At 48.2% G+C, this 71,494-nt stretch overlaps 1 protein-coding gene and 1 non-coding gene across 2 annotated transcripts; one reads left to right on the top strand and one right to left on the bottom strand.

Moving 5' to 3' along the window:
* Positions 1-16,563: 16,563 nt before the first annotated feature.
* Positions 16,564-17,100, top strand: LOC112206867 (CDGSH iron-sulfur domain-containing protein 1). Its single transcript, XM_024353157.2, has one exon. The coding sequence runs from the start codon at positions 16,570-16,572 to the stop codon at positions 16,894-16,896; it is 327 nt and encodes a 108-aa protein (XP_024208925.1). The 5' UTR covers positions 16,564-16,569; the 3' UTR covers positions 16,897-17,100.
* A 7,041-nt stretch (positions 17,101-24,141) lies between these two features.
* On the bottom strand, positions 24,142-24,245 carry LOC112207232 (small nucleolar RNA U13). The gene has a single exon (XR_002941682.1). It is a non-coding gene; the product is annotated as a small nucleolar RNA U13 (small nucleolar RNA).
* Between the last annotated feature and the right edge of the window lie 47,249 nt (positions 24,246-71,494).

The following is a 71,494-nucleotide window of genomic DNA, read 5'->3' as shown; positions in this document are numbered from 1 at the left end:
GTGGGCCTTAAATCCAATGACAGGGGTCCTTATAAGAGACACATAGAGGAAAAACACATGGAGAGAAGGTGGCGAGAAGACGAAGGCAGAGATTGGAGTGATGCAGCCACAGCCACGTAACACCTGGAACCCCCAGAAGCTGGTCAAGGCAGGGAAGGATCCTCCCCGAGAGCCTCCAGAGGGGGTGTGACCCCGCCGGCACCTTAATTTCAGACTGCTGGCCTCCAGAACAGCGAGAGAATCCATGCCTGTTGTCAGCCACCTAATCTGGGGTACTTTGTTCCAGCAGCCCCAGGAAATGAATGCGCCATCCATGGAACCCTGGCCAAGTGGCCTTCCTTCACTGAGTCTCAGTGAAATAGGGATAAAGGAAATGGAGATAAAAATAGTATCTGCCTCCTCCGGCGGTTGGGAGGATTAGGGAGATAAGCTGTGGAAAGTGCTTAGCCTAGTACCTGGCAGTATTCTAGCATGGTTGCTATTAACAGAGTCCGGAGAAACAGATGGAGGGCCATTAAAATGAAACAAAAACAGATTGGAAAGACAATGGAATGAAAAACAAAAGCGGGTGATGCTGTATCTACTCTCTCTCAGGGCTCTATGCCCCCTGCCTCAGACTCAGGTGTGCCCAGGACCGAAGGAGCCACTCCTTCACAATGACATGGCCCACCCTGCCGGCTCTCTCCTTTGCTGCCTGTCCACAAGGATGCTTCTCTGCTCCCCTGGCCTGACAGTCCTGGCTGGCGTGGTCGCTGCTGCCGGGCATTCTTGGCCCTTGAGGTGTCTGCAACATCTTCACTCCTCAGCTAGACCGTCGTCATCTCCGGGGCAGGAGCTCTGCTTCTCCCTTTAAGCTACTAATACCATTGCTGGCTGGGCGCAGTGGCTCACCCCTGTAATCCCAGCACTTTTGAAGGCCGAGGCAGACGGATCACCTGAGGATGGGAGTTCGAGACCAGCCTGACCAACAATGGAGAAACCCCGTCTCTACTAAAAATACAAAAAAAATTAGCCAGGCGTGGTGGTGCATGCCTGTAATCCCAGCTACTTGGGAGGCTGAGGCAGGAGAATTGCTTGAACCTGGGAGGCGAAGGTTGCCGTGAGCCGAGATCACACCATTGCACTCCAGGCTGGGTAACAAGAGTGAAACTCCGTCTCAAAAAATAAAAATAAAAAAATAAAGATACCATTGCCATATAGAGCAAACACGATTGTTTGTCAAAGCTGGGTGATGGGATCATGGGAGATCAGTACATTATTCTGGCTACTTTTGTATATGTTCGAACTTTTCCACAATAAAGCATTAAAAAAAATTGCCAACTGTCTCAGGGTGGGTTCCTCATGAAGCAGACTCAAGAGATGCAGTTTAAGGAGCAGGGGGTTTATTAGGGAGATCCTGTGGCACCATGACCTGGGGAAGGGAGGGGAAGAGAGAAGGATTGGACAGAGGGAGCTGACAGCTGTGAGGCAGGCTCAGTGACAGCCTCTGCTGACCGCCAGACCCTGGGGAGCCCTGCAGCTAGGATAGCCCTTCAGTGTTGGAGAGTTGGACTCCTTTCCTACGGCTGCAGAACCAATGACCACTTACTTACGGGCTTACAACACATTTATTCTCTTACAGTTCTGGAGATCAGAAGCTTAAAATCAAGGTGTCAGCTGGGCTGATTCCTTCGGGAGGCTCTGGGGAGAATCCATTTCCTTGCCCTTTCCAACTTCTAGAAGTCACCTGCATCCCTTGGCTTGTGGCCCCTTCTTGCACGTCCAAAGCCGGCCATCACATTCACTCTGACCTCTGCTTGTGTTGTCATGTCTTCTTTTCTGACTCTGATCTTCCTACCTTTCCCTTATAAGGACCCTTGTGATGACATGGGGCCAGCCAGGGTAATGCCAGACAATTTCCTCATCTCTGGATCCTTAACTTAATCACACCTGCAAAGTCCCTTTTGCCCTGTAAGGTAACGAACACATTCACAGGTTCTGGAAACTAGGACACGGCCATCTTGGCGGGAAGGAGGAGAAATTATTCAGCCCACCATAGAGTTGTCCAGATATGTCCAGAGGTGACTAAGCCTTTATTCCCCCATATTAAAAGGTCATTGGAAGAGTGTGACTTTGAGCAAGGCACTCTCTGTAGCTGAGGCAGGCCCTGAAGGTGCCAACAGCTGGAGGGGGCCCCTGAAAGCACCCCCGCAAAGTGGGACAGCAAGTCCTTCCTTGAAGGGGGTCTGGGTGACATCTCACAGCCCCTACTGCAGCACTCCAGCCTCAAATCCTAGCACAGTAATCGATACCACATAGGCTCTTAACCTTGGGCTTTAGGTGCATAAGTTGTCACCAAGAGGCTTGCCCTCAGAGGACTCCCCAGGAATAGATCATAATGACAATGGCACCCCCTGACTGAGCACATGCCACCTACCAGGACCTGCACTAAGCTGTGTACTTGCACTACTTCACTGAGTGCCCACCCCAACCCTGTTACTCTTCTGATTTATTTGTACAGAGAAGGAAACCAAGGCTCAGGAAGATGAAGTCCTTTGCCTGAGGTCACACAGCCACAGTAAAGGCAGGACTCAAACCCATGTCCTTCTCGCTGTTCAACACTACGACATAATCCAACCAAAGTGATGCAGCTATGCATGGAATGAACAGGAAACTCAAAGACCAAAAGGGTCCCTTCCACTGTCACTAGGCCTTGCCTTGTCAATCTGGGTGTGTCCTCAAGTGACTCTGCCAAAATCTCTCCAGGTAGAGGGTGGTCCTCATCCTGTCCCCGCCTCACCAGCTGGCATAGAGAGCTGCACCATTGTCTTTAAGAGATTCTCATGTATTTCTTCTAGTGGGAATGAGAAAAGGTGCAGCCACTGTGGAAAATGGCGTGGCAGTTCCTCAAAAAGTTAAACATAGAATTACCATATGATCCAGCAATGCCACTTCTGGGCATATATCCCAAAGAACTGAAAGCAGGGATTCCAACAGATATTTGTACACTCTTGTTCATAGCAGCCTTATTCATAATAGCCAAAAGGTGGAAGCAACCCAAATGTCCATAAACAAACAAAATGTGGTATACTCATACAATGGGCTATTAACCTTAAAAAGGAAGAAAATTCTGATACATGCTACAACATGGATGAACCTTCAAGACAGTATGCTAAGTGAAAGAAGCCATGGGCTGGGCGCCGTGGCTCACGCCTGTAATCCCAGCACTTTGGGAGGCTGAGGCAGGCAGATCACCTGAGGTAAGGAGCTGGAGACCAGCCTGGCCAACATCGCGAAACCCTGTCTTTACCAAAAAAATACAAAAATTACCCGGACATGGTGATGCGTGCCTGTAGTCCCAGCTACTCAGGAGGCAGAGGCAAGAGAATCACTTGAACCTGGGAGGGAGGTGCAGGTTGCAGTAAGCCAAGATTGCACCACTGCACTCCAGCCTGGGCACCACAGAGAGAGACTCCATCTCAAAAAAATGAAAGAAAGAAGCCAGATATGAAAGGACAAATACTGTATGATTCCACTTATATGAAATACCTAAGTAGTCAAGTAGACACGGAAAGTAGACTGGAGGCTACCAGAGGCTGGGGTAAGGGGGCAGCAGGGAGCTTCTGTTCAAAGGGTCCTGAGTTTCTGTTTGGGAAGATGACAAAGTCCTGGAAATGGATGGCGCTAATGGTTATAGAACAATGTGAATGTTTATGTTATATATATTTAACCAAGATTTAAAAATAGAGTTTTTTTATTGACACAGAGTCTTGCTCCGTCACTGAGGCTGGAGTGCAGTGGAGCAATCTTGGCTCACTGCAACCTCCGCCGCCTGGGTTCAAGCGATTCTTGTGCCTCAGCCTCCCGAGTAGCTGGGAACACAGGCACCCACCACCACACCCAGCTAATTTTTTAATATTTTTAGTAGAGATGGGGTTTCACCATGTTGCCCAGGCTGGTCTCGAACTCCTGACCTCGAGTGATCTGTCCGCCTCGGCCTCCCAAAGTGCTAGAATTACAGGTGTGAGCCACCACGCCCAGCCTAAAAGAAAGAGATTTTTGACTCTTCTACTACAACTAACACCAGAACCAATGTCCCAGCCAGCCCTTTCCTCATCCCTCTCTCCCTTTTCCTCTGAGCCTATGTCACGTGGACTGCAGCAAGATGGAGCCCCCAACGCCCGAGGGTGGGATTCAATTGGTCTCCCTTTGACTCTACTCATATCAGCGTCCTCCTTGGCCACAGGTGGGCCCAAGGCCCCTCTGGCACAGTGGTGTATATCTAGTGGGTCCTTGAAAAAATTGTGACAGACGTGGTAGGTGCCTAAGCATACACCCTAGGTACTCACTTTCATATCTCCAGCTGTTTGCATGGGGGTGGCCCTGGCTGCAGGGCAGGCTGGGAGGGCCAAGGAATCATCAACCCCAGGCAACAGCCCTTAACTCATGAGTGATGGGACAGGAGGATAAATGCCCCAGCCCCTCCACCCCTCAAGTGAGACGACTCTGGGGCAAATTCCTTGCTGGTTCCCAGGGGACCCTGGCAGGATTAAGGCTGTTTCCCACCTGCCATTCACTCGCCCTCTACAGCTCTGCTTCCCTTCCTTATCTCTGTCCCCTATGCCCCTGCTGGTGTCTCTGGGGATCATCCCTCAAATAAACTCCTTGCACTCAGGGTCTGCTTCTGGGGGAACCCACACTAGGAAGAAATACATCACAGAGAACATATCAGACTTGATCTGGTGAAATATCAGAAACCAGATACATGGTTGTTGACATGTGAAGCCTAGTGTATTAGTCCGTTTTCACACTGCTATAAAGGACTACCTGAGACTGAGTTAAACTTATGAAGAAGAGAGGTTTAATTGACTCACAGTTCTGCAGGCTTAACAGGAAGCATGCCTGGGAGGCCCCAGGAAACTTACAATCATGCCAGAAGGTGAAGGGGAAGTAAGCACATCTTACCGTGGAGGAGCAGGAGAGAGAGAGAGAGAAAAGGGGGAAGTGCCACACACTTTCAAACAACCAGATCTCATGAGAACTCACCCACTATCATGAGAACAGCAAGGCGGAAGTCCGTCCCCATGATTCATGCACCTCTCACCAAGCCCCTTCCCTGACATGTGGGGATTACAATTCGACATGGGATTTGTATGGGGACACAGAGCCAAACCATATTACCTGGGCAGAGACTGCATCTTCAACTGCCATGGAAAAGGAGATGGGCATTTCTTCTCTTTCACTCTTTCTGTCTCTCACTCTCCTTTATCTCTTCAACTTCATCTCTGCCACCCCCTCCAGCACATTCCACAATACAATGTCCACTCATTCTCTGAATTACTTACAGTTCTCTGCTCTTTCAAGTCTCCATTCCTTTCCACAGGTAGTTTTCTCTGCTGAAATGACCTTTCCCCCTTTGTCCACCTGGAAAACTCCTATTCAGCCTTCAAAACCCAGGTCAGATATCCCTTCAGGAAGCCTTCCTTGACTCTTCCCATCCCAGGAAGCAATTTACTCCCTTCACCTGTCACCTCTGTGCTTCTTCACTTAGTGTTGTAATTGAATTTGTTTCCTGTCTCCGACAGGACATCCTCCCCCCAAACAACACAGTGAGTTCCTTGAATGAAGAGCCTGCTATATTTCTAGCATCTGGAACACACAATGCTTAGCACATATTAGAAACTCAGTGTTGAAATTTAGTAATGCTTATTCCCTTTTTATTCTGCATGAGAAATTTGAAAAGTGTGTATTAGAAAGGTAGTCCTTTTACATGCCTGTAATCCCAGCACTTTGGGAGGCTAAGGCAGGAGGATCACTTGAGGTCAGGAGTTCGAGACCAGCCTGGCCAACATGGTGAAATCCTGTCTCTACTAAAAATACCAAAAAAAAAAAAAAAAAAAATTAGCCTGGCATGGTGGCCGGTGCCTGTAATCCCAGCTACTTGGGAGGCTGAGACAAGAGAATCGCTTGAACCCAGGAGGTGCAGGTTGCAGTGAGCTGAGATCGCCCCACTGCACTCCAGCCTGGGCGACAGAGCGAGATTCTGTCTCAAAAAAAAAAAAAAAGAAAAGAGAGAAAGGAAGGAAGGAAGGAAGGAAGGAAGGAAAGAAAGAAAGAAAGAAAAGTAATCTTTTTAAGACCTAAGTTGGATCATGTCACCCCTTTGCTCAACACCCTGCAGTGGCTCCCCATTTTACTCTAAGCAAAAGCCAGAGTCCTGACAATGGCCATCAAGATGGTACGATCATCTGCCCCAGCCCTCACCTCTGGGCCTGCATTTCCCATTTTCCTTCTCCCTCTGCCCCAGCCAAGATCTCCTTGCTATTTCTGAGGCATTCCAGGCAATCCTGCCTTAGGGCCTTTGCACTGTCAGTTCCCCTGCCTGAACCACTATTACTCCAGATAATTAGCCTGGTCTAATTTCTCACCTCCTTCAAGCCTTTGCGCCAATGTCACCTTCTTCATCTTCTTCTACTTTTTTTTTTTTTTTTTGAGATAGAGTCTCACTCTGTCGCCCAGGCTGGAGTGCAGTGGCGAGATCTTAGCTCACCGCAACCTCCGCCTCCCGGGTTCATGCCATTCTCCTGCCTCAGCCTCCCGAGTAGGTGGGACTACAGGCGCCCGCCACCACGCCCGGCTAATTTTTTGTATTTTTAGTAGAGACAGGGGTTCACTGTGTTAGCCAGGATGGTCTCAATCTCCTGACCTCGTGATCCGCCCACCTCAGACTCCCAAAGTGCTGGGGTTACAGGTGTGAGCCACCACGCCTGGCCCTTCATCTTTTTATTTTATTTTATTTTATTTTTTGAGACAGAGCCTCGCTCTGTTGCCCAGGCTGGAGTGCAGTGGCACAATTGCTGTTCACTGCAACCTCCACCTCCCGGGTTCAAGCAATTCTCCTGCCTCAGTCTCCCGAGTAGCTAGGACTACAGGCACATGCCACCACGCCCAGCTAATTTTTGTATTTTTAGTAGAGACAGGGTTTCACCATGCTGGCCAGGCTGGTCTCGAACTCCTGATCTCAAGTGATCCACCCTCCTCAGCCTCCCAAAGTGCTGGGATTACAGGCGTGAGCCACCGCACCCAGCTGATGTCGCCTTCTTGATAAGACCTCCCTGACCACCCTATCAATACAGCCACCACCCCCGGCTCACTTGCCCAATCCCCCGCTTCCCCTTCCATCCTTTTACTTTTGTCCATAGCACATCTCTCCTTTTTTAGCAGATGAGAAAATTTACTCAGTGATTACATTTCCTGTTCCCACTCCATGAGAGATGAAATCTTGTATCCATCTTGTTCACTGATATATCCCCAGTGCCTGGACCAGCTCCTAGCACATGGTAGGCACTCACTAAATGTTTGTTCAACGAATGAACCTAGGTTATCCATCCCTCTTGGATTAGGAAAAACAGTTTCCCCAAGGCCTGTCATTCTGGAGATGAAAGTATAAAAGCAGCCAGAGCTCCCCATTTGTCTGCCCCCATCCCGAGGGAATCTCAGAGCAGGGGTGTCCCTCCCCCCTAGAGTTTCTCTCCTGAAACGGTCCTCCATCTCCCAGACCACTGTGTTCTTACAAGGAAATTCTCCCCTCACAGACACACAGTTGCCCTGCACATTGTCAACTCCCTGAGCAGGGCCCAGAGACCTATGGTGTTAAGACAGAGGGACGACAGCCCCAGGGACAGGCCAGCCAACACCCCCATGGCCTGTATTGATGGCAAGGAGGTGTCCTGTCCTGTAATGTGCCCAGTAATAAACATACATCCCTTCTAGTTTCGGGCTTAGCTGCCTGCACAGCCTGAACAGGAGCCCATCAATGGCAGAGGGTACATTCTGAGCAATTAAGGAAAATTCCACAGGTTCTCCGCAATAAGCACTTACACGGGAATGCCTACTCTTTTCAAAGGAAAAAGAAAGAATGCTCGTAATGATCCCTCTCTTTACTGGGTGAAGTTCTAGGCGACCGGGCAGGACCTGCATCTAATTAGATACCCGGAGAGCGTGATTCACCGCCCATCATTTACAAGCATATCAAGATTTCAGGTTTTGCAACTGAGGCTCAAAATGAAACCATTTGGGTTTCGCAGACCTGCTGCAGCGTGCTGGCTTCGGCTTCAAACTGGTGATTTAGTAAACAACCTGGACGGGGGAAACCCAGCTACCCTTCACCAGGCAAGGCTTGCCTGGCCCAGCTTGGGGAGCAGAGGCGGCAGCTGGAGAGCAGGGAAGGGTTTCTGAGCAGAGAGGACACAGGGGTGGTGGGGGTGATGTGGGTGGCAGTGAAGGGATGGCTGGCCGATCAAAGGGCCCCCTCAGGCCAAACCCATGGAAAAGGCTTTGATCTCCTAATCACATCTATTTATCTTGGGTCCAGCCTGAGACAAAAGAACCGCCCTGAAGAGCCGGCCTTTGAGGGCAAGCCTCGCTCCTGAGCTTCTCTGTGGGTTACTGAGACCTTGGGCAACCAAGAAGGCAAATCTGGGACCCCTGAGGCCCAGGCGGACCCTGGCCGGCTGGCAACGGGGAGAGGGGGATCGAATGCACTGGAACCAGGCCTGGAAAACCAAACATGATGGCCAGATCTGAAGTGACAGCCAGATGCAGAGAAGACAGCAGCACCATCAACGGGGTTTACTTGTCATCCAAGTTCTCTGACTGTGGGTATTGGAGACTGGGGACTGAGAGGAAAAGAGAAGCAGAGTTCCGTGATCTTTCATTCACATCTCATAATATCAGCAGCAAGAATAGTAATAGCATTTACTTCATGCCTGGCACTGTTCTTAATACTTCCCCTTTATTAACCCAGAGCTATGCTATCATCGTGCCCATTTTACAGATGAAGAGACCGAGGCACGGAGCGGTTACGTGACTCATGCGCGGTTACACAGCTGACATATGCTGGAGCAGGAGACTTCACCTTCCGTTTCCTCCTTTCCTGCCTCCTGACCTCTGAAATGGAGGGGCAGAAACAGGACCTAATGGACCCAGGCTCTTCCTCTAATGCTCTCTGGGTCTCTGCTTGCTCATTTCTTTTGTCAAATGTGATAACAAACCTCCTCCCCAAAGCCCCCGACAGGGGTGTTTTGAAGCTTGAAAGGTACAGTAAACGTGAAAGTGTTAATATCAACCAAACCAAAGTGCTAGGCAAAGTGAGAGTCTCCTGTTTTTTCTTTCCTCTTCGGACTCCTCTTGGTTTCCTGCAAATCAAAGTTATGAGAGGGGTGCGGTGGGAGTAGCTTAAGGAGCAGAGCTGGCTGGCAAGAGGGGGTTGAGGTGTGGGAAAAAGCCGCTGGGGTCTTTTCCTGGCTGGAAAGGGGCTGGGAAGCGACTCTCCTTTTAGGACCTAGCAGGGGAACCATTCGTCTTATAACTCCAGGAGGCGCCATTCACATAGGATACAATGCTAATGGTGACCCCTGGAGTCATTGCACATGCCCATCGGGCTGGGTGCTAGAAAATTCTAGAAAGGACACTTCTGCCTAGGGAACAGCCCCAGCCCTGACCGCGGTCCCTGGGCGTGGAGAGCAGGAGCTGAAAGGCCTGAGGTGTTGGAGCTGGGGGCCGTGGTAGGGAAAGGGCAGAGGCTAAGGGAGGGATCGGGGAGGCCAGGGCTGGCAAAGTGGGGTGGGGGCAGGCGTTAGAGAAAAGCTCAGGGAAGCTCCCTCCCCCACCCGCGCCCCGCCCCCGCCCGGGCTGTGGGAGGGAGACCCTGACCACATCAGGGGTGTGTGGCGAGGAAATGAGGCCTCCTCAGGAACGAGCTGCAAATGAGAACCGTATGGAGTTTCGGGATCCCCGAAGGAACACAGGGAAAGGATACAGTTGCGTCCATGGGAAAGTTATTATCATCTCCGCTGAAGTTAAACATTCGGGAGGGTCTGCTTTCCATCTCCTCCGCCTGAGAGCCTGTGAAGGGGGAGGCGCGTCGGGGGCTTGTCCGGAGGGCCTGGCCGGTCACATTTTCCGAGGGGAGTCAGGGACAGGGAAAGGCTGTTAGAGGCAGCCAGGGCCCTGAGGAGGTCCTCTGAGCCTCCAGCCTGTGCTCCTGCCCTGCGTCTGCCTCGCTCTTCCTCCAGTGCTGAGAAATCCATTGCTCCTCTCTCCTGCTCGGGGCTGCGCTCTGCAGGGGTGTCGGGGCTGCGCTCTGCAGGGGTGTCGGGGCTGGGCTTCACCTCTGCAAGTTCCTGGGCAGATGGAGAGGGGGAGGAAAGAGAGGCCCTGGCCCCTGAAGAGGAAAACTGGAAATGTAGAACTCAGGGAGATCTAAAGGAAGAATTCGGGCTTCTGGAAAATTCTCCCTCTCCTCAAAATGTACTAGAAATGGAAGTGAGTCAGGCAGAGCGGCGGGAGGACCTGTCTTCCAGGAGCTGGGCTCACCGGTGCTTACTAGTGACCTTTGAGATAATAAATCTGCCCCAGAAAATTATCTTCCTGCTGCAGCTGCCCTTAGAGGTCAGGGAGAAGGTGGACTTTCAGGTTTCACGGGGAACAAGTGTTCCAGGCCGAGGACACCGCAGCCTCCAAGCCTTCAAAGCCTGAACACCTTCTCAGGCCCCTCAGAGGCCCCTGCCTCAGAGATGGGTCCCTTCCTCCTCCTCCTCTGCCGAGGGATTTGTGATTCCCTGAGCACAAAGGGCAGAAGACTGCCTGCCTGCCTCACAGCTCCTCCCTACCCTCTGGCACCTATCCTCATTGAAGTTTTCTGGAGTTTTCTCTCATGAGTAAGAATGAGGAAAGACAGGAGATTTATAAAGGCTCTTTTCTGACACTCATTTCCCCTAATTTTCTGGACAGACAGACATCCACTTGGGTGCCAATGAGGATCAGTCCAAGCCAACAATGCCCAGCCTCAGAGGGTCACCCAGGGCACTCCTCCAGGGACACGAAGGGGACCTCAGTTGTGGTGGAGCAGACAGGCTGTGAGACCCAGGCCCTGGCCCCAGTTCTGCTCCTTCCTCCCCACTGTCAAGCCATGTAACCTCTCAGACCAGTTTTCTCACCTGTCAAACTGAGGAGAGCAACACTCATGGCCAGAATGGTTTTCAGGATTAGCTGACAAAACACATCGAGCCCATGGAAGGTGCTCGCCAAATGAAGTTTCCTTTTCCATCTGCATCCCTGACTCTGGACCAGCCCTGAGGAGACATGGGCATTGAGGACTGGCATGGAAATGAATTAGCACTTGAGTTCAGGTGCTAATAACAGAGACCTAACTACAGAGGCTTACACAAATCTGAGGGGGGTTTTGTTTTGTTTTGTTTTGTTTTGTTTTTTTGAGAAGGAGTCTTGCTCTGTCACCCAGGCTGGAGTGCAGTGGCGCAGTCTCGGCTCACTGCAACCTCCACCTCCCAGGTTCAAGCAATTCTCCTGCCTCAGCCTCTCGAGTAGCTGGGACTACAGGCATGCGCTACCATGCCTAGCTAATTTTTTTAATTATTATTATTTTTAGTAGACACGGGGTTTCACCATGTTGACCAGGCTGGTCTCGAACTCCTGACCTCAAGCAATCCACCCGCCTCGGCCTCCCAAAGTGCTGGGAATACAGGCGTGAGCCACCACACCCAGCCAAATCTGAGGTTTAATGTCTGATAAAATGAAGTCCAGAGGTGGGCAGTTTGGGGTTGGTATGGTAGTCACCAGGGACCCAGCCTCCTTGGATATTTCTGTTTTGCTTTCATTAGCATGGAGCTTCCATCTCCAAGATGACAAGATGGCTACTAGAGCTCCAACCATCATCATTCCAGGCAGACAGGTTTAGGAAGAAGAACCACAAAGGGCAAAAGGGATCCTCCCAGCTCAAGGAGCCTCTTTGAAGGTTTGCCCTTATATGTCGTCAGCCACCTCTAAGCTTCAAGTGAAGCTGGGGGTATAGTCTTTTAGCTAAACACAGTGCTGCCCCTAATAAAACCCAAGGAGGATGCAGAGAATGCAGAGCTGACATTCACAGGTACAGTGGGATAGTTGTTAAAATATTGAAATATTTTTACTGATAATAAATGGCTCCTTCCCCAAGCCTCTCCTTCAATATCTCTCCTTGTGGCTCGGGCCCCTCCTCTATCTCCCCATGACCCAGCAACAGAAGGATCAATGCCTGGCGCAGCAGAGAGTTCGGCACTAAGTAGGCATCTGCTCTGATGGGCCACTGCCTATCCTATACAGTGGCGAAAATATTTGAAACATCACCCTTGGAAGAATGGGTTCCAGGCAAGTGAATAGCTCAAACAAGGGTTTCTAGCAGCTGCTCAGGAAAAAAGGGAAAGGAAATGAGTGATAGCTCAAAGGACACAGCACTTCTACTGAGCAAGGCCTAGTCTGCTCTCTAGGACAAGAGCAACCTTAGAACTGGGTCCCATGCTGCAGAGGCCCCTGCTCTGGCCACCCCGGTGGGCACATAGTCTATAGGACGAAAGGGACACCCGCCTGGAGCCTGTTTTCCCCTTCTGGAAACACTCTGGGATCCTAGGACCCAGAATTCCCTACCTGAAAGCCCTAAGCTCACTATCAGGGGATTCCCAGGCCTCCCCATGTCCCAAGGGGGCATGTCACTGTCTGTTCACACCCTATCTTAGTCCTGTTCTGCTGCTATAACACAAAATACCTGAGATAAGGTAACTGATAAAGAATGGAATTTTATTTTCTCACAGTTCTGGAGGCCGGGAAATCAAAGATCTGGGCACCCACAGATTCAGTGTCTGATGAGGGCTGCTCTCTGCTTCCCAGATGGCACCTCTTGCTTTGGCCTCCCATAACAGAAGGGACAAACAGCTCCCTCACACCTCTTTGATAAGGTCACAGTCCCATTCATGTAGGCTCTGCCCTCATGACTTAATCACCTCCTAAAGGCCCCACATCTTAACACCATCCCATTGATGATTAAGTTTCAACATACGAATTTGAGAGGGACACATTCAAACCACAGCCCTCCCTTAAGTCGGAGTGGTAGCCAAGACATGACTGTTTAGAGGGGAGGTGTTTGGGGTAGAGGGAGGGAATCAGACAGAGCAGAGACATTTGGGCTAGTGGGGGAGATGCATGTATGCACACAAGGCCTCTCCCAGTGGGAGACAGAGCCTCAGAGGTAGGACAAGAAAAGGGAACAGACGGGCCAGGAGCCGGCTCTCCCCACGCTGCTGTGCTCCCATGCAGAACCATGGGGGAATCCAAGCAGTCTAAATTCAAACCTAGCCTTTCCTATCACTGTGAAGTTATATTCATCAACAGATTGGACATAATGGTTTGGAAGCTTTATTTTAGTCTTTAAACATTTACAGCATTCTTTGGGGGAGGGAGTCCCGAATTTTCATGTGTCTCCCTGCAAACACTCAGTGATCTCTGGTTTCTTGTGGGTAAATGCTTTTTAATGTACGTATATCCAACTGCCATTTTCAATGAAAAATTTCTTTTTGCTAACTTTTAAAAGCGTATTATAGACCGGGCATAGTGTCTCACGCCTGTAATCCCAGCACTTTGGTAGGCTGAGGCGGGTGAATTACCTGAGGTCAGGAGTTCAGGACCAGCCTGGCCAACATGGTGAAACCCCGTCTCTACTAAAAAAATACAAAAATTAGCCAGGTGTGGTGGCGGGTGCCTGTAATCCCAGCTACTTGGGAGGCTGAGAGAGGAGAATCACTTGAACCCAGGAGGCGGACGTTGCAGTGAGCCAAGATCGTGCCATTGCACTCCAGCCTGGGCAACAAGAGTGAAACTCCTTCTAAAAAATAAAATAAAATATTTACAGATATGGTATGTGGGCTTCTGGGTGCACTCTTGGACCGGATCCCAACAAAGTTAAGGGTGACCCTGTCTGAGATGATCATCCATTAGTAAGTCTGGTCTTCATGTCTTTGGGGAGGAAATCATCAGAGTAGGGAGCCCCCTGGATGGAGTGAGCCAGAAGTGAGCCCAAGCAGCACCATCAAGGCAGCCATGGCTTAAAGCCCCCCACTCATATTTTCCTATCTATTGCAAGAGCCCTGGGTGTTCCTCATAGCATCGGGAAGCAGGACTGCAGCTTTAAAAGTCTGGCTTCGGCCGGGCATGGTGGCTCATGCCTGTAATCCCAGCACTTTGGGAGGCCGAGGCAGGCGGATCACGAGGTCAGGAGATCGAGACCATCCTGACTAACATGGTGAAACCCCGTCTCTACTAAAAATACAAAAAATTAGCCAGGCGTGGTGGCGGGCACCTGTAGTCCCAGCTACTCGGGAGGCTGAGGCAGGAGAATGGCGTGAACCCAGGAGGTGGAGCTTGCAGTGAGCCGAGATCGTGCCACTGTACTGCAGCCTGGGCGACAGAGCGAGACTGTCTCATTTAAAAAAAAAAAAAAAAAAAAAGTCTGGCTTCGTGTTTGAGAAACATCTCTGCAAGCAACCTATAGGGAGCACCTTCTAGGTGTCAGGCTATGGGGATGCAGCCGGCATCAGCAGCCACCATTGCCACTCCTAGAAGAGGTGGAATAACCAACCATCAATGTTCACTGTCAAGTCTACGTTTGCAATGCAATTGGAAGAGTGCTGTGTGTGAGGTTACTGTGGGTTGACCAGACAGATAGCACCACAGGCAGGAGGGCCCTGTGAAGAGAGAAGTCAGATGTGAAGACCTCAGGCCCATCTCCATGGGAAGCCTCTTTCGCTGGTGAAACAGAAATCAAGAGCCTCAGGAATGGTCTCAGACCTGCGCCTTTCCCCACAGGAACTGCTGCAAGTAGCGATCTCCCTCCATCTTTCTATGCAGTGACTGACAGACTCAGGGCAAGACACAGTGGCTATGAGGAGGACCTGACTTGCTCCTTGGGCTTGTCCCCATTCTGCAACTCAGTCCTCCCTCCCCTGGGAGTCTGAGGTGCAGCACCCCCCCCCCATCCCCCTGCATCCTTTTCTTTTTTTTAATTTGAGACAGAATCTCACTCTATTGCCCAGGCTGGAGTGCAGTGGTGTGATCTCGTCTCACGGCAACCTCCACCTCCTGGGTTCAAGCGACTGTCCTGCCTCAGCCTCCCGAGTAGCTAAGACTACAGTCGTGTGCCACCACGCCTGGCAAATCTTTGTATTTTTAGTAGAGATGGGTTTTCGCCATGCTGGCCAGGCTGGTCTTGAACTCCTGACCTCAAGTGATTCACCCGCCTTGGCCTCCCAAAGTGCTGGGATTACAGGCATGAGCCACAGCGCCTGGCCCCGCCTGCATCCTTTAACACCGACGCCCTTCTCTTTTCCTGGAGCCAATTCCACTGTGCTTGCTTTCTGGAAACAGGTCACAGCTGAGACCAGCCACACATAACCTATAACCTGCAGTCCCTGGCTCCCAGGGACTAAGAGTCATTCCCCTAAAACTCTATGGCACACTCAGCGCACTGGCACAGCTGACCATTTTTTGGGGGAGGGAGTCCCGAATTTTCATGTGTCTCCCCACAAACACTCAGTGATCTCTGGTTTCTTGTGGGTAAATGCTTTTTTTTTTTTTTTTTTTTTTGAGATAGAGTCTCGTTCTGTCACCCAGGCTGGAGTGCAGTGGCATGATCTTGGCTCACTGCAAGCTCCGCCTCCTGGGTTCACGCCATTCTCCTGTCTCAGCCTCCCGAGTAGCTGGGACTACAGGCGCCTGGCACCACGCCCGGCTAATTTTTTGTATTTTGTTTGGTAGAGACGGAGTTTCACCATGTTAGCCAGGCTGGTCTCGATCTCCTGACCTCGTGATCCGCCCGTCTCAGCCTCCCAACGTGCTGGGATTACAGGCGTGAGCCACCGCATCCAGCCGGGTAAATGCTTTTTAATGTACGTATATCCAACTGCCATTCTCAATGAAAAATTTCTTTTTGCTAACTTTTAAAAGTGTATTATAGACCAAGCATGGTGTCTCATGCCTGTAATCCCAGCACTTTGAGAGGCCGAGGCGGGTGGATCACTTGAGGTCAGGAGTTCGAGACCAGCCTGGCCAACATGGTGAAAACCCGTCTCTACTAAAAATACAAAAAGTAGCCGGGCGTAGTGGTGTGTGCCTGTAGTCCCAGATACTCAGGAGGCTGAGGCAGGAGAATCACTTGAACCCAGGAGGCAGAGGTTGCAGTGAGCTGAGATCATGCCACTGCACTCCAGCCTGGGCGACAGAGTGAGACTCTTATCACAAAAAAAAAAAAAAAAAAAAAAGTGTACTATAAAACATTTCATTGCTTTAAAGAAGTAAGTAAGTTTAGGAAAGCTAAGGGATAAATGGGGAGAGAGAGAGTGTGCAAGAGCCGGGGTGGGAGGGATGAGAGAGAGAGAGAGAGAGAGAGGAGAGAGAGAGAGAAATATCGCTTCCTAAGAGATGCTTCACTAACACCCCAAACAAAATCCAGACCCTCTATTATCCTGTCTCTTGGCATCCAATGTTTTTCCTTCAGAGCATTTTCTCAATTTGTAATTATATATTTACTTATAAGGTAATTTGTTTTATGTCTAAGGTTAAGAACTGTGCCTGTTTTATTTAAATCAAGCATATACCCATGGTCTAGCACAGTTTAGGCACCCACGAAATATGTGTTAAGTCAAGTAATGAATTATTTAAGGGGGTGGGTCAAAAAGCAAGGTTTTAAGAATTTGCAGAGACGGCGCCATGAGTCTGACTTCCAGTTCCAGCGTACGAGTTGAATGGATCGCAGCAGTTACCATTGCTGCTGGGACAGCTGCAATTGGTTATCTAGCTTACAAAAGATTTTATGTTAAAGATCATCGAAATAAAGCTATGATAAACCTTCACATCCAGAAAGACAACCCCAAGATAGTACATGCTTTTGACATGGAGGATTTGGGAGATAAAGCTGTGTACTGCCGTTGTTGGAGGTCCAAAAAGTTCCCATTCTGTGATGGGGCTCACACAAAACATAACGAAGAGACTGGAGACAATGTGGGCCCTCTGATCATCAAGAAAAAAGAAACTTAAATGGACACTTTTGATGCTGCAAATCAGCTTGTCGTGAAGTTACCTGATTGTTTAATTAGAATGACTACCACCTCTGTCTGATTCACCTTCGCTGGATTCTAAATGTGGTATATTGCAAACTGCAGCTTTCACATTCATGGCATTTGTCTTGTTGAAACATCGTGGTGCACATTTGTTTAAACAAAAAAAAAAAAAAAGGAAAAACCAACCTCATGGCCTGTGGGTTATTTTGGTCTTGTAAGGATCCATTTGTTTAAAATACTGACATATAGAGTTGTACCTTATATAGAATATAGTTGTATCTTGAAGTCAACATATTAAATTATTCTCAAAATTAAAAAAAAAAAAAAAAAAAAAAAAAAAAAAAAAAAAAAAGAATTTGCAGAGGGGTGAGACCAACTTCCACAGGCTCTCCAACCAAATGCAATTATCAATTGGGATTCTACCCTAACAGAGAAGATCCAAGAGGAGGCTGATATTGCTCTGAGCCCCAACTATTCACCCAAACTCCTCCTGCCCTTCTCCCTAGCTGTCCCGGTTATAATAGCCGTGTAACAAATTTTCCCAAGACTTTGTGGCAAAAGGATAAAAATAATTATGGCCACCAATTCACAGAGGGAATGGCAGAGACAGCTTGTTTCTGTTCTATGAGACCTGGAGCCTCAGATGGAAGACATGGAGGCTGGTTGCTGAAGGATTATGTTGATTATCATCTGGAGCCTCAGTTTCTCTCCTGGTGACACCCTACCTTTCCACGTGCACTATCTGCTGGGCTGATCTGGACTTGCTCACAGCATGGTGGCTGAATTCTAAGGGAGAGCATCCCAAAAGCAAGAGAGAGCCAGGTGGAAGCTGAATCACCTTTTATGACTCAGCCTCAGGAGTCACAGAGCTACACTTCTGCCCCACTCTATTCATCCTGGCAATAGCAAAGTCCTACCCAGGATGAAGGATGGGGATTCAGACTCCACCTGTTGATATGTGATATAGTTGGGATATTTGTCCCCACCCAAATCTCATGTTGAATTGTAATCCTCAATGTGCTGGAGGTGGGGCCCAGTGGGAGGTTTTTGGATCATGGGGGCAGATCCCTCATGGCTTGGTGCTGTCTTTGTGATAGTGAGTTCTGGTTGTTTAAAAGTGTGTGGTGTGACATCTAACCCCTGCTGTCTCTCTCTCTCTTTTGCTCCTGCTCTGGCTATGTGATGCACCTGCTTCCCCTTTGCCTTCTGCCATAATTGGAAGCTTCTTGAGGCTCCCCCAGAAGCAGATGCTGCTATGCTTCCTGTACATCCTGCAGAACCACAAGCCAATTAACCCTTTTTTCTTTGTAAATCCAGTCTTGGGTATTTCTTTATAACAATTCAATAATGGCCTGACACAATAGAAGACTGTCATGGTTCTAAATGAACATGTAGGGCTGGAAATATTGTTTGGTCATTTTGGAAAAATAAGATCTGCCACATGCCCAACACCAACATGCCAGTCCTGGGCCTCGTGCCCTCAGATGCCCCCTCCCTGCTCTTCCCCTTCTCTGTTTTGTCTGCATGTTTCCTGGCATCTAGCTGCATTCAACAGTCAAAGGCACTAGAAGGAGACTGGAGGACAGGAGGGAGGGAAAAGCCAGGGTATTTCTTCTCTTTGGCTTTCGGCCTCAGCAGCTGGAGCTCCTCTGTGGCCCCAGATCCCAGTGGACAGGCTCACAGCATCTCTAGCTTCTGCCGGCTGACCCCAGCTGCTGGGGTCCAGTGACCTGGCTCTTCGCAAAATCCTTCCAGCTTTAGGGCGATTGAAGCTTCCTGCAGTTACTTATCTCTGGGTTGTCTCACGGTCTCCTATTTGCCTTTTCAGCTTCTCTGTTATATGTGTAAATAATTTTTTGCATTAAATCCCATCTGTTCAAAATACCTAGAGTAGTTTCTGTTTTCTGGACTGGACTTTGACCAATATAATTAGCAAGGACCAATGAGTGCTTGCAGGAGAGCGGAGGAGATCATAGAATTTGTATCGGAAACGCTGGGATCAAGCCTTGGCCCCATCTGTCACTCAGATTGATTCACTTGGAAAAATGTGTCTCTCCCCTTGGATCAAAAACAGCAAAATTAAGAGTCTTTGGGGCCCATATGTTCATAGCCAGAATTTTCAGTTTCCTCTTCAGACATTTAGAGTAGTTATCTGATAGCTCTTCATGTTCTTGAGTGTACTTTGGACCCACAGCTAAGAATCACAGAGTCAAGAATGTTGGCCTGACAATGCATGTGATGGCATGTGATAGCCCATCTCCAGGATGGCCACTGATCCCCACCTCCTGTTATTCATGCCTTTGTGTATTCCTTCCCTGACCAATAGGATGTTGTTGTGAGTATGACTTCTGAGGCCGAATTTTCAAAGACTTTTTGGCTTTGGCCCTGTTCTCTCAGGGATCAACCTATCTGGGAGAAGCCAGCTGCCATATTGGGAGGATGCTCAAGTAGCCCCAGGGAGAGGCCCATGTGGTAAGGAACTGAGACCTCCTGCCAAGAGCAGTGGAAGTGAACTATCTTGGAGGTGAATCCTTTGGCCACAGTCAAGCCTTCAGATGATAGCAGCCCCAGCCAACATCCTGACTGTAGTATCATGAGAGACCCTGAGCTAGTACCACCCAGTTAAATTCCTCCTGAATTCTTAACCCACAGAAACTATGAGGTAATAAATGTTTGTTTTGTTTTAAGCCATTAAATTTTGATATAATATGTCATACAGCAATAAACAACAAGTGGAGTACAGTAACATTACAATCAGCTCCAAGGACAGAAACATTGTTGTTGATCCCTGGAAGGTTGGCATCCCTACATCCAATAGTGTATTCCAGACAGATGAAGGAGCCAAACATTAGAAACCTCAAAAAGTACTAGAGAAAAATACAAAATAATTTTTTACACTATTGGGGTGAGAAAAGCCTTCCTAGGCAAGCCATGAAATCCAGAAGTCATGGAAAAGACTGACAGATTTAACTATATAAAAGCAAAACCTTAAGCTGGGTGTGGTGGCATGTGCCTGTAATCCCAGCTACTTGGGAGGCTGAGGCAGGAGAATTGCTTGAGCCCAGGAGTTTGAGGCCAGCCTGAGCAACATAGTGAGACCTTGTCTTTTAAAAAAAAAAAAAAAAAAGTAAAACCTTGTGTATGAAAAAAGAAGCATAAACAATGTCTACAATAAATGACAGACTGGAAGAAACTGCCTGGAGAAGATAAAGGTAAATGCCACCATGTATAAGGAGCAGGTTTTATTGGGGAAGTTTTCAAGTAAACACTCGGCAGCATGAAGCACAGCCCATTGTGATCCAGGGAAGTGGCCCATGCCTCCCCACCCTGGTTCACCATCTTTTAATTGTGTAAGCTTGGAGTGGCTTTGCATACAGGGAATAAACAGTCAGGATATGGGAGCAAACATGCTGGAAAAAGGAGAGCCCTCAGTCCAGAACAATTTGGGTTTGTCACAGCCACTTCAACTAGGGGGAAGGAGGGACTCTCATCTCAAGCAGGCAACATGAGAAAGGTTCTGGAGTCATCACTGGACCATTCTGCTTGTCACTCTACAAAATGTTTGCAACATACATCACAGACAAAATGTTACTATCACCAATAAGCATAGAGTTTCTGTAAATTAATTAGAAAAATAGTCTAATAAGAAATAAGCAAAATATAGGAACACAAATCACAGATGAAGAAGTATAAAAGACCCATAGACATACAAAAAGATGCTTGATTTTGCCCAATGATAAGGAGAATGCAAAATTAAAACCACAATGAAATACTATTTTTAACTTGTTTGATTGGCAGAAAAATGTAAACAATTTACAATAACCAGTGTTGGTGGGAGAGTAAGTTGGTTCAGCATTTTTTTAAAAGCAAGCAATTTGACAGTATCTCTCACAATTATAAGTACATAAATCCTCTGTGCACAATACCCCTTAGAGAAATCAATATTTCAGAAAAACACAGAAGCTCAGAGACATGAACCCATTCATTCCAAAAATATTTATTACATGCTATTCCAGGGGCTGGGGATGTAACAGTGAAAAAAATCCCTGCTGACATCCTAGTTGGGTAGGCAGTTAAAAACCTATGGGCAAATGAGGTGCCATTAGACTCACCAAGGATGCCACAAGTAAAAAGACCGATGATGTCAAGTGTTGATAAAAATATGGAGTAACTGGAACTCTTATACTTTGCTGGTATGTAAAAAATTTGTCAGTTTCTTATGAAGTTAAATATACACATCATATAACCCAGTGATATGGTTAAGCTTTGTGTCCCCACCCAAATCTCATCATGAATTGTAATCCCCATTATCCCCATAATCCCCATATGACAAGGGAGAGACCAGGCAGAGTAATTGAATCATGGGGGCAGTTTCCCCCATGCTGTTCTCATGATAGTGAGTGAGTTCTCAAGAGATCTGATGGTTTTATAAGGGGATCTTTCCCCTTCAGTTGGCACTTCTCCTTCCTGCCACCTTGCAAAGAAGATGCCTTGCTTCCCCTTTACCTTCTGCCATGATTATAAGTTTCCTGAGGCCTCCCCAGCCGTACTGAACTGTGAGTCAATTAAACCTCTTTCCTTTATAAATTACCCAGTCTCGGGAAGTTCTTTATAGCAGTATGAAAATGGACTAATATACCCAGTAATAGCACTCTTAGATATTTACCGAAAAGAAATAAAAACGTATGTCCACAAAATCTTGTACATAAACATCCATAGCAGTTTTATTCATAGTAGCCCCAAACAATAAACAGTCCAAATGTCCAGCAACGGGAGAATGAATAAACAAATTGTGATACATCATACAGTGGTACACAATTCAGTGAGAAAAAGAAATTAACTATAGATATACACAACAACATGGAAGAACTTCAAAAATATTATGCTAAAATAGTGTGTAGTCACATAAAAATCTATCCTATATGATTCCATTCATATGAAATACCAGAAAAGACATAAATTGATTGATAGTGGCAAAGCAAATCAATGCTTGCCAGGGGCTGGGGGGTGAGAGGAGGGAACTGGCTGCACAGGGGGCACGTCTCTGGGGTGATTAAAATGTTCTATAGGCCGGGCGCGGTGGCTCATGCCTGTAATCCCAGCACTTTGGGAGGCCAAGGAGGGGGGATCACCTGAGGTCAGGAGCTCGAGACCAGCCTGGCCAGCATGGTGAAACACTGTCTCTACTAAAAATACAAAAATTAGCTGGGCGTGGTGGCAGGCGCCTGTAATCCCAGCTACTCAGGAGGCTGAGGCAGGAGAATCGCTTGAACCTGGGAGGCGGAAGTTTCGGTGAGCCGGGATCATGCCATTGCACTCCAGCCTGGGTGACAAGAGAGAGACTTCGTCTCAAAAAAAAAAAAAAAAAAAAAAAGTTCTATACTTCGATTATGGTGGTGGTTTCGTGGGCTACATTTGTCAAAGCTCATCAAACTGTATACTTAAAATAGGTACATATTATTGTACGTATGTAAATTATACATCCACAAAAGATGCCAGGCATGGTGGCTCATGCTTGTAATCCCGGAAATTTGGAAGGCTGAGGCACTAGGATCGCTTGAGCCCAGGAGTTTGAGACCAGCCTTGACAACATAGTGAGACCCTGTCTCTACAAAAAAAAAAAAAAACAACTTTTTAAATTAGCCAGGAGTGGTGGTGTGTGCCTGTGGTCCCAGCTACTCAGGTGGCTGAAGTGGGAGGATTGCTTAAGCCCAGGAGGTCAAGGCTGCAGTGAGCCATGATCACTCCACTGCACTCCAGCCTGGGCAAGAGAGTGAGACCCTATCTCAAAAAATGAATAAATTACATAAATAAAAAGTAATAAGAAAAAAGTATATATGTAAATTATACATCCATAAAGGTGATTAAAAGAAAACGTGTGAGTGGATTTTTGCCCATATATGGCACAGTCCAACCCATGAAACTCTCTGAAGACGACAGCATGGGTTCTTACCTCAGGACCTGCAAATATGGCACCAAGTATCATACTAGAATGTGTGAGAGACACTGAGCTCCACAGTCACACAGATGGGGACACAAAGGGACACCTGTCAGTAAATACACACATTTGCTCTCTCTCTCTCTCTCTGGAAGTGCAAGAGAGTGTTTTGATCAAAGGCAGCAGATGTGAACTGAAATAGTGCCTCTCTATGTTAGGGACACATTGCCCTAAAGCTGAATCCAAGTTTTTAAAAATATACCTAATTATGTGTCATCCCATGGCTCATGTGTCTAACCAAAGTTGCTACTGTCTTGGTTACCTATTATTGCATGGTGCCCCAATCCTAGTGGCTTAGTACCACAACTTATTATTATCTCTCACAGTTCTATGAGTTGACTGGGCTCAGCTGGTGGATTTTCATTCCTGGTTTCTCATGTGGTTGCAGTCAGGTGTCAGCTGGGGCTGGAGTCATCTGAAGGTTTAACCAAGCTGGATGTCCAAGATAGCTCACTCACAAGACTGGTAGTTAATGTTGGCTGCCGGCTGGGAACTTAACTGTGGCTGTTGACTACGATGCCTTATATGTGGTGTCTGCATGTAGATTGGGCTTCTTACAGCATGGTGGCTGGGTTCCAAGAAGGAGTATCCCAAGAGCAAGTGTTCTTCACAGGCCAGGTGGAAGTTGCAAGGCTTTCTGTGACCTCACCTTTCAGGTCACGCAGTCTGTCTTCCACATCATTCTATCAGTCAAAACAGTCACAGAACTCACTCAGATTCAAAGGAGGGGAGAAATTGTCTCCTCTACTTGATGGAGAAGTGGCAGATTATACAGCAGAAAAGTGTGTGGGATATTGTTACAGCCACCTTTTGAAAATGCAATCAGTCCCAGCTCTATAATGAAACCTCTTTTTCCCTTAGTCTTCAATGTAGAATTTTTCATTGGGCTCCAACAACTTTAGGGAAAAAGGTTTGGGAAAAGCAGGATTACATTGGTGGTCAGCCAACTATATCTGCATTGTTATATATACACTGGGCCTTGCTATATTTACACTAGTATTAGTACGCAGTGCAGAAGTTGGTGTCCCCAAATAGCTGTTTACTTTTCCTCTGCAGCCCCTAAAGTGCTTAGTCATTTCTTTTGTACTCTACAACTCCCTCTGCTATTAGCCCTCACTATTTCCTTGGGATCTGCCTAATCCAAAATATATTTCTCTGGGCCATACCTGACTCTACCTTCTCAGCTCCCAGCATTTCACTCTCCACTCACCATTTTTTTTTTCACGTCAGATGGATAATGTGCTGACATCATAACAAGGTTTGAGGGAGGTACATCTCACACAATAGCATGAAAACATAATCAACATACTTATGAACCATAAAAGGATCTACACCACTCACTGCTACCCAGAAATTTACAATGTCTTGTAGAGCTGGGCTGCGATGGCTCATTTAACCAATAGGTGGTAATGTAACATTTGACTTGGGCCTGTATATTAGGGAGAGTGGGGTGGGATGATGTTGAGGAGAAAGGAGGGTGGCAGGAGAAGTATCTAACGTACTCCTGTGTCCCAGCTGGACATTTTCAAGTTTAAAATTATAATTGTTTTAAAATATCCTTTTTGTTGGGTTTTAGAGTTTGACAATACTGGCTTCCTTGCAAACAAAGGACATCAATGACAGCTGTACTGAATGTACTAGAAAGAGTCTTGATAATGTAAGATTTCATCCAATATTTCCAATCGTTTTGGAGTCAGTCAACAAACCATAAAGGATAACCCTGCCAAGGGCACTCTGTCAGGCCCTCAAAGTGGGTCATGATAAGGAATAAATGAAATCCCTACTTTCAAGCTGCCAACATGGTAACTTTCAAGGAACCTACAAGACTGATCATGTACAATCAACTTAAATATGCCAACTGCAGGGCTAAGGTGTGGGGCAGTTGATGACCATAATTGCCCTAGCAGAGGAGAAAAGGGGAGGGAATAATGAGGAGGGGGGCAGAGTCAGAAAGCCAAGGGGAAACTGGTTGTTGATGCCTGTGAGATACAGTGGGCAAAATGTCAGAGGAAAATGGTGGGGGTTGGCAGGGGAGGGAAACAAAGAGTGCAAAGAGTGTTGTAGGAAAAGACAGGCTTGGCTTGAATGGAGAGTGCAGACCCTGATTTTGAATTATAAGATGTTAGTACTGACAGGAATCCCAGAGACCATCCAGCCCAAAACTAGGGCCACCATCAGTGAGAGGTGCACCCACAACAGAATGCACTGCCCTGACTTCCACATTAGAATTCTCTCCAAGTGTTCGGCCAGGATGATGTAACACAGGCAAAGAAAACAGTTATTAGTCAAAATTTCCAAGAGGCAATAACCTCTTTTCTTTTTTCATTGAATCCAATTAAGTTTGCCAATTCCCTGAGTGACCTTGGGGAGGTTGCTCCTCCTCTCTGAGCCTCATTTCTTTATCTTATCAAGGGCTTACTGTATGCCTTGCAGGTTCTTGGTGCTTTACATGTGTTAACTCATTTAGTCCCCCACTAGAGTCCCATGATGCAACGACAATTATTGCCATCCCCACCTTACAGATGAGGAAACTGAGGCAGAGGTTAGTAACTTGTCCAAGGTCATACTGCTAGTAAGCGGTGGAGTCAGTTTCAAACTGGGGCTATGTGGCTTCAAGTCTGTGCTCCCAACCACTAGGTAATCCTGCTTCTCAGCTGGCAAGGTTGGACTAGATGCCCTCCAATGTCCCTTCTGTCCCACTTCTGGCACAGAAGTGTTAAAGGTCTACCCATTTACTTCCTCTGGAATTAGTCAGGGAGAACCCAGAGTTAAATTCTCTTATGTAGGTACAACAAGAATGACAGAATATACCCAGTGCCAAAGACACAGGCCAGCCACAGTCCTCTCATCTACTGAAATTTTGAGGTCAGTTTCTTCAAGTCCCTAAGAAAATCCTCTCTGAATAGCGGTGTATCCTTCTGCTTTCTGGCACATTTTGCAACTCCAGACATCACGGAAGCAGCCAACAGGCACCATCAGAATCCTGAAAAGAGAGAAAAGTATGTGGCGGGGGGGGGGGTGGCGATGATAGAACTTGCCGTTTTTAATCCATCCATCTCTGTTGCTGTTTCTCTCAGTGTCTGTTCTTTTGCATAAAGGGTCTACTTTTCCAAATGTGATTTTAAACTGCAGCAGAGAGAAAACAAAATAAACACAGAATGGTCGGCTGAGGGCCCGCACTTTCTATTCCCTGGTTACAAAGTAAAATTAGCTAGCTGGTGGCCAGGGCCTGGAGATTTATTTTGGTCTGAAGTCAACCCACAGATTAACAATATTGGCAAGAACTACATAGGAGGGGAAAATATTTTGGACAAGGCTGCATATGTTTGCAGATACATCATCTCCCTCTGCGCAACGGCCAAGGTTACAGAGAATAGGAGTCAGGAGCAGGCTGCCTTGTGTCCCTCCTGTGAGCCATCATTCCCCTCTGCATGATGCCAACTCATGCCCTCTGGGAGCAGTTGCACTGTGCTTTGAAGGACTCAGCGAAGGTAGACGGGTAAGGACACTCCAGATCTGGTAGAAGAGGGGTTCGTTCATCTTTTCTTTCCCCCTTTCTTCCAAGGCCCACATTCCATTCCAAGGGTAATTCTCAAGCAACAGCTATTTCCGGATTCTCAAGGACTAGCAGAGGGTAGTGTCAGAAAAAATTAACCCAAATTGGAAATAGGCAAAAGAGATTATTGGGTGTTCTTGCAGTGCAAAGCTGGGCTTGCACTCTTGATTGCCCCTGCAGGGGCAGAGGTTAACTTTTACATTTTTGTCCGATAGAAATGCAAATAATTTCCAACCCAGCCATCTCATCCTAACATTCTTCTATTAAATTGCCTATAAATACTAGTTACTCCCATTTTCATGGGTATAAGTTTTAACATCTTGCAGGTTTCTTCATTAATTAATGAGCTAAATCAAATCTTTGACGTGATCATTTTATATTTGCATGAGAGTCAAGTTTTTTAAACTTTTGAAAATTCTATTTTAACAAAAAAGTGTTTGTCTCTGTTGACATGACGTTTTTCTCCTGCCTTCTTGTTATCCCAACTCAAGCCGATAGGCCAATATCCCAAACTCCTCCTGGTGAACTCCAGATACAGACAGCCGGCAGGCATCCCTGCCCGCTTCCTGGATATGTGCCTGCAGATGAAACCCTAGTCTCTTTGCCCACTCATCTCTGGCTTTCACTGGAGTGTGCTGAGCCTTCAAGGAAGAACCACGGGTAGAGAGAAGTTTCCAGGACACACAGGAGTTACAAACCCTCTTCTCTCTTCTAGATGTTCATGGGATTGGGGAAAGTATGTCATCAATTCTTTGAGGAAATTTTTGCATCCTCAAATTGGGAGTAGTCATTTCCACATTGCATATCTCACAGGGGGTTTCTAAAGTGCTTCTCAAACTTTAATGTGCATATGAGTCACTGGGGGATCTTCTTAAAACGCAGATTTGGATTCAGCAGGTCTAGAGTGGGCCTTTCTAACAGCCCCCTGGGTGATGGTGAAGCTGCTGCTGCTGGTCTGCAGGCCCTACTTTGAGTAGCAAAGCTCTGAGGCTGATGTGAGAGCCTGCCCTTCAAAACCACAGGGGACAGCATAAATAAACTGAGACACCCTTGGGAATTATAATTTACACTTAGACTCCACTCTCACAAGGCATGGGGCCCAAAGGTCTGAAGAAATACCAGGAACCAACATCTCCTAAGCCTATTGTGTGCCTGGCAGGGTGCCCTAAGCCCATTACATACATGCCTGATCTCACTTCATCTTCACCACCAGCCCATGAGGAAAGAAACGATCAGAAGTGTGATTTTACCAAAAAGGAAACTGAGGCCCAGAGAGGTGGAGTAAACAGCCCAGCACTAGTCACATAGCAACGCCGACTTTTGGAGCCAGTTCTAGCTGAGCTCTAACCACATTACCACACAGCTTCCTCCTTCCACCACAACCTTGCAGGGCTAGGCTCCTTGGTCAAATCTGTAGGGGATTTTGAAAGGGAAAAGGGAGAACTTACCTCCTTTCCATGTGGTCTCCATTCTCCTAGTGATTCCCTGGATAATTCCTTCACTGTCTTTCACTGCAGCTGCCAGACAGAGGGACGGAGGAACTTTCTACTAATTTCAGAGTAGACAAATGCTCTTAGAGAAACTACTATTTGCCTAGCTTTGTTACCCGAAAGGGGTCCCGATCTAGACCCCAAGAGAGGGTTCTTGCATTTCACGCTAGAAAGAATTCGAGGTGAGTCCACAGAGCAAAGTGAAAGCAAGTTTATTAAGAAAGTAGAGGAATAAAAGAATGGCTACCCCATATATACCCCATATAGCCCTGGGGCTGCTGGTTGCCCATTTTTATGGTTATTTCTTGATGATATGCTAAACAAGGGGTGAATTATTCATGCCTCCTCTTTTTAGACCATATAGGGTAACTTCCTGATGTTGCCATGGCATTTGTAAACTGTCACGGTGCTGGTGGGAGTGTATCAGTGAGGAGGACCAGAGTTCACTCTGGTGGCCATCTTGGTTTTGGTGGGTTTCAGCTGGCTTCTTTGCTGCAACCTGTTTTATCAGCAAGTCTTCATGACCTGTATCTTGTGTTGACCTCCTATTGCATCCTGTGACTTAGCATGCCTAACCGTCTGGGAGGCCAGGCGCGGTGGCTCACGCCTGTAATCCCAGCCCTTTGGGAGGCCGAGGCGGGCGGATCACGAGGTCAGGAGATCGAGACCATCCTGGCTAACACGGTGAAACCCCGTCTCTACTAAAATTACAAAAAATTAGCCGGGCATGGTGGTGGGCGCCTGTAGTTCTAGCTACTCGGGAGGCTGAGGCAGGAGAATGGCTTGAACCAGGGAGGCAGAGGTTGCAGTGAGCCGAGATTGCACCACTGCACTCCAGCCTGGGCGACAGAGCGAGACTCCGTCTCAAAAAAAAAAAAAAAAAAAAAAAGAATGCCTAACCGTCTGGGAATGCAGCCTAGTAGGTTTTCAGCCTTATTTTACCGAGCCCCTATTCAACGTCGAGTTGCTCTGCTTCAAACACCTCTGACAGCTTGATCATTGGTCTTGGAGGGGAATGTGGAAAAATTCAAAGAACCAAAATAGATTCCTGCCCTCAAGGAAATTATACTCCAAAGGAGAGCTATCATACACATGCATTATTGCAATGCAAATTCAGATCGGTCCTGCCAGGACTTTTGTGTAGGGAATACCTCTCTCCTCTCTGCAGGGCCCCTGCAGAACTTTTGGTCTGTAAAGGTAACCCTTCAGAACTTTCTTTTACTGGACTGGGGGTGGGGGGAGGACAAAGCAGATGGCGGATGGGGGCGGGGCTGAGGGGGTGAAGGGAGAGAAATGAATGGCAATTAGCGTCTGTTTCAGTTGATGGTGTGTGCTCCCAGGGACCCAGGGACTGGGTGCTCCTTTGCCAAATGTAAATATCAAACCAATAAATGCTAATGTAGCATGAAAAAGTGCTGATTTGGGAGAAAGTTCCAATCATTTAGAGAGCTTGTCACAGAAAGCGCTTAGGTGTTCCGGAGGCAAAGGGAGCTGAGGAAGGAAATAAGAGGCTGGAATTAATAGCTCCTCTCTGGGTCCTGGTACTACCCTGGCCACCTATTCCTGGAAGAGGGAACGGACAAAGAAGGGCGTGGTAGGGGGAGGGGAGGTCCTTGCAGTGCGGTGGGGACAATAAACAAAACAAAACCAGAACGGTGAGGTCAAGTTCATGAACATCTGGCACCAGAAGAGGGAGATAGCAGAGAGGCCTGTTATCAAGTTATCTGTGAACTTGACACTTGCCTTGATGGGCCTTTGCCCATGATCCTTGTCGTCCTGATGGTCTGCCTTCAGGGACCTGTTTCTGATTGATGGTTCTGATCTTGGTGACCCTCCCCTCCACTTTCAGCCCATGATACTACTCACACTCTTAACACACTTCTCTCAGGATCCCCCACCCAAAAACCCAGAGATGCCTGCAACTTCACCTGAAGCCTGCCACACCTGCCCACCTCACAGAGGAGCTCTGCAAATACTTGTGAACTGGATTCAATAGAAGTAGCTCTTAAGGGAGCTATGAGACTAGAACGCAGGAAAGTGTGTTGGAGAGAAGACTTGGCTAGGGATTAGGACCACTGGGTTCCAGGCCTGGCTCTGCCATCTCCTTGGCCTGAGAGAAGATACCCTACCTCTCTGAGCCTTGAGGCCTCAGTGGCTTCATCTGTAGAATGGGGATAATTCCCACCGGGACAATTAAATGAGACAAAGATATATGTGCAACTGCTTGGTAACCTGCAAATCTAGAGAGTCATTACTGCGTGTTTCTCAGCAGAGTCGGTTGCCTAGGAGACAAGCCGCAGTGGGGACCTCACCCCAGACAGGCTGCAGCCAGACTCCCTGTGTGAATGACATCATGGCCCAAACTCTGCCGGGCCCCAGGCTTTCTGGAGTCTCTTTCTGGTCCCAGGACACTAAGTAAACACCTTAAGCCTCCTTAAACACAGCTGCCTCTAAACATTCAGAGGGAAAACCACTCACCCACCCGTCCCACCTCCTCCCCTCTAATCTAATCTGGACATCTAGTCTGGTCAGATTTACATCTAAATATCTCTCCCCGGTGCGTCTTTCCTTCCCTTACATCATCGCTTTCTCAGGGCTGTGGCTTTGGTTCAGCTCTCTGCTTCATTTTCTTCACCCCAGCCCCATTTTCCTTCTTGTGGCTGCCTCAGTTATCACCGTCCTTTGATTCGGCTTTAAAATACCATAAACTGGGTGGCTTATAAACAACAGAAATTTATTGCTCACAGTTCTGGAGGCTGTTCCGGTCTCACCTGTCCCTACCCTCGCAGCCCATCCCTGCTGTTCAGCAGCCCCAGAACCTGTTCCTTATCTGCCCACCCCAGGGCCTTTGCACATGCTACTTAACCAGAACAGCAACTTTGACCAGTCCTTCTTGGCCCAGCTGGAACACTGGGCCCCTCAGCTACCCTTTGCAGGATGTGAGCTCCTTCCTATATGCTCTCTCCTTTCTCGCAGGGCCCACACAACCCTCTGCCTTGTGGAACAGTTATTTGGGTTTCTATGAGTGTGGACTCTATTAGAATGTACTCAGAAGCCCAAGGCTGAGCTCTAGAAGGAAAGTCTCTGGCAAGGAGGGGCAGCGGGGCCTGAGACTTGGCAGGCCTGAATTTTCTCTTTCCCCCAAGGTTCTCCCAATCAGAGGTGTGTGGATCTTCTTTAAAACCGGAGTTCACTGCCAACATAGGCAGAGACACCAAAAGACCTTGCAGAAGAATGTAAAGAACTAGGACAGAATACTTAAGGCAGCTCTCAGTCTTTGGAACCTCACAGAATGCTCTGGGCCAGGCATCAGGCTGAGCTCTGGAGATCTAGCAGGACTAAGACAGACGCAGATTCTGCCATCATGGAGAAGCCCTGCTCTAGGGGATGCCAGCCATCATGCCTAGAGGACACTTACACAGCCCTGCAGAGGGCCCATGTGAAGAGAACTGAGGCTCCCAGCCAACAGCCACGTGAGTGAACCACCTCTGAAGCTAAGCCTTCAGAGAATTGCACCCGAGCCAATTTCTGAAGCCAACCTCTTGAGAGATCCTAAGCCACCCTGCCCAGCCAAGCTCTGGATTCTGAGTCACAGGAACAAGGGCAGTTGTTTTTGTTTGTTTGTTTGTTTTAAAAAAGACTTTCATTATTTTAAGCCACTAAATTTTGGGGTGATTTGTTACCCAGACACATCTAATACTATGCCACAGATCATTGGACTCAGATTGGATAAGGGGTGGGGAAGTCATCATATCATGATGGCAGCTACCATCCCTTGAATGCCCACTCTGTGCCAGCCACTCTGCTATAACTTGACCCACTGTACGTAACCTGCTCCTTACAAAGATCCTGGCAGGGCACGGTGGCTCACACCTGTAATCTCAGCACTTTGGGAGGCCAAGGTGGGCGGATCACGAGGTCAGGAGATCGAGACCATCCTGGCTAACACAGTGAAACCACGTTTCTACTAAAAATATAAAAAATTAGCTGAGCGTGGTGGCAGGTGCCTGTAGTCCCAGCTCTTCGGGAGGCTGAGGCAGGAGAATGGCGTGAACCCGGAAGGTGGAGCTTGCAGTGAGCCAAGATCGAGCCACTGTACTCCAGCCTGGGCAATGGAGCGAGACTCCACCTCAAAAAAAAAAAAAAAAAAATCCTGAGACAGGGCTTATCATTCCCAATTTAGACGTAAGGCACACAAGTGTCAAGCCACTTGTCCAAGCCACACAGTCAGTAAGTGGCAGAGCTCTCTCTGGCACCATCCTCTGGGACACTGTCCCATGGGCCTGTGTGAAGAACCACCTTTCCTAGATTCATCTCTTCCTCCTTGTGTGTCCCCGTCAGCTTGGGCTTGGGCCAGTGTCTTAGTCTGTTCAGGTTGCCATAAAAAAATACCATAAACTGGGTGGCTTATAAACAACAGAAATTTATTGCTCACAGTTCTGGAGGCTGGAAAGTCCAAGATCGAGGCACCAGCAGATTCATTGTCTAGTGAGGGTCCTCTGTGTCATAGATGGCACCTTCTATGTGTGAGGACATGGTGGAAGGGACAAATAAGCTCCCTTGGGCCTCTTTTATAAGGGCACTAATCCCATGAGGGCTCTGCCCTCATGAACTGATCATTTCCCAAAGGCCCATCCTCTGGGCCTTTGGTATTAGTATTTCTTAATACTATTGCACTGGGGATTAGTATTAACAAATGAATTTTAGGGGGACACAAATGTTTATACCATTGCAGCCAGCAAGCTATGATTAGGGCAGAACAAGCATTGCCTAACAAAGATAGCTCTGTAGGATGCCCTGGGCCCAAATTCCTCCCACCCCCACTGCTCCCACCCATCAAAGACAAAAGCTTTAGGAAATTGTCATGCATGGCAGACTGTATTTCCCAAGAAGGGCTGCAACAATATCATCCACCTCATGTGCTCTTTAACAATGTGACATTGACATTCTCCACTGACATTGAGAAATGAGGTCTGTGTCCCCTTCCCTTGAATCCAGGCAGGCTTGTGACTCGTTCAATCAACACCATGGAAGTTCCCAAGACTGGGTCATAAGAGCCCATGCAGCTTCCGCTGCGTTTCTTGGAACAATCACACTTGAAGCCCTGAGTTGCCATGTAAGAAGTCCCACTATGCTAAGGCTGCCATGCTGTGAGGAAGCCCAAGCTACATGGAGAGGTCACCTGAAAACTCTTCAATCCACAGTCCAAGTGTTTGAGTCCTCCTAGTCCAGGCACCAGACATGTAAATGCTGGAACCTTCAGATAACCCCAGCTCCTAAGCATCACATCATCTCTGATCTTTGAGTCTTTCCAGCTGAGCCCTCAGATATCGCAGGGCACAGTCAAGCCATCCCCTATTGTGCCCTGTACAAATTCCTGACCCAGAGAGTCCACAAGCATAATGAAATGTTTGTTTGAAGTCACTAAATTTTGGAGTAACTTGTTATGTAGCAACAATAACTGGAACAATATACCATAAGAAGTGGGTGGAAGGTTGGGTCAGTCAGTGGGTCCCCGCAACCTACACGTTCAGATTTGCCACCACTGCTTCTCAGCTCTGAAAACCAGAAACCTCCATCCCTCTTATACTACTATCCCCACTTACCACTGAGAACTGAAACCACATTATTCCTTCTCCCTGGGATTCTCACCCCCTGATATTAACTCATTGTGCAGTCACCTCCCACATTAAATGAGGCCAAGCTATATAACCAATAAGATAGTGTATAAATGATAAACTGAGACTTCAAGGTTAGGTGATAAAAGACATTGTGGGCTCAGTCTGGCTCTCTTTTGAGTCACTTGCTCTCAGGGAAGCCAGCTACCATGCCATAAGGGCACTCAAGCAGTCCCATTGGACAGGCCCACATGGCAAGAAACCGAGCCCTCCTGCCAACAGCCAACAACATTGCACCATCTATGTGAGCGAGCCACCTTGAAAGTGGGTATACTTCAGCCCCAGGAAAGCTTTCAGATGACTGTTGGAAGTGCCGGCCAACACCCTGGCTGCAACCTCATGAGACACCCCAAGCCAGGACCACCCAGCTAAGCCACTCTCAAATTCCTAACTCTCAGAAACTATGAGATAATAAATGTTTATTGTTTTAAGTCACAAAGTTTTGGGGTAATTTGTTATTCCCTGTCCCTATGTTAAACAATACTGGGACCAGGCATATGCTCATGTCCCCATGTTTAAATAATACTGAAAACAAGCAAAAATAACTTAGCTACTTGCCCTAAGAAATACTTGCTTCTGAAAGATAAGATGGAACCAACTAAAATAACTTGTTGTCAAGACCAACAGCTAGCTAGCCAATCGAGGGTTACTACAGCACTTTGGCCTTGCTGTGTTCAAGAGCCGAAAGCTATTTCTTCATAAACTCTCCCCAGTCCAAATTTCTTGCCTTGAAAGACCCAATTTGCAAATCACCTAGTCTGGGCTCTAAAACACTATAAATACATGTCCCCAGTTTCCCCACTTTGAGACGCTAGTAACATTCTGTCAAGGGGGCTCTTTCTTATTGAAGCAGGTCTAATAAACTTAGCACTGCTTGATTTTTTCTGATGGTCTTTTTTTGGGAGTTGATAGTCAACATTATATACCCTGCAAACTGGGACTTCCACTCTTGGGTGTTTTGTTTGTTTGTTTGTTTGTTTTGAGATGGAGTCTCGCTCTGTTGCCCAGGCTGGAGTACAGTGGCCTGATCTCGGCTCACTGCAAGCTCCACCTCCTGGGTTCACGCCATTCTCCTGCCTCAGCCTCCCAAGCAGCTGGGACTACAGGCGCCCACCACCACGCTTGGCTAATTTTTTTGTATTTTCAGTAGAGACAGGGTTTCACCGTGTTAGCCAGGATGGTCTCGATCTCCTGACCTCTTGATCCCCCCGCCTCGGCCTCCCAAAGTGCTGGGATTACAGGCGTGAGCCACCGCGTCCAGCCTGTTTGTTTGTTTTTATAGATAGGGTCTTGCTCTGTCCCCCAGGCTGGAGTACAGTGGCTCGATCATAGCTCACTGCAGTCTCAACCTCCTGGGCTCAAGCAATCCTCCTGCCTCAGCCTCCCAAGCAACTGTGTCTAAAGGTGTGCGACACCACACCCAGCTACTTCTTAAAAATTTTTGGTAGAGATGAGGTCTCGAACTCCTGGCCTTAAGCAATCCTCCTGCCTCAGCCTCCCAAGCAACTGTGTCTAAAGGTGTGTGACACCACACCCAGCTACTTCTTAAAAATTTTTGGTAGAGACGAGGTCTCGAACTCCTGGCCTTAAGCAATCCTCACGCCTCAGCCTCCCAAAGTGCTGGGATTACAGAAGTCAGCCACCGTGCCCGGCCTTCTTATGGGTTTTATTTGTTCATCTGTCTTTGTGCCATCCCACTTGCCCACTAGCCACATGTGGCTACTTCAATTAAAGTCAAAGAAAATATAAAATTCACTTCCTCAGTCACACCAGCCACATCTCAAGTGCTCAGTAACCACATGTGGCTGGTGGCTCCCCTATTGGACAGCACAGATAGAAAACCTTTCCATGCTCACAGAGGGTTCTGTCGGACAGCGCTGCTCTGGGGGAAAGTGGGTCATTTGCTTCAGAGGATGGCTGCCCCCAAGGAAGTTCTCAGCAGACAAGTTGGGGGGCGGCTGCAAACTGGGTGCTGGCCGCTTCCCAGAGCAAAATGGACTGCCAAGCTGGCTCCTCCTAGGCTCGACACGTGTCTGCAGGCATGACTCCACCAGGCAGGCCCTTCCTCCTCTGGCTTGCAGGAAACCATCAAGCTTTAGACTCATGGTGCACACAGGCATGCTTATTTCTGGGAGTGCACGTGATTTCCGCAGAGCAGCCCTGGCTCAGCTGGGAAGGAAGATAGATGGTCTGCAATCAACACACCGCCTCCCTCACCAACCCAAGGGCCTGCAGCTGCGCTTGTTTTCTGATTTCAGGTCTGATAAGTGGCCTGCTGGCCGTCAGAATCTCCTAGCCTAGTCTCCAGGGTCTTTGTTATCCCCCAGCTTGGAGACCTGGGGAGAAGTTGGGGAGGAAACCATGGCTTCCCTATGTGGCACCCTTAGATACAGGACTGGGCCAAAGTGTGAATTAGAAATTAATCAAATCATCGGACATTTTTCCTTTTCTTTTCTTTTTTTTTTTTTTTTTTTTTGGCTTTGAGAATTTTTATTTCTTCCATGGTAACTCTTCCTGGTTGGAGAATGTCATTTAAAATAATTCTGTCTTTAAAACTGTGGGATGAGGGGAAGGAAAATGTCACCTCCAACCAGGTCCTCACCATGCAAATCAAGGACATTTCAAAATGCTGGCAATCTGCTAGAGGACTTCAAAGGTGTCCAGGTCCAATTACACTTCATTTGGGGTGTGAATTGAGGAACTCTGGGGGAGGTGGCCGGGGTGGAACGTGTCAGGGTCGATACTGTGGTAATGAACCTAGGCCTTTGTTCCTGGGAGCCCAGCTGCTGACAAGTGGGCTGTTTCCTGAAGGTCGGAGGTGTTTCTGTGTCCCCCACCAGGTGCGGGAAACAGGGTAGAGACTGTCGCTGCCATTAAAAAAAAAAAAAAATCATTTTAGGGTGGTCTTTTTTTTCTCTTTGCTTTTAAAGACCAAAGGTTGATCACAACTTAAAATTAAAGGGGGTGGAGGGAGCCTGCAGCCTAGGTCAACATCTAAATCTTTTCAAGTCCTAGAGTTACCCACACTATGGGTCTCACACAATTTGTTTGAATTGGGGTCTGGGGAATTACTCTTCTCTAACTTATGACTTGGGTGCTGCTGCAATTTCTGTGGCAGAATATGTTTGGATGGACATGGGAAGAGGCCTGAGGAAAGAGGTCCTTAGCATTCATTCTGGAATGCTTTAAAAATAACGTTCTTTTTAAAACGATTTTGGTTTTGCTGGCTAGTTAGAATGGAACTGACTGGCCGTTTGGGAAACTCAGCCCTGTGTGGGCAAGGCTGATGGCTTAAGGGCATTCAAGAATGATTCATGCAAGTTCTTCTAGTCCAAAACACCCCTCGAAAAGACACAACATATTCAGAAATCTCAGATAAGGCTGGGTAGGAGCAGGTCTGCCGGGTAGATTCCAGCAGGGTGCGTAAGAGCAATCAATCTACCGCAAGTGCGAATCGGGATCAAAAGCCGGCCTCTTCCACTTGCTGGGATGCTTATGCAATTCATTATTTTATGTCCTTGGTTTCTTTTTTCAAATGCAGATACCCCAGAAAGGTAACACATTCAGTTACGCACACTTTAGTGCAAATGCATTCATCAGAAACTTTTATTTTTTTTGAGACGGAGTTTCGCTCTTTCACCCAGGCTGGAGCACAGTGGCGTGACCTCGCCTCACTCCAACGTCCGCCTCCCGGGTTCAAGCGATTCTCTTGCCTCAGCCTCCTGAGTAGCTGGGATTACAGGCGCCCACCACCACACCCGGCTAATTTTTGTATTTTTAATAGAGATGGGGTTTCATCATGTTGGCCAGGCTGGTCTCAAACTCCTGACCTTGTGATCCGCCTGCCTCGGCCTCCCAAAGTGCTGGGATTACAGGTGTGAGCCAGCGTGCCCAGCCAAGAAACATTTTAAATGGCAGTGGAAACTGGGTGAAGCTGCTTGTGAGCAGGGAAGAAAAAAGTACGGATGCTGGAGCCACCCCCTGCAGATGCCATTTCCTAGGGTGAAGCCCTAGCGTCAATATTATTTTTTAAAGCTCCCCAGCTGGTGTCAATATGCAGCCAAGTTGAGAACCCCAGGAGAGAGAATCGAGGCTGAAAGAGGATGGATGGATGGACGGGAAGAATCAAAAGAAAAAACAGCTTCTCTTTTTTTTTTCTTTTTTTAGAGATGGGGGGTCTTGCTGTGTTGGCCAGGCTGCTCTCAAACATCTGGCCTCAAGAGATCCTCCCTCCTCGGTCTCCCAAAGTGCTGGGATTACAGGCATGAGCCACCACGCTCGGCCCACATAATTCCTCCAATGAAAGACCCAGGTTTGAGTCCTGGCACTCCACTTGATGGCAGCTTGATCCTGGTAGAGTTACTTATCCCCCTCTGAACTGCATTTTCTTCATCTGTTAAATAGGGATAATACACTTAATAAACAGTGATTCTCAAACTTGAATGGGCGTCAGAATCACCTGGAGGGCTTCTTAAAACACAGATCCCCAGGCCTCAGCCCATCTCCGAAGAGTATGACTCAGCCAGTCTGGTGTGAGCCCCCAACATCTGTGTTTCTAACAAGCTTCCCAGTGATGCTGCTGGGCCAAGACCATGCTTCGAGAACCACTGATATCAGGGGCAGTTGAACTGGTTATTATTAGCTCACAAATTTAATCCACAGATGAGACCTGAAACCAATGGCAACACCCCGTTCTCTCTTAAAAGGGGTCAAGAGCCAAATAGGGCTTGAACTTGCATACAAATATTCACCAGGTTTTAGCATTTTGCTGTGATGTAGCCCACCTTCAAACCTGAGGCTGAAGCCACCAATGGACCATTATGGTGAAGGCTGCTCTGGAAGCAGAATTGTGCCTGGTCCGCAAAGACCCACCCACCCTAGAAAAAAGCACCTCTGCCCCCTGTCATTCCAAAGAGGCCTGGCCCGGTCTTTCTGGAGCCTGCTGTGCACTGGGACCTGGTCACTAAAAGCAGGTGTAACAGATTAAAGCTGCTGTGTCCCCTGAGGGGGTGAGCCCTGCCTTCTGAAGCACAATTTACACTGTGAAACCACGAGTTGAGGGGAGCGGGAGGGGGCACATTTCCTCTTTAAAAATGCTCAAAGTCTTTCAGCTGATGCTCAGAGCAGGGCTGGCCTAGGCAAGGGTTTGAAGTAGGAAAGGTCACTATTTTGTCTTTTTTTTTTTTTTCTCCTTGAGACAGAGTTTCGCTCTGTCGCCCAAGCTGGAGTGCAATGGGGTGATCTCGGCTCACTGCAGCCTCCACCTCCTGAATTCAAGCAAGTCTCCTGCCTCAGCCTCCCAAGTAGCTGGGATCACAGGCGTGGGCGTGCACCACCACACCTGGCTAATTTTTGTATTTTTAGTAAAGACAGGGTTTCACCATGTTGGCCAGGTTGGTCTTGAACTCCTGACCTCAAGTGATCCACCCGCCTTGGCCTCCCAAAGTGCTGGGATTACAGGTTTGAGCCACTGCGCTCAGCCACTACTTGTCATTTATGCTCTATTCCCATCCCAGCCACCCACCCCTGCTTCTCCTGTCCCACAGCCTGGCCTCCTTGTGTCTCCAGCCTGGGATCGCTGCCTGTCTCTGCCCCAGACTATCCCTTACTCCTCCTATCAAAATGCTATCAGGTGGAGAGCAGTGGTTCATGCCTGTAATCCCAACACTTTGGGAGGCTGAGATGGGAGGATCACTTGAGCTCAGGAGTTTGAGACCAGCTTGGGTCTCTACAAAAAAAAAAAATTATTTTAATTATCCAGGCATGGTGGAATGCACCTGTAGTCCCAGTTATTCTGCCCATATGGGTTGCATCTTCCATTTGAGAGCCTCTCACCCTAAGTCTCACAGTCACCAGTACCCTGGCTTCCAGGACAAACCTGGATGATTTCCCCCCAGGCTTAAAGGAAGACTAGAGACTTAAAGGAAGCTGGACTTTTATGAAAAACTCATTGTGGGTGGGGGGCCAAAAATTAACTAGGCATGAAGAACCTGGGAGATACCAGATTATTCTGGCTCACTAGGGCTTTACACTTATCTGGCCACAGCTGGGACATACTCCCTTCTCCCTGGACCGTGCAGTCTGGGCCCACCTCACCCCCAGTGTGGGCCACCTATTATGATGCCCCCCAAAATGGTGTCAATTCAAGAGTACCTGCTTCTCTAGGGTCTAGGCTTTGGGGGCCCAACTTATCACAACTTGAAGTTACTGTTTTAAAATTTATCTTATTTATTTGTTAATTGTGTCATCTGTTAACATGTTATAGCTCCATAGGACAATCACTGGCGGTCTTGTTTACTGTTAAATCACCAGCCCTAGCCCAGTAGTTAGAATATTTTGATTGCATGTATAGGTGGATAGCTGAGATGGATGCAAGGATGGAGGGATGGATGGATGGATGAACGGATGGGTGGATGGGTGGATGGGTGGGTGGATGGATTGGCCCCCACATAGTACCAAGGTACTTCTCCTGTAAATACCACAAACCTAGACCAGCAGTTCTCAAACCTTTAGGTCTTGGGACTCCTTGACTTTTTTATTTATTATTGAGGACTCCAAAATGCTTTTGGTTATATTGGTCTTGTCAATATTTCCCACATTAAAAATGAAAACAGGAACATTTTTAATATTTATATATTAATTGATCTAAAAATAACAATTATGAATATATTACATGTGTAGTGGGCAGCCTCTAAGATGGTGCCCAGTAATTCCCACCTTCTGTCACCCACACCCTTGAGTAATTCCCTCCCCTTGAACGCTAGCTGGACTTACAGACTCACTCCTAATAGATCTATTGTCCTATAGGGATGTGGCTTCCAAAATTGGATTACAAAAAGACTGTGCCTTCTGTCTTGGGTGCCCTCTTTTCTCTCTCTAGGAGGAGCCAGCTGCCTTGTCACGAGGCAGCCCTGTGGAGAGGGCCTCGTGGCAAGAAACCCAGGCCCGCCAGCAGCCACATGAGTGAGTCTGGAGGTGGATCTTTCCCCGGCTGAGCTTTGAGATGCTCCTACCCCTGGAACACACCCTGATTAGTCTCCTAAGAGACCCTGAGCCAGAACCACCCAGCTAAGCTGCTCCCAGATTCCTGACCCACAGAAACTGTGAGATAATAAATGTCTGTTGTTTTCAGCCACTAAGTTTTGGGGGTAACTTGTTACACAGCAATGGATAAAATGCATGGTAACATCGATAGCACAATTTTATTAAAAAATAACCGTATTTTCCAAAACAAACAAAAAAGTTTAGGGAGAAAAGTGGCATCGTTTTTACATTTTTGCAAACCTCTTTAATATCTGGCTTAATTGAAAACAGCTGCTTCCTCATAGTGGCTTGGGCATCCAATGCGTTGTGATACATTGTTTTGGTTGAAGAAAATCCAGCCTAATGGAGCTTTGCAGTTAGAAAAGGACAGTCTGAAAAGGACTCAGGGAACCACAGGGATCCTCAGACCACACTTTGGGAACTGCTGACCTAGACAATCATAGACCCCAAAAGATTCTAATTCTAGGGCCCTCACTTCCCAATCTTGGTTTCCTGTTTGGGACCTTTGCCATTTCTCCAGGTGCCCAAGTGACTTAGTGGTGATGGAGGCCACCCAGGAGGTCTGATCCCCTGCCAAAAAGGATAAGTCCTCTGAGGCCTAAAAGCAGAAGACACTGATGAACTAACCCTCAGTCTTGGCTGTGTCATGCCCAAGATGTCACACAGAGGGGAAAGGATGCCTCTGACATCCAAGGTGAAGGTTGAGGCATCTGGAGTCGGGGAGGGCAGGGGAGCTTGTTCTCTGCGCATTGACAGCTTCCGGGACACTGGGGTTTGCCAGATCCACGGGGATTTCCCCCTCTCCTTCCCTTTCCTGCGCGTGTCCCACTACCCCCACCCCCCCGTGAAGTTTAGGGCCTGTTTTCAGCCGGAGCCGGTCTAATTTTCGCTGCCTAGTTGGTCAGAGAAACGCACGCAGCTGTAGCAAAGCATAAAAATAGCTTCCTCCGTGACCAATTTCTTCCCACTTCCCTTTCTCTCTCTCCATGCTCGCCTCCCCGTCCCCACCTTCTGTGGAAGCAGGAAGGTCCCTGGAGGGTGCCAGCACTATTGAGACATGCCATGCGCCCCGGCTTCCCTCCCAAACAACACATGTTCCTGATTCTATTTTGCCCTGGTCCCCCGCAGGCTCGCACAGGCTTCCCTGGGGACCGGGCGTTGTCAGATGGATCCCCGCGGGCCCAGTGTCCGTCCACCTCGCTGGGCAGACTTCCTCTCCCGCGCACAGCCCCCCAGACATCTGCACGCCGAGTGCTCGTCAGCGGCACTGGGATCTGGGGTCCCAGCCTAGCCCGGAGCCAGCCAAAGGCCTGCCCGCGAGGGATCCGGATCTTCTGGCACCTTAGAGGTTAAATGGGAAGCCTCCAGCTGGAAGGAAAAAACGCCCCGGTGCTATGCGCGGAGGCTCCAGGCGGTGTCCCCAGCGTCCCGGGCTTCCTCTGCGCCGGGCGGCTGCGCGTCCCGGAGGCGTCCGCGGCAGAAGATGGAATCCGAAAGTGGGCATTCGTCTTTCTAGTTTGGAAGCAGGAGAAGACAATCAAACCTGCAGCAGCTCAGCTCCCCAACGCGAAGGTCTAGCCAGCCTTGGGCAGGGGAGCGTTTCTAGAAATGTCTACACCCGGAGCCACCGGCGGGAACCAGGAGGGCGGGGTATGGCCCGGACCTGCCCTGCCTCTCTTCCCTGAGCCTTTGGGACCATGCGGGAGAGAGGACAGGCCACCTATCGTATTTCAGGAGTGGCTTGTAGGGTCCAAGGGCCGTTTGCCTCCCTCTACTGCAGTTTGGAAACAGAATAAACCGCCCCAGCAAAACCCGGCGAACTTGTCCAAACCACACAAAAGTTCAAACCACACAAACTCCAACTGGGCACCGACGCAGGACTGGCTTTATCTGTCCGCAGAGGGCTTTGCTCTGCCTCGCAATTGATTAGGGCTCCTGAAAACCACTGAAACAGTTTATCTCACCCACCCAGCCTCAAGCCCCCTGATGGGCTGGAGTGGAGCCTGGATTGTTCTGGCAGCCAACCCCAGCCCAGCTTCCACCCAGCTTGGCGGCCCCCTGGGCCACCTGCCTGGTTCCTCACTCCACAGAGGGTCCCCATTTTGTGGCAGAAAATCGAATGACAGCAAGAGGGTGAGATGGGAAGATGAGGGAGTTGGATCTATGAGGGGAGAGAAGCATTCTGTCCACTGAACAGGGTTGGGGGGCTTTCCAAGATCCCCCCTTTACTTTCACACCCTTTCTCCAGTTCTGTTCCTCTCCTTTCACGGCACCCAGCGCCCTTCTGCACGGGTGGCCCAGTCCTCCAAGCCCAGCCTTGTCTTTTGAACTTCTCCCCAAGCAACCTGTCCCTGTACAATTTACATCCTCTCAGTTGTTTTCTCTGGAAACTCTTAACTCAGGCAGCCAATACCATGGCCATGAGAACATTCTTCACCACAGAAAGCAAGATCCTTTGTCAGCCTGTTCTTCATGGGAGGGGAAGGGAAGGTTTTGTAAATATCACGTGGAGATTAACTGGGGGAGGAGTCAGGAATTAAACAACGTGCTTTTTTTTTTTTTTTTTTTTTGAGACAGAGTCTTGCTTTGTCACCCAGGCTGGAGTGCAGTGGCACCATCTCTGCTCACTGCAACTTCCGCTTCCCGAGTTTAAGCGATTCTCCTGCCTCAGCCTCCCAAGTAGCTGAGATTAGAGGTGCACGCCACCACGCCCAGCTAAATTTTTTTGGGGGGGGCGGGGACGGAGTCTTGCTCTGTTGCCCAGGCTGGAGTACAGTGGCGCAATCACTGCAACCTCCACCTGCCGGGTTCAAGCAATTCTCTTGCCTCAGCCTTCTGAGTAGCTGGGACTACAGGCGCATGACACCACCCCTGCTAATTTTTGTATTTTTAGTATAGACAGGGTTTCACCATGTTGGCCAGGCTGGTCTCGAACTCTTGGCCTCAAGTAATCTGCCTGCCTCTGCCTCCTAAAGTGCTGGGATTATAGGTGTGAGCCATCGCACCCAGCTAATTTTTGTATTTTTAGTAGAGACGGGGTTTCACCGTGTTGGCCAGGCTGGTCTGGAACTCCTGACCTCAAGTGATCCACCCACCTCCGCCTCCCAAAGTACTGGGATTACAGGCATGAGCTACCACGCCCAGCCTAAACAGTGCACTTCAACACGAACTAGTAACGATCATGGTGGAGCACAGTCACAGACGGGGGAGGATCTCTGGCAGCTGACCTTCTGGGCTCACACCAGGAAGCCTGTCACCTTTCCCAGCTGCCTGTGCCATGCCTGTGGTGCCAGTCATTGCTCTAATGGTAGGCAGGGAGGCAGAACTCCCCCTGAATAAGTACAAGGACCTGATGAGCCTTTGAAAGCAGGCGACCCACTCAATCTGAATTCTTTCAGGTTGTTTCCTGCCCCAGCAACTGTATGTAAAACTGGCTGAGAGCTTGTACAAATTAGGGTGGCTTGTCACAGGGTTTCTATCACATTTAGTCACCTCTGAAAAAAGAGACCCGTTTTTGAAAAACACCTAGCAGACCGGGCGCCGTGGCTCATGCCTGTAATCCCAGCACTTTGGGAGGCCGAGGCGGGCGGATCACGAGGTCAGGAGATTGGGACCATCCTGGCTAACACCGTGAAACCCAGTCTCTACTAAAAATACAAAAAATTAGCCGGGCGTGGTGGTGGGGGCTTGTAGTCCCAGTTACTCGGGAGGCTGAGGCAGGAGAATGGCCTAAACCCAGGAGGTGGAGCTTGCAGTGAGCCGAGATAGTGCCACTGCACTCCAGCCTGGGCGACAGAGCGAGACTCCGCCTCAAAAAGAAAAAAGAAAAAGAAAAACACCTAGCATACATAAAGGGCTTTACCATCTCGTTTCATTCCATCAATGAGCAAATGGGGGTTACCCTGACAGCAGTTGGAGTTCAATTGCAGGAAAGAGAGAACCTCTCCAGCTATTTTAAGCAAGAAGAGATTTAACACAGGAAATTAGGTGCTGACAAAATTATTGGAAGGGTGCAGGAGGAGCAGTCTCTGGACTCCCAAAACAACACCACTGAACTGGTCTGCCAAGACTACTGCCATCTCTGCCACCATCAGGAAGGTGGGGCGTGAGGGAGCCTGCCTCTGGAAATGTAGATTTCCAGAGTGCACTACCATAGCTGCGATCCAAGGATCAGGAAGCCACTGCCACCACAACCCCTCTCAACACCCACAAAGCCGGTAACTGAGCAAACACTAGAATGTTGTTACACACACACACACACCTCTAGCAGGTACAGCCGGACTTCACACGAGTGCATCTAACTGGTAAAACTGAATTCTCATCCACAGTCCCAGCTGCAAAGGTGTCTGGGAAATCCAGTTTTTAGCCTTCCAGTCTCTGCAGACCATGGGGGCACCATAGGACGAGGTTGGAAGGGAGGCTGTGTGCCTGCCACCATGCCTACATTTTGCAGATAAGGAAACTAAGGTTCAGAGAGGTTAAAGAACACATCCAAGGGCACATAGCTGGTAAACCCCAATCTCCCTGACTCCAAAACCCATACTTTCAATCATTATATTGAGCAAACAGCCCCATTCCATTTGGGGCTTTGGCAGTCTTGGGGCATCTTTCGGCCAGAGGGCCCACACGACAGCAGAAGCTAGCACACACCTTCTGCATGCTCAAAGGCTGGACAGTGGGCACTGAGGTACAACTGAGGCCCCGGGGTTGTGAATAGCTTATCTCAGGTTGACAGACAGAGGAGACTCATAATCGAACCCAGGGTTCCTAACTCCACGTATACTTCCTGACCTCACCTCCCTGCCCCCCGACATCGACATCTGGAGGAGGGGGAATACACGCGCAGGCTGTCTCTGGAGACATGTTTCTTCAACACTCAGCTGCCCTGCATTTTTCCAGGTGAGGTATCTAGCTTCCAGCCTCTCCTCCCACGTTTGGAGAATCCTTCATCTTCCTAGTTGCCTCCCACCAGAAAAGCTAAAAATCCCAGATAGGGGCACTTTCCCAGCCGCCATTGCAGTTGGTATAGGCTCCTACCTTAGGCTCAATCCATCAGATGCCCCCATCAAAGGCTTGGAGTTGGGAACTGATAATACAGAGATGCAAGGAGCACAGAAGTCCATTCTGGTGGATGGTGGCAGTCGCCAAGTCAATGGCATTCCATTTCCTGGGGCAACAGGGACCATATCCACGTCCCAAGGTGGCAGTGTATGCCAGGGAGTCCTGGATTTGGCAGCGAGGTCATCCCTGGATTGCCTGACTTTGGCTGTGGTCCTGACTGCTGTGCAGCCTCCTTGGTCGACTCACCAAACTGGATTCTTCAGCCCTCTTGGTTATTTTGTGAGTTCCCCAAGATCCTTTTGATAAAGTCCTTTTCTGCTTAAATAAGCCAGAATTGTTTCCTGTTGCTTGGGAGCCAAGAGCTCCGGCTGTTACAGCTGAGCCGCTAGATTTTGCCTGGCTTCCCTCAGCGAGACCACACAGGACACTGCTAATTCTTGGATCCCTCAGGCATCCCAGTCCACTTCCTGGGAGCTCCCATATCCCAGGACCTTGGCCTGCTGATCTTACATTAAGAGAACTGGCCTGGTCTGACAGAGGGTCCCACATCCATCCTGGACAGCTTCATGGTGATGTTCCTGGGTCCCATCTCAGACTCTCCCCATCAAAGGCTTTCTCATTGACCATGACCTTTCCCTAGGCACAAGTGAGAGCTCCTCCCTCCCCGCTGCCCCACACCTCCCCACAGTCACCAGTTTGGCATCCAGAAAACATTTCCTCCTTCTCCAGAGACCTTGCTCTTTGTCAGCCTTCACTCCTAGCTGAGGCAAAACAGCTGTGGGCCCTGCTCAGACTCCAAAAATGCAGGCTGGGAGCTCTGGGGCCTCTGCAAGAATAATGGCTGAAAGCAGTGCCCCAGGTTCAAGGCCCCGGCTTTGCTGTCAAGATAGGGTGTGAATAAATGGCTTACTCTCTTGGGGCCTTGAAAAGAGAGGAGAGTGAGGGCCTAGCCATAGCAAAGCGAGCACTGCTCACTGTCAACACTGAACTGGAAGCAGGGAAGGACTGTGAGGAGGGCGTTCCTCACCTAGGTTTGGGGCCTGGGGTCAAAAGAGTGGGCGGAATTGCCCGGGGCGTCATCCAGCCAGAGGCAGATAGGAGCAGGAAGGGCTTGGGTTCCCACAGGCAGCACTGTGGGACCAGCTCAAATCAGCTTCTGGCTGAGTGTAGACAGGGGTCAGGGGAGGGGGCCCATCTCAGGGGACAGCCCAGCTGGTAGGCAGACCGGAAGTCCACTGGGATGACGACAGCGTGCTGTAAACTTGGGCTTATCTCAAGGATGTTGTCTTTGTTCTCGTGATCCCTCGCTTTCCCAATAAAAGTACCCTTGAAAATTGAGCTGAGGCCCAGAAGGGCATGTGGGTCATGAGGCCCACAGAGCCAGGCTGCTGCTGCTGCAGGAGGGGTCAGAAGGGATGGGGCCACCACCGACCTGGCTGGGACTCTGGAGGAAGCAGGAGTAGCTCTCTGCAGTCAACATGGAGGAGTAAAGGGCAGGGGGAGCCCAGCAGAAGAAGGGTGCTTCTCTCCCCTCTGTTGGGAGCAGGAGAGGTACGATGAGAACATCACAGAGAGTACCAGGGACACGGGTGGGCTGGAGACAAGATGGAAAATCGCCTAACCACTAGGCTCAGGCAGTGGAACCACAAACGCCAGCCTCAACCAATACTTGAGGAAGGAGCGTGGATCTGGAGTCGGACAGGCTTGGGTTCAAATCCCAGCTATACCAGTCAATGGCTGTGGCATCCGAGGCAAGCCTTTGTGGCTGGACTGTTACACAGGCAGCCCTCAAGGAGCCGTACCTCCCACATCCCATGTATTGACTCTGAGTTTGGCCATGTGACTTTCTTTGGCTAATGGAATATTAATGAGCATGACGAAAAGCAGAGGAAGGATAATTGCTCGCATATTGAGGCTTGTCCTCTTGGAACACTCCCTCCTGAAGCCCAGCTGCCATACTTGAAGATGCCCAAGCCAGCCAGATGAAAAGGTCGTGAAGAAGAGAGCTCAGGCCACCCAGCCAACAGCCAGCACCAAGGCCCTAGTCATGTGAGAGGCCTTCTTTGACCTTCCAGCCCAATCTAGCTGCCAATTGATTGTATCCCCATGAGAGATCCAGCTGACACCATATGGAACCCAAGAACCACCCAATTAATCTACAGAATTATGAGAAATTATCATTAATTGTCATTTTAAGCCACTAAGATTTGGGGTGGTTTTTGCACAGCAAAAAGGAACTGAAACACTGGTGAACCTTTCTGAACCTCTGTGGCCCCCTCCACAAAATGGGGTGATAATATTTGCTGCCAAAAGTTAGGAGTAAATTTAAGACACAATAATGATCATTTATGGAGTGCCTGCTGTGTTTCAGGTACTGTGGGAGATGCAGAATGTATGCCATTTAAAGCAGAACTCAGAGGGGTTAAGTAACTTGTCCAAGGTGGCCCAGCCAGGGTCAGAGCTGGGACTCTAACCCAGTTCTCTTGGATTTTAACCACTGTGATCTATCGGCACCGGTGAATGGATCACCTTCCAGGAAAGCACCAAACTGTCACACCTTTCTTTCCTTTTTTTTTTTTTTTTTGAGACGGAGTCTCACTTTGTCGCCCAGGCTGGAGTGCAGTGGCGCGATCTCGGCTCACTGCAAGCTCCTCCTCCTAGGTTCACACCATTCTCCTGCCTCAGCCTCCCGAGTAGCTGGGACTACAGGCGCCCGCCACCATGCCCGGCTAATTTTTTTTTTGTATTTTTAGTAGAGACGGGGTTTCACCGTGTTAGCCAGGATGGTCTGGATCTCCTGACCTTGTGATCCTCCCACCTCGGCCTCCCAAAGTTCTGGGATTACTGGCGTAAGCCACCGCACCCAGCCACTGTCACACCTTTCTAGAGCTTTGTCATTGTCAGGTGGTTAGAGGAAGGGGCCAGGGAGCATGCTCACACGGCTGGCATCAAGCCCAGGTCCCCTTGAGAGTAGATTAACATGGCTCCATTGGGTGTTGAGTCCTGTGCTCTTGGCCCTGCCTCTGTGAGCCCTGGGTCACAAGAGATGACACAACTCAGAGCAAATCCATTTTCACTTCTAGGAAAACAGCTAATGGGGATCAGTAGCTCTATGATCACGGCCAAAAGGCAGCTTGTTTCTCAAGAGACAGGAAATGCCTTGGCCAAGGGTGCCCTGCCCCCGCCACTAGAGTGCCTCAAGGATCCAGAAGCCAGCCCATTTGTCCCTGTGTGACATAGCTCCCTCAACACACACGCACATACACACACACACACACACACACACACAGAGGAGGCGGGGCGGGGGAGGGGATGACTGTGCAGGGCGAGGGGGCGCCTGGCTTACAATGGGGTGGGGGTGAGACATGACCAGAGGTCCCTACCTCAAAGGCAGGTGAATGTTACAGGGAGGCTCCCCACCTCCCTGGAACTGGTGAGTGAACAGGGTGGCAGAGCGTTCTTCCCTCACCCTCACCCTCATCCCAAGCTGATGGCATCACTCTCCACTCTCCACCCCAGGCAGAGGTCCAGGGTGAAGGTGAGGTGAGGGTTCCCCAGCTGATCAAACCTCCACATCCTCTCCTTTCCTTGATTCTACCCATCTGACTCAGGAAGAATTTTTTTTTTTTTTTTTTTTTTTTGAGAGACAGAGTCTCTCTCTCTTGCCTAGGCAGGCATGTAGCAGTGGTACAATCTTAGCTCACTGCAGCCTTGAAGTCCTAAGCTTAAGTGATCCTCCTACTTCAGCCTTCCGAGTAGCTGGGCCCACAGGCATGCACCTTTATGCTCAGCTAATTTTTTGTATTTTTATTTTGTAGAGACAGTGTCTCGCCGAGGCTGGTCTCAAACTTCTGGACTTTAGGGATCCTCCCACTTCAGCCTCCCGAAGTGCTGAGATTCAGGTGTGAACCACCACATCTGGCCCCCAAAAGACTTTTACCTTCAAGGGGTCCCTTTCAGAAGTGCTCGCACACGAAGCAATTTGTGGGAAGAGCTAATCCGAAAGTATATTGCTAGAATGATCTCAATTTTGCTTAAAATTATATATTTATATATAAATATATGAAAATGACTGGCAAGAACCACCTGAAAATATTAACGATAATTACCTCCAAGTGGTAGGATGTGGTTTTTCCTTCTTTATATCTTTCTGTATCTTTGACTTCTCTATGAAGGCCATGAATTGCTTTCATAATCAGGACATAAACTGTTATTGTCTGTGCTGCTTTTTACAAATCCAAGAGGCTTGGAAAAGTCACACCTTAAAACCCTTCCCATCCAGCACCTTCATTATTGGTTCACACCTGGATTATCAGCGAGTGGCTCAAGACACGTTAGTCCTCAACAAGGGGAGAGATGGGCAGGGAGCAACAGCAACCAGGAAGGCAAAAGGGGTGGGGCCAGCGAGGATGGAGCCTGCGCAGTGAGCAACTAGGGCTGCTTCCCACCCTCCTCCGGACTGGAGAGATGGGACCAGGGCCCTGCAAGGCCCTGCTGGAGAGGTTGCTGGAATGGAGGGCCACTCCTGCCTGCCTGGGGTGGGGAGGACAGGAAGCCCTGGGCTGGAATTAGCATTGAGAGGCCAGGCTCATGCATGCTTCCTGGTTTACACTGGGCCCTATCACATATATAGTAGCAGCCTTACCTCGAAAGCTGGGTGTGGATTAAAGGAGTTGAGGTGGTGCATATCCAGTGCTTAGTACAGCTTCTGGGACACACTAGGTGCTCAATAAATGCAATTATAATCATTAGGAATAAATGCATGCCCATCAGCACCAACTCTCTTGGGTGAGCCCAGTACCTCTCTCATCCTGTGCCAGAAAAAGGAATGAGCCCTGCCCCATCCCCAGCCAGTGATCTCCTGTCTTGCCCCTCATCAGATCCTACCTTCTACACAGCCGAATAACCCTTGGAGGAATTTCTAGGATGGGCTGCTTTGGCCAAAGCAAGCTGTGCATTATGATGGGTGACAAATGCCCAGATGATGCCACCAAAGGCCATAAAACAGCCCCAGATGGTTGGGGGTGTTTGTTTTGCTTCCCATCCACTCTGCTTGGAGCTATGCCAGCACCAATCCAGAGTGGAAGCCAAGTGTTGCAGGGAGGGCCTCGCATAATTGGGAATGGGGAAGTTCCCCCAGGCGGAGGAGTGGGGCTCAAGTTGAACTCCTCTGCCCTCCTGCACTTTCAGGCTTACAGTGCCCAGTTGCTCTCTCCCTGCTCTAACTCACACATGTACTCCCAAGAAAGAGTTTGAGGTAAGTCATTTACGCTTTATATGAATTTAAGTGTCCCAGGGCCTCTGGTTTCATCGTGGAATGAGAAGCTTTATTATTTCCCCCTGAAATGTCACCATGTCAGGGGTCTTTCGCCTTAAATAAGAAAATGGAAGATCAGGCATGGTAGCTTACGCCTGTAATCCCAACACTTTGAGAGGCTGAGATGGGTGGATTGCTTGAACTCAGGAGTTTGAGATCACCCTGGGCAATATGGTGAAACCGTGTCTCTACTTAAAAAAAAAAAAATACAGGCCGGGTGCAGTGGCTCACACCTGAAATCCCGGCACTTTGGGAGGCCAAGGCAGGCGGATCACTTGAGGTCAGGAGTTCAAGACTAGCCTGGTGAATGGTGAAACTCCGTCTCTACTAAAAATACAAAAAATTAGCCGGGTGTGGTGGTGGGCGCCTGTAATCCCAGCTACTCGGGAGGCTGAAGCAGGAGAATTGCTTGAACCCAGGAGGCAAAAGTTGCAGTGAGCTGAGATTGCGCCATCGCACTCCAGCCTGGGTGACAGAGTGAGACTCCATCTCAAAAAAAAAAAAAAAAAAAAGAAAGAAAGAAAAAAAGAAAAGAAAAGAAAGAAAAAAAGAAAAGAAAAGAAAGAAAAAAAGAAAAAAAAATACAAAAACACTAGCCAGGCATGGTGGCATGTGCCTGTAGCCCCAGCTACTTCAGAGGCTTCGGCGGGAGAATCACTTGAGTCTGGGAGGCAGAAATTGCAGTGAGCCGAGATAATGCCACTGTACTCCAGCCTGGACAACAGAGTGAGACCCTGTCTCAAAAAAAAAAAGAAAGAAAATAAATAAATAAAATGGAGGCCGGGCAAGGTGGCTCATGCCTGTAATCCCATTATTTCGGGAGGCTGAGATGGAAGGATCACTAGAGGCCAGGAGTTTGAGACCAGCCTAGGCAACAAAGAAAGATCCTCCATCTCTACAAAAAAAAAAAAAACTTAAAAAAAAAATTAACTGGGTATGGTGATGCATGCCTATAGTCCCAGCTACTATAGTCCCAGCTACTCAGGAGGCTGAGGTGGGAGGATCATTTGAACCCAGGAGTGCCAGGTTGCAGTGAGCTATGATCAGCCTGGGTGACAGAGGGAGATCCTGTCTCAAAAAAGAAAAAAAAAAAAAGGAAAAGAAAATGGGGAGCTGATGGGAGTTCTAATACTGGTGTTTCAGCCATACCAAGGCCTAGCCACCCAAGTCCCCAAGGTCAGGACTTGCCCTACCCTCCAAGCCCAGTAATGTATGCACTTTCTTTTATTTCTCATTAAGGACACATGAATAAAAAGCATGATAGCTTCTGTATGTATCCTTAAAATAGAAGGATTTAAAGAGTTTTGTTTTTTTTTTTTAATGCTAAAATGGTAGAAAGGGCCAGGCGTAGTGGCTCACGCCTGTAATCCTAGCACTTTGGGAGACCAAGGCCGGCCGATTACTTGAAGTCAAGAGTTCAAAACCAGTCTGACCAACATGGTGAAACCTGTCTCTACTAAAAATACAAAAAATTAGCCGGGCGTGGTGGCATGCACTCCTAGTCCCAGCTACTCAGGAGGCTGAGGCAGGAGAATTGCTTGAACCCGGGAGGCAGAGGTTGCAGTGAGCCAAGATTGTGCCATTGCACTACAGTCTGGGCAAAAGAGCAAGACTCTATCTCAAAAAAAAAAAAAAAAAAAAAAGAATGGTAGAAAGAGAAAAAGAATAACACAGGGCTCCAAAGTCATAAAGGAAAAGATGGACAGATGTGACAACACAAAACTTTGCAGCCAAGTGTGGTGACTCATGCCTGTAATCACAAGACATTGGGAGGCTGAGGTGGGAGGATCACTTGAGGCCAGGAGTTCGAGACCAGCCTGGACAATATAGCAAGAACACTCTTTAAAAAAACAAAACAAACAAAAAAAACCTCCTGTGCAACAAAAATACATCATCAACCAGAGGTTGCAAACTGCTGTCCTGCAAATGCAACCTAGCCCAAACAGGTGGTGTCTTTTATAGTGCTTACAAATTTTTGAACGAGTTGCCAGGGTTTTTAAATTGGAATTTTTGGCTGGGCGTGGCGGCTTACGCCTGTAACCCCAGCACTCTGGGAGGCCGAGACAGGCAGATCGCCTGAGGTCAGGAGTTTGAGACCAGCCTGGCCAACATGGTGAAAACCCATCTCTACTAAAAATACAAAATTAGCCAGGCGTTATGGCGGGTGCCGGTAATCCCAGCTACTCGGGAGACTGAGGCAGGGGAATTGCTTGAACCGGGAGGCAGAGGTTGCAGTGAGCCGAGATCACACCACTGCAATCCAGCCTGGTTGACAGAGCGAGACTCCATCTCAAAAAAAAAAAAATGGAAATTTTCCTGTAAAAACCCGTATATACGGCATCTCCTGAAAAATCAGAAGATTTGGCACACAGGTTTCCACCTTCCCACCCAGCAGTGGTTGGCTGGAGCCCAGGAGGGGCTGCCAATCCTAGACAGTTGCCCTCCACACCTGCTTCACTTATTTGTGCTGCTTGCCCAAGATTTACCATAAACAAAAGGAATAAACAAAAGGAATAAACAAAAGATACTTCAGGAGACTACATTTGCTACACATCCTACAGAAAGTGAATATCCATTATATATAAACAAGAAACAGGCAAACAGTTCAATAGAAACATGGGGAAGGGGAGACTATAAACAGGTAAGTCATAGAAAAAGAAATGCAAATGCGCAATAAACATGAGAGATGCTCAACTGACGGGTGACCAGAAAAATGCCAATGAAATTGAGAGGATCCTTTTCTTTAAAAAAAAAAAAGCCATCAAACTGGCACAAAATCAAAAAGCTTTCCAGCATCCGCTGTTGGCAAAGATGTGGGAAAAGATAACTTGTGTGTGTTATTGGTGAGCGTGAAAACTGGTGCAATCTTTTTTGGAGGGTGATTTGGCAGTTCCAGTCATTATTTTAATTATATATACCTTTAAAGAAATGTAAATAAACTTTTTTTTTTTGAGATGGAGTCTCTCTCTGTCAACCAGGCTGTAGTGCAGTGGTGTGATCTCAGCTCACTGCAACCTCCGCCTCCTGGGTTCAAGCAGTTCTCCTGCCTCAGCCTCCCTAGTAGCTGGGATTACAGGCACCAACCACCACGCCTGGCTAATTTTTGCATTTTTAGTAAAGACGAGGTTTCACCACATTGGCCAGGTTGGTCTTGAACTCCTGACCTCAGGAGATCCTCCCGCCTCGGCCTCCCAGGTAAATAAACTTCTTATTGAAGTACAGCGTGCGTATAGAAAAGTATACACATCGTAAGTGTGTGTGGCTCAGAAACTGGACACATTCATGTAATCATTGTATAGCTCAAGACAGAGAACAATATGAGTTCTAGCTGGGCTCGGTGGCTCACACCTGTAATCCCAGCACTTTGGGAGTCTGAGGTGGGTGGATCACTTGAGGCCAGGAGTTCAAGACCAGCCTGGGCAACATGGCAAGACCTCATCTCTACAAAAAATAAATATAAAAAATAAAAAATTAGCCAAATGTGGTGGCGAGAAGCTGTAGTCCCAACTATTCAGGAGGCTGAGGTGAGAGGATCACCTGAGCCAGGGAAGTTGAGGTTGTAGTGTGCCGTGATTGCACCACTGCACTCCAGCCTTGGGCAACAGAGCAAGGCCCTGTCTAAAAAATAATAATAATAAATTTAAAAATATAAAAAATATTTTTTAAAAAACATTATAAGGCTAGGCGAGGTGGCTCACACCTGTAATCCCAGCACTTTGGGAGGCCAAGGAGGTTGGATCACATGAGGTCAAGAGTTCAAAACCAGCCTGGCCAGCATGGTGAAACCTCGTCTCTACTTTAAAAAATACAAAAATTAGGGCCAGGTGTGGTGGTTCACGCCTGTAATCCCAGCACTCTGGGAGGCCAAGGTGGGTGGATCACCTGAGGTCAGGAGTTGGAGACCAGCCTGGGCAACAGAGTGAGACCCCGTCTCCACACAAAATAAATTAGCTGGGTGTGGTGGTGCACACCTGTAGTCCCAAGTATGTGGGAGGCTGAGACGGAAGGATTACTTGAGCCTGAGAGGTGGAGGCTGCAGTGAGCCGTGATCACACCACTGCATTCAGCCTGGGCGACCAAATGAGATTCTGTCTCAAAAAGAAAAACAAAAACAAGTTAAAATAATATGAGTGAATACACGTGTACATTGAAATATTTGCCAGATAGCACAACATCTCTCACTATCCACAAAGCTAGTGACAGCTGGGGGAAGGGCTCTACCATAGCACCCCAGTTACCTTGCACATATCCACATAGGCCATGCAGGCAAAGGCTTGAACTGCAACTTATCTGCTCTTGGCAGAACACGAGAAGACAGGAGGCCTGTGAGGAATTGCTCAGAGGCCATCTTCCACTCGCCTCCTAGAGCAGTCCGCTTGGGCTCCCATGACAAAGTACCATGCACTGTGTAGCCTCAACAAAATATATTTATTGTCTCACAGTTCTGGAGGCTGGAAGTCTGAGATCAAGGTGTTGGCAGGGTTGGTTCTTTGTGAAGGCTGTGAGGGAAGGATCTGTCCTAGGCTTCTGTCCTTGGCTTCTCGCTGTGTCTTTACGTGGTCTTCCCTGCGTGTGTGTCTGCGTCGTAATTTCCTCTTCTCATAAGGACACCAGTCAAATTGGATTAAGGCTCACCCTCACGACCTCATTTTTAATTTAATCACCTCCGTAAAAAGCCTGTCTCCAAATACAGTTATATTCTGAGATCCTGCGGGTTAGGACTTCAACATATGAATGAATGGGGGTGGGGGCACAGTTTAGCTCACAACGCCTCCCTATCTCTCTTTAGAGACTGTCAGGAGACAGTTTCTCTTCACCTGGGTTCTGAGGAGGTCTGAGGCTTCCTGCCCCACCCCCTGTTAGTACAGCAGGCCTATCAAGTTGGCCAGTTGGATACAGCCAGTCTAGAATGAACCCTTAGGCAATGGGGCAGGCCTATCAAGTTGGCCAGTTGGATACAGCCAGTCTAGAATGAACCCTTAGGCAATGGGGCAGCCCTCAACTTCTGTTGCAGTCATTCTGTCCCTTTTGTTTCAGGGTCATTCTTTTTGGTGTGGGACAAGGACCCAGGAGAGCTGGCACCTTTGGCTAATCTTCCTTTCACTGTTTTTGTTTGTTTGTTTTTGTTTTTTTGAGACGGAGTCTCACTCTGTCACCCAGACTGGAGTGCAGTGGTGTCATCTCAGCTCACTGCAACCTCCACCTCCTGGGTTCAAGCAATTCTTGTGCCTCAGCCTCCCAAGTATCTGGGATTACAAGCACCTGCCACCACGCCCGGCTAATTTTTGTATTCTTAGTAGAGATGGGGTTTTGCCATGTTGCCCAGGCTGATTTTGAACTCCTGACCTCAGGCGATCTTCCCACCTTGGTCTCCCAAGGTGCTGGGATTATAGGCGTGAGCCACCGCACCCAGCCTCCTTTCACTGTTTATGTGAGTAATGAACTGTTCGAGTCTAAAAATGGCTACTGCATCTTTAGCAGCTGGATCCACCAGGCCTTGGCCTCAGCTTTGCCTTGTCTTGTGTGTGCTTGACAATAGACACTGGAACGAGCTGCAAAAACAAAAAAATCTTGCTACCAGAAGTGGGAGAAAAAGGAAAACATGAAGAATGGCTCCCAATTCTGTGGCCCTCTGGTCACCCCCATCCCCCAACTGCCATACCCCTACCAGTACCCACCCAGCCCTCTTCTGCTGGGGTGGCACAGTCCTTGCCCCAACTCTGGCTTTGGGGCCCCTGTATTTTGGACTTGCTTGCCATTTTACAAATGAATTAACAAAAGATAAGGCACAACTATATGCGAATATATGTGTGCATTTAACTATTTAGAAGAACATTTTACACATGAACAAATAGGATCCATAACCTTTGGGGAAGAAGAGTGCAGTGCAGGGAAGGGTAGGGAAGGGACGTTAACATTTTCTCCATATTTTAAACGACAGGCCCCACAGGTGAACTGTCAAAGGTGGGAAGGCTGGCCTCTAACAAGCAGAGTTGAGTTCACTCACAGTTCATATCTTGTATAGGCAACAGGACTCCCAACCCCTTCCCCAACAAATAAAGAGATAAAGAGTTTAGCCCTGGAGAAGTGGCCCCCGCCTGTAATCCCAGCACTTTGGGAGGCCAAGGTGGGTAGATCACGAGGTCAGGATACCAAGACCATCCTGGCTAACACGGTGAAACCCCGTCTGTACTAAAAATACAAAAAATTAGCCGGGTGTGGTAACACTCGCCTATAGTCCCAGCTACTCGGGAGGTTGAGGCAGGAGAATCATTTGAACCCGGGAGGCGGAGGCTGCAGTGAGCCAAGATCCGAGATCGCGCCACTGCACTCCAGCCTGGGCAAGAGAGTGAGACTCGATCTCAAAAAAAAAAAAAAAGGCCAGGCGCGGTGGCTCACGCCTGTAATCCCAGCACTTTGGGAGGCCAAGGCAGGCAGATCATGAGGTCAGGAGATCGAGACCATCCTGGCTAACACGGTGAAACTCCGTCTCTACTAAAAAGTACAAAAATTTAGCTGGGTGTGGTGGCGGGCCCCTGTAGTCCCAGCTACTCGGGAGGCTGAGGCAGGAGAATGGCGTGAACCTGGGAGGCAGAGCTTGCAGTGAGCCGAGATCTCGCCACTGCACTCCAGCCTGGGCGACAGAGTGAGACTCCATCTCAAAAACAAAAAAGAAAGTTAAGAAGGCCCCAAGACAAGCGTTGCCTTCCTCAAAGCCCATCTCCGTCCTCTGCCTCGCTCTGTCACCCAGGTTGGAGTGCAGTGATGTGATCTCTGCTCACTGCAACTTCTGCCTCCTGGGTTCAAGCGATTCTCCTGCCTCAGCCTCCCGAGTAGCTGGGATTACAGGGGCACGCCACCAAGCCTGGCTAATTTTTTGTATTTTTAATACAGATGGGGTTTCACTGTGTTAGTCAGGATGGTCTCGATCTCCTGACCTCGTGATCCACCTGCCTCGGCCTCTCAAAGTGCTTAGATTACAGGCCTGAGCCACCGTGCCCAGTCACCCCTCCTTCCTTCTAAGTGTCACAGCGGTTCTTCATTCACGTGTGTCTTCTGATGTGTCTGCCTTACTGTTTCATGTTAATGACATTGCATGGGTGCATGTCTTCTCTCCTTGACTAGAAGTTCCTCGAAAGTAGAAACCAATTTTTAGCCTCCTCTGAATCTCTTTAGCTCTGACATCAATGTCTAGTACATAGCAAGGGGTATATACATCCAGACAATGGAATCTTATTCGGGGCCAAAAAGAAATGAGCCATCAAGCCATGAAAAGACATGGAGGAAACTTAAATGCCACTTACTAAGTGAAAGAAGCCAACCTGGAGAGGCCGTATGCTGCGTGATTCCAACTATATAACATTCTGCAAATTGAAAAACCATAGAGATAGTCAAAGGATCAGTGGTTGCAAGGGGTTATGGGGCAGGGCAGGAGGGATGAACTCATGAAGGAGAGGGGTTTGCTTGTTTTTTTGTTTTTTTTGTTTTTTGTTGTTTTTTTTGAGATGGAGTCTCGCTCTGTCGCCAGGCTGGAGTGCAGTGGTGCAATCTTGGCTCACTGCAACCTCCCACTCCCTGGTTCAAGCAATTCTCCTGCCTCAGCCTCCCGAGTAGCTGGGATTACAGGTACGTGCCACTACGCCAAGCTAATTTTTGTATTTTTAGTAGAGATGGGGTTTCACCATGTTGGCCAGGATGGTCTTGATCTCCTGACCTCATGATCTGCCCACCTCAGCCTCTCAAAGTGCTGGAATTACCGGCATGAGCCACCACGCCCGGCTGCAGAGGGGATTTTTAGGGCAGTGAAGCTATTCTGTGTGATACTGCAATGGTGATTATGCATTTGTGGAAAATTGTAGAATGTATAACACAAAGAGTGAACCCTGATGTAAACTATGGACATTAGTTAAGAAGTGTCAGCAATTAGTTAGTAATCAGTACTGATAGTGGTTCATCAATATTGAATCAATATTCTAATGCAAGATATTCATAATAGCAGAAACTGGGGGGCACTATATGGGAACTCTAAACTTTCTGCCCAGTTTTCCTGTAAACCTAAACCTGCTTTAGAAAATAAAACCTACTAATGGTATATGTATGTATGTGGGGGTACGTGTGTGTGTGTGTGTATATATATATAGAGAGAGAGAGACAGAGAGAGAGAGAAAACAGTAAATGATGTTGGATCATCCTCATGGGCACACCCAGTTATGAAAGAGTTTGGAAGATTTGCCCAGGACTGATGGTTTTCAAACTTCAGTAAAACTTAGCTGAGAGTAAATTAAAGGTTCTCCTTCAGCCTGGGCAACATAGCGAGACCCTGTGTCTACAAAAATTTTTTTTTAAATCAGCCAGCCATAGTGGTATGTGCCTGTGCTCCCAGCTACTTGGGAAGCTGAGGAGGGAGGGTCACTTGAGCCCTGGAGGTCAAAGCTGCAGTGAGCCGTGATCGCACCACTGTGTTACAGCGTAAGTGACAGAATGAGACCTTGTCTCTTAAAAAAAAAAAAGGGACGAGTAAGCATTTATTTGTGAAATAAAATTTATACAGAAAGTTGCTAGAATTGCCCCTAGGCGTTTGTGTTTCTTGATGTTTCCCCCTAGTGTATCATGTTTTGTATTTAAATCATAAATAATTTTTAGATAACCAAAAAGTGTCCTTAATATGATATCTGCTGTCCCCTTTCTAGGCCATGTCAGTTACCCTATTGCTGTAAATCTGGCTGTGAGTCCCCTACCCACTGGCAGACCCTGACCTCCAAAGGGAAGGAATAGGTCACGTATCACTTGGCTTCTTTCGGAGAATTAGGAAAGGTAAAAGGGAAACGTCCACCATTACAGCAGTATTAGCTCCCTAGAAAACAGTTTCTGGGCTGGGATGGGTGGCTCACACCTATAATCCCAGCACTTTTGGAGGCCGAGGTGGGCGGATCACTTGAGGTCAGGAGTTCGAGAACAACCTGGCCAACATGGTGAAACCTCATCTCTACTAAAAATACAAAAATTAGCCCGGAGTGGTGGTGGGCGCCTGTAATCCCAGCTACTCAGGAGGTTGAGGCAGGAGAATCACTTGAACCCAGAAGGGGGAGGTTGCAGTGAGCTGAGATCACACCACTGTACTCCAGCTTGGGCAACAGAGTGAGACTCCATCTCAAAAAAAAAGAAAACAGTTTCTGGAGAGATACTGTTCAGGGAACTGCACTGCAGAGAGAAAGACAAAGGCTCTGATGTCAACAGATATTTATCGAGAAAGTGTTGGACCAAAAGGCAGTGGGGCGGGACAGCCGTTCCTGGCAACTGCTTTGTTTCTGTGATACTGTGATAGACCAGGGCAGACACACCTCCCTGGCCTGCGTGCACTCAGCGCCTTCCTGCCCCTCCAAATCTACGATGCACGACATGAACAGGTTGAATAGTCTCTTCTGTATTTCCCACATATCCAACCTTCTCTCTGTTGGCTTTAATGTATCTGCAGCAAGCAGAACTAACTAATGTTATTTTCTTGGTATTAAGTCTCCTGACCTCAGGGTGTAAATGTGCAGAAAGGAGACGCAAATTAGTGTCTTCAGCCGGTGGTCCTGACATTCCGGTTTGAGTAGGAGCTTCCCGCTGCTCCTGGCTCCCAGGTGACTGTGCTGCTCAGCTCCACGCGGCACCACCACCCCCTATTTCATTTATCATCCTCTCCCTCTGATGCCAGCTTCTGATTAGAGGGTTAGAAAATAAGCCCTGAGAGGGAACTAATTACTTAAGTGGGGACGGAGAGGCCAAGGAATGGCTTGGTAACAGTCTCCATGCATTGCGAGGGTTATTACTGCAGGCCGTGGTGACCAGTGGTATCTTAGGTCAGGTTCCCTGGAAGCAGAGAGCCTTAGACAGGGATTCTTGTGCAAATGAAAGATGGAGGAGGGAGGGCTCTCGGGAGATAAAGGTAAGGATGGAGAGAAGCAGAGTGGGGGTGGGGAAGGCAAGCAAAGATTGGGATTTGGCCAAAGTCTAGCGTCAGACTGAGGGTGGGGTGGGGGTTCTGGATTATGAATGGCATCATAGCGACACTCCTCCCCATACTTGACACAAGGCAGCCAGGCTTTTCTGTCCCCTAGATCAGTCACTGGTTGACTGCAGGCCACCCCCATGAGGGCAAAAGGAGGGCATAAGCCCAAATGGTCATCCCTGGGTGAGGCTGATAGCAATTCCCCAGAGAAGGCTGACTCCGCAAGCCATCTGTCTGGGGATGTACGCACCGGCCAGTACAGGGAATCTGGCTGGACGCCAACGGCACCCACGAAGGGCTGGCCTCTCAAAAGACAGTAGGAGAGAAGTAGGATAGACATAAGAAAAAGCTCTGGAGGCCACTGGATGCTCTGAAGCTCCTTCCAGCTGCCTGTCACTGGAAGGGATTGGACAGGGAATGGCCTCCACTCACGTGGGTCTTTCCAGGCAGTCACAAGCAGGATGTTTGAGCTCAAAAAAGACCCAATCTGAGAATGTCACTGAGAACTACAATTTGTGATCCTACTGTCAAATGATGGCCTGAGAGACCTAAGGGGCTCCCCAGAAAGCTTCCAGATTAGTTGAGCTCTAATAACAGCAGCAAAGGGTACAGCTGCTACTTGGCCAGGTATGATTCTAAATGCCTTATGTCCATTAACCTAATTTAATCCTCACAGCAACCTTGTGGGTAAGGTGTTATTATTTACCATCCCCATTTTACAGATGGGGAGAATGAGGCCCAGAGAGGTTAATTAATTTACTGGAGTTACACAGTTGGAAGTAGAAGAGCCAGGATCTGAACCCAGATGGTGTGATTCACGTGGGCAACACCATCACTCTACTGCCTCTGGCTGTTCCTCTAGCAGGTGGGGGTGGGATGGGGCAGTGTAGACAGGTGCTAGAAGGCAGGAGACCGCCCTGGATGCTTTTAGAGCAGTATTTTCATAAACCTTTGCATACACTGGAATCACCTGTAAGGGACTGTTACAATACAGGCAGTCCAGAGGCAACTCTGTAAGCCCCACAATGATTCAGATGCGAGTGCAAAGGCCAGGTTCAAATCCTGGCTCTTCCACTTACTACCTGTGTGACCTTGGAAATAAATGTTCATTAACCTCTCGACTCAATTTTTCTCAACTCTAAAATGAAAGTAGACTGAGTGCGGGGGCTCACGCTTGTAATCCCAGCACTTTGGGAGGCCAAGGCAGGTGTATCGCTTGAGCCCAGGAGTTTGAGACCAGCCAGAGCAACATAGTGAGATCCCCATCTCTATTTATTTTTTAAAATAAAATATTTAAAGATAAATAAATAATAATAATAATACTTTTTAAGATTTTGTGAAGTTTAAACTGTGAATCACAGTTGTATATATTAGGCAAAAGTCTGGTAGGCCAAACTATTAACAGTGGGTTTCTCTGGGGAGGGAAATTAAGGTGGGGGCATAAAGAAGGTGGGGGCAGAATGGGAGAAACGTTTACTTTTTCTTTTTTTTTTTTTTTTTTGAGACGGAGTCTCACTCTGTTACCCAGGCTAGAGTGCAGTGGCGCGATCTCGACTCATTGCAACCTCCGCCTCCCAGGTTCAAGAGATTCTTCTGCCTCAGCCTCCCGAGTAGCTGGGATTACAGGCATGTGCCACCACACCTGGCTAATTTTTGTATTTTTAGTAGAGACAGAGTTTTGCCATGTTGGCCAGGCTGGTCTTGAACTCCTGATCTCAGGCGATCCACCCACCTCAGCCTCCCAAAGTGTTGAGATTACAGGCGTGAGCCACTGCACCCAGCCGAAGCGTTCACTTTTTACTCTACGCATTAAATTTTAATTCTTTGTAAGGAGAACATATTAAAGCATCAAGTATGTAAAATTTACTTAATCAAAAACAAAAAGGGCCAGGCACAGTGGCTCACGCCTGTAATTCCAGCACTTTGGGAGGTCGACATGGTGGATCACTTGAGGTCAGTAGTTCAAGATCAGCCTGGTCAACATGGCAAAACCCTGTCTCTACTAAAAATACAAAAATTAGCCAGGTGTGGTGGCAGGTGCCTGTAGTGCCAGCTACTTGGGAGCCTGAAGCAGGAGAATCGCTTGAACCCGGGAGGTGGAGGTTGCAGTGAGCCGAGATTGCACCACTGCACTCCAGCCTGGGAAGCAGAGCAAGACTCTGTCTCAAAAACAAACAAAAAGATGAAATAGAATTATCTATAGAGAATGCGTGGCACACAATAGGTGTTCAATCAACAGTAGCTGCTAGTAGCAGTATCATCAACCACAAACATTTGTTGAATGCCTATTATGTGCAAGTCATCATATTTAGTCTCCATCAGGAGGCAGAGAAGCACAAGGCAACGTCCCTGCTCTTACACGTACAAAAAAACACCCCAAACACCCAATGGTAGTGTTTACTTTGGATCTAAGAAGTGCTATAGAGAATAAGGGCTTCGAGGAGCTGAAATGAGAGAGAGATCATTTCCAGCTGGCCTCTTCAAGGGAGGTGGGGCTTGAGTGGGCTTTGAGAAAAGGGGAAGATTTCAATAGACAGAAAAAGGGGGAAAGAACATTCCGATGGCAGAAAAGAGCTTGGTTCAAAGGGCAAAGGGACTTGCTAGGCATGCGCAGAAGATGCTGAGTGGACATTTGGCTTGGCTTGGCGCGGCCGGTCTGCGGGATGCAATCATGCTGGATCCGAGGCAGGCAGCGGGGGGCCTGCTGTAGCTGACCTGCCCTCCCTCAAGTGAAAGAACACAATCACTGGCTCCAACACTTCCGGTGGCTAGAATGGACTGAGGCCAAGATGGACTTTCTTAACAATTCTTGACCCCTGTGGACCGAGCCTAGAATAGAAAGCAAAGTAGCCACAAAGATTAAAAAAAAAAAAAAGTCAATCCTCTCCCCAAACTGCTCTGTTGCCCAAATATGCAACAGCCTGCACAATGAATCGTGGGTGCAGAATGGAGGGTGTGTGTGTCTGGGTGCAATATGTGCATGTGCATATGCCACGATGTGTGTTGTGCAGGGGGACTGCCTCAGAAGCATGCACGTTGTAATGACACGCGGTATTTCCTGTGATTGTGTGATATACTGGATTGAGTTATGAGTGCTGTGTGTGCTAACCACATCACTGAAAGCTAATCTTTCTGAGCGACTGGGAAGACAGCAGAGGAAAGCAGGCAGCCAGCAAAATCTGCATCCATAGAGTGCGCCATCTGCCTCCGGTGGTCAGTACCAGGTGCCACGGGGGAGTGTGGAGTGGTCCGGGCTGGCGGTATGAATATGAGGCCAGTTGTTCAGGCAGGGCATTGAGGTGGTCGAGAATAAAGCTGGCAGCATTTAAATTTCCAACTGTCCAGCGTTTTTCCTTTATCAGCAAAGTCCCACACCATGGGTGTGCATTTGGCAGCCTGAAAAATGCACCCTGGCATCTTCCTAGATCTGGTCCCTGTGTGTATATATACACAATGTGTATAGAGAAAGCCCAGAGATAAACACTTTTTTAAAAAGTTAAAGCTTGATTAGCTGAACACCAAGAGGCCCCAGGAAATTGAGTTTAAGAAAAATTTGGATAATTGGAACAGCGTATAATATCAAGAATGTTAAATACACAAGTCAGCTGAGCACGCGGCGTTTATGGCAAGCTCTGATTAAAACGAAGTTTCTGATAATCAAAGTTTTAATGGCAGAGGCTCATTTGAATTTCTTCTGTATAAAAAGGAGATTAGATATCGTGTGCACGGAATATCTTGTGATACTTTCCATTCTTCCCAACTCCGGCTGGGTCACATAAATGCTTTTTAGATATTTATTTCATAAAAAGTACGCTGTCCTTTGGTGTGCCCCAAACTAGCCAAAACAGGACTTGCAGCAGATGTGTTTATCAGATTGAGCTGCGAATTTGAGGAGAGGAAAAGTCTGCCTATCGTCTAAGTAATTTCAAAATCAAAGCCATCCCAGGCGCACCAGAAGCCTAAAGCAGCCAAAGAGATAGGCCAAGTTTATAAACTTCCATAATATGTTTATTGCAAGGATGGCAATTACCCAATCTCCCTGCCCTCCTGGGTCTTAGATCAGAATATTTCCACAAAAAGAAGTCTGTGTTTGACTGCATTTAACCAGTCATAATTCCAGATGTCTGTAATATTCTAACCCCAGGCGTGGGGGTGAGGAGGACGACTATGAAGCCTCCGATAATTCTGTTACATTCTTGTCCTACTCCGCTGTGGTAGTGGCGTGTCTAGTATGGCTGTTTGTCCCTCCCCCTCTCTCCCTAATGATCAAGTGGCACAGGAGCAGTCATTGTATTCAGGGGAAAAGGCCGTCCCCAGCCACAGGCAGGCTTTTCTGTCCACCTCTGGAAACCTGACACGTCACATCAGAGACATAATTTCTTAATGAAATGGCTGGAGTGTAACTAATTTACGCCAGGACGGAAAACGCTGACAGGGCACAAAGGCCACTTGTTTCTGCTGTCGCAGGGAACACATGTGGGCCACATCAGTCAGGAATGAATCAGACCAGCATTACAGGGCAGTCTGCTAAGAGAATTGCCTCCTTTTGCTCTCCTATAAAGTGTTAAAGATATTTACTGCGTGCGTACATGCGGCCCTGCTCGTTGGAACATGAACTTGTGTTGAATTCAGTCATTTGTCCCAGACCCCTTCCTGAGCATGAATAAGAAAAGCAGGATTGTTCTACAGAATCATCATTGGGATTTACTCTACCCTTTTCTCTGGGGCTCTTCTGGCAAACATTAAATATCACAACACCCCATTAAAGGGAGTCAAACTACTAATTTCACACAAGGTAAGAGGCACATGCAAGTCTTGCCTTGGTGACACCTTGTAGCCAACAGAACAGGTTTCTTTTCCCCTAGCAAAGCGAGTGTGAGCCACGTTGGTGAACTCAACCTAAGGCTTGGGTATGGTGTGGTCAAAGAGGTGAGGGCTTCTCCTGATCCATCTTGGGGCTGTGGGTGGGGTCTTTAAGTCTGGTGCCTTTGTCCTCTGCTCAAACCTGGGCTGAGAGGCATCAGTCATGACCAGCAGAAGAGAAAGTGAGAGGCAAGAGAAGTTTCTGCACTGGTCACTATGCCAGAAGGTCCCCAGGGTCAGGGAACGCACATGCAAAGTGGTATGCAAGACAACCCTTGGAGTGGTACTGTTAGGGGCTGCCTTGGTGTCTCCCTTAAATTCCTAGGTTGAAGTCCTAAACCCAATACCTCAGAATGTCACCTTATTTGGAGATAGGGTCTTTAAGGAGGTAACTGAGTTAAAATGAGGTAGCCGGGCGCGGTGGCTCACACCTGTAATCCCTGCACTTTGGGAGACCAAAGCAAGTGGATCATCTGAGGTCAGGAGTTCAAGCCTAGCTTGGCCAACTTGGTGAAACCCCTTCTCTACTAAAAATACAAAAACTTAGCTGGGCGTGGTGGCACAAGCCTGTAATCCCAGCTACTCAGGAGGCTGAAGCAGGAGAATCGCTGGAACCCGGGAGGTGGAGGTTGCAGTGAGCCGAGATCGTGCCACTGCACTCCAGCCTGGGCAACAAGAGCAAAACCCTGTCTCAAAATTAATTAATTAATTAATTAATTTTAAAAATGAGTTCATTAGGGTGGAGCCCAATCCAATATTGACTGGTGTCCTTATAAAAAGGGAAAATCAGTCAAGGTCACAGACACACATAAAGAGAAGATAATGTGGACTGGGCATGGTGGCTCACGCCTGTAATCCCAGCAATTTGGGAGGCCGAGGCGGGTGGATCACCTGAGGTCAGGAGTTCAAGACCAGCCATAGTGAAACCCTGTCTCTTCTAAAAATACAAAAATTAGCGGGGCGTGGTGGCACATGCCTGTAATCCCAGCTACTAGGGAGGCTGAGGCAAGAGAATCGCTTGAACCCAGGAAGTGGAGGATGCAGTGAGCTGAGATCGCGCCATTGCACTCCAGACTGGGCAACAAGAGCGAAACTCCATCTCAAAAAAAAAAAAAAAAAAAAAAAAAGAACAAACAAAAAAACGTAATGACAAAAACCGCAATTACTTTTGCACCAGCCTACACCTTGTCCCTTAAACTCTTGCTATGTACTTTCTCCTGTACAAGGCTGAATCCATTTTGTCTCCAAGTATCCTTACTTAAAGTGAAAAGTGTGTGTATCTTAGCTCAAGGATGGCCAGGCCTCAGGGAGGGGAGAACCAGTGTCCTACAGTCCTGCGAGGGTAGAACCTATTGAGGGAATGGGGTGCACGTGTATGATCGTTTTCCCCAGGTTTTTCCTGGGACTACTGCAAGTGTAAGGTGATTGTGTGCAAAAAAAAAGGGGAAAAAGGGCTGGGGCGTGGTGACTCATGCCTGTAATCCCAGCTCCAGAACTTTGGGAGGCTGAGGTGGGAGGATCACTTGAGCCCAGGAGTTCAACATCAGCCTGGGTAACATAGTGAGACCCCTATCTCTACAAAACATTAAAAATTAGCTGGGCATGGTGGCATGCACCTATAGTCCCAGCTACTTGGGAGGCTGAGGCGGGAGAATCCCTTGGCCCCAAGAGGTCGAGGCTGCAGTGAGCCATGATCATACCACTGCATCCCAGCCTGGGCAACAGAGCAAGACCCTGTCTCAAAAAGAAACGAACAAATCAAAAGGTGGTTTTGCGGTTTGCAGGTGGAGGGGGGACAGTGGTTGCCCCTGAGGTCTCCATTATGAATAATTCTCAAATTCATGGGAAGCCACCCATACCTGGGCATTTCTGTGAAGAGACTGAGGCAGAGAGGATGAGGAGAGTTATACCAGTCAGGGTCCAAGCAGGGAAACAGATTCTATGAGTATTATGCTGTAAGGGCTTCGAGTAGGAGTTAAGACTTTACCTCTACACAATTCTGGGAGAATGTGGGAGAGGAAGGGTCTGAAAGGAGAAGTTGGAGGATCAGAAAATATTCATTAGCCAGCCCTCTCGAAGCCAGGGATGCCCAACTGCCTGAGTGGGGCTCAAGGAGAAAGAAGCCCATAGAGACTGCGGCTATATGTCTGGTGGTGGCCCACAGTTGCTGTGGCTCAGCAGCGCTGGTAGTTGGGAAAAAGAGCTGTATGCAGAGCAGGAGAGAATAAGGACATGCTAGTACCTTCCAGCACCTTCTGTCTTTCACTGCATCTAACCAGATGACTAGAAAGGAGTGACAGCTGCTTCTCCTCCACCTTCCAAATGTTGTGTAAGTTTGTCTTCTGACCAACTCTAATCTGGAGCCATAAAAGGAAGTGGATTCTGGGAAACACTGCTGCAGATTAGGCAAGGTGACACAATACAAAACTGTGACAGAAGTCAAGGTTTAAACTGATCAACACAGTGTCCCCTGTGGCCCTGTGACACAGCTAGTTTAGAAAAGAAGACTGTGCTGCTAGTCCTCAAATATTTCTTTGTCCCAGGCTTGGCAGGTAGACTTGGCTCAGGAAGAAAAAGACCTTTACAAAGTGACATCTTCCAAAGCTCACCTACAGGTCAAACTCAACACTATCCTTTTGACCTGCTTATCACTCAAAAAGGATGATTTCAGCTTGAAAGACCCAAAGAGAGGAACACAGCTCAGGGCTTGTAGCAAATTGCATTTTCCAAAGATGGCCACTGTTATGAACTAAATTGTGTCCCCCTCAAAATTCATAGGTTGAAACCTTAACCCCAATATGGCTATATTTGGAGACAGGGCCTTTAGGGAGGTAATTAAGATTAAGTGAGGTCGTGAGAGTGGGGCCCTAGTACAATAGAACTGGTGTCCCTATAAGAAGAGACACCAGAAATCTCTCTCTCCATGCACACAAACAGGAAAGGCCATGTGAGGATACAATGAGAAGGCGGCTGTCTACAAGCCAGAGAGGCCTCACAGGCACCAACCCTGCTGACACCTTGATCTTGGACTTCTACCCTTCAGGACTGAGAAATGCATGCTGGTCGCTTAAGCCACTCCATCTATGCTATTTTGTTATGGCAGCCTAAGCAAACTAAGACAGCTATCACAATCTCCCATCCCACAGACTCTTCTTACAATGCGACAATGACACCCCAATAGCAATGGCCCTTCCAGTGGTGGGGTCTACACCTGCTCCCCTTGAACCTAATCAGGACTTCATGACTGCCTGGACCACTAGAACATGTTAGAAGTGAAGCTATGTGACTTCTGAAACTAGGCCATGAGAATGCCATGCACTTCTACCTTGTGGCCTTGAGACACTCATGATTAGAACCCAGCCTCCATGCTATGAGGAAGCCAAGAAGCCACAGAGAGAGGCCACACAGACAGCCTACAGTCAACAACCCCAGCTGCGTCCCATTGGACAGCCAGCATCGACACCAGACTTGTGAGAGATTAGATCACAGAGCCTTTGGCTGATTCTGGCCCCCAGCCATCGAGCACTCCCCATCCTTTAAGCCACCCCAGAGAATGCTCCATGGAGCAAAGACAAACCGGTCCCACCGACTCTGCCCAGATCACAAATTTGGGAGCAATCTGTTACCAAAACACCAGGGGTTCTGTCTAGGTCCTGCTGTTCCTGCACGGGAAGCCAATCACTGAAACAAGTATTGCCAAGGAAGAAGTCTTTAATTGGGTGCTGCAGCCAAAGAGATGGGAGATCAGTGTCAAATCCATCTCCTCTGTAATTCCAGCACTTTGGCGGGCCAAGGGAGGCAGGTTGCCTGAGGTCAGGAGTTGGAGACCAGCCTGGTCAACATGGCAAAACCCAGTCTCTACTAAAAATACAAAAATTAGCCGTGCGTAGTGGCAGGCGTCTATAATCCCAGCTACGTGGGAGGCTGAGGAATAAGAATCGCTTGAACCCAGGAAGCAGAGGTTGCAATGACCAAGATTGCGCCATTGCACTCCAGCCTGGGCAACAAGAGTAAAACTCCGTCTCAAAAAAAAAAAAAATTCCATCTCCTCGACCTACTAAAATTAAGGTTTATTTAGCAAGGAAGAAATGTAACTATACGTGAGAAAACAGGAACTCAGGAGGGGTAAGGAAGCAATCATGATGAATGAGCAGCCTGGCATCTCTTTGTCTGGATGTGATGATCTGGTGAATTTCAGTTCTTTGATACTTTTTGGGAGGCCTGGAGGTCCTTTCCTGAGGAAGGAACTCGGATAAAACAAATAAAGGTTTCTGCTTTAAGACCAGAAGGGTCAATTTCTATGTTTACCAAAAAAAAAAAAAACCTGTCGTCTGGGAGTAGTGGTTCACACCTGTTATCCCAGCATTTTGGGAGGCTGAGGTGGGCGGATCACTTGAGGTCAGGAGTTCGAGACTAGCCTGGACAACATGGCAAAACCCTGTCTCTACCTAAAATGCAAAATTAGCTGGGTGTGGTGGTGTGTGCCTGTAATCCCAGCTACTCGGGAGGCTGAGGCAGTATTGCTTGAACCGGGGAGGCAGAGGCTGCAGTGAGCCAAGATCATGCCACTTGCACTACAACCTGGGTAATAGAGTGAGACTCTGTCTCAAAAAAAAAAAAAAAAAAAAAAGGAAAGAAAACTGTCTATGGGACTATGGGTTTGGTTTCAAAACTAAATGATTGGTGTTTCAAGACACTAATTTTGGGGTGGTTTATTATGCAGCAATAAATAACCAGAACAGTGGTCATCAGAACAAATGCATCCAGGAGACTACCTGGGGGAAAATGGAGCCAAGTCAGTATGTATCTGCTTTACCTCCTTTGCATGGGATTGTGGTGATTTCAGGCCACCAAACTGAGCCAAACCTCCAACATCAATACGGCGCCACAGGCTGCCAGATGAGTGTTTCTCCAAAGATCGCACCCACTTTGACAATTTCTGTTCCTCTTCAGACAGCTCTGAAAGTCTTCCCAAGGAGATTTTTTTTTACTATTATTAATGTTGATCAAACTCTGGACAGAGCTTAAAGAGGACATATGTGCAGAAAGAAAATGGTAGAATCAGGAGGTTGAGCTGGAGGCTACAATAATTAAAGGTTAAACTCCAGGTATGCATTTGGTATTTATAGAATTTTCCATGCTTGATATGAGGGTTTTAAAACCAGACTGAGCAGGGAAGCTCTTTCAGCTCTGAAAGGAAGGAAAGGATTTTAGCACAAGGAAAGGAGCCTGCCTAGTTCAAAGTTTTATAAAGGCAGCATAATTAAGCTACATTGTTGCTTCAAGTGATACTGTAGAGGTGAATGGGGCTGGGAGAGAAGGCTGTGCAGAACAAAACAAAGCCAAACAAAACACTTTATTTCCTTACCAGGCACCCTGGGCTGTCAGCAGGGGTCCCTGGGTTCTCTAAAGCTGTTGTATGCCTCTGTTGCTCCCTGCTACCTGAAGGAGCCTGAGTCTTGCTTCTACCACTTGACATGAGCGGAGGCAAGTCCGGGAGGTCGGCGTTCCCGCTGCGTTACGGGTGCTACCCACGGATGCGCACGAAGGGCGCAGGTGAAGGCAGAAATAGCG

Source organism: Pan troglodytes, chromosome X (assembly GCF_028858775.2).
Source record: "Pan troglodytes isolate AG18354 chromosome X, NHGRI_mPanTro3-v2.0_pri, whole genome shotgun sequence".
Classification (NCBI taxonomy): Eukaryota; Metazoa; Chordata; class Mammalia; order Primates; family Hominidae; genus Pan; species Pan troglodytes.
This window is presented reverse-complemented; position numbering and strand designations above follow the sequence as displayed.

Bases quoted from the DNA above. Each gene is read 5' to 3' on its own strand.
- LOC112206867 (XM_024353157.2), top strand. From the start codon at position 16,570: ATGAGTCTGACTTCCAGTTCCAGCGTACGAGTTGAATGGATCGCAGCA.